At 48.2% G+C, this 71,875-nt stretch overlaps 3 protein-coding genes across 3 annotated transcripts in view; 1 reads left to right on the forward strand and 2 right to left on the reverse strand.

The window, feature by feature from the left end:
* Positions 1-44,162: 44,162 nt before the first annotated feature.
* Positions 44,163-45,263, reverse strand: LOC115327317. Its single transcript, XM_040220038.1, has one exon. The coding sequence runs from the start codon at positions 45,261-45,263 to the stop codon at positions 44,163-44,165; it is 1,101 nt and encodes a 366-aa protein (XP_040075972.1).
* A 5,998-nt stretch (positions 45,264-51,261) lies between these two features.
* On the forward strand, positions 51,262-52,647 carry LOC120848105 (uncharacterized protein K02A2.6-like). Its single transcript, XM_040220039.1, has one exon. The coding sequence runs from the start codon at positions 51,262-51,264 to the stop codon at positions 52,645-52,647; it is 1,386 nt and encodes a 461-aa protein (XP_040075973.1).
* A 14,596-nt stretch (positions 52,648-67,243) lies between these two features.
* Positions 67,244-71,875, reverse strand: part of LOC121835226 (beta-1,4-glucuronyltransferase 1-like) — a 4,750-nt gene continuing 118 nt past the window's right edge. The window contains exons 1-2 of the mRNA XM_042289217.1: positions 70,821-71,875; positions 67,244-67,652 (exon numbers count right to left, since the gene is read on the reverse strand). The exon at positions 70,821-71,875 is cut by the window's right edge and continues 118 nt beyond it. Coding sequence (XP_042145151.1) covers positions 67,377-67,652; positions 70,821-71,875 — 1,331 coding nt within the window. The 3' untranslated portion in view covers positions 67,244-67,376. The remainder of the gene's footprint in view (positions 67,653-70,820) is intronic.

Genomic DNA, 71,875 nt, shown 5'->3' on the forward strand with positions numbered 1-71,875 from the left:
CTGAACGTGATAATTGGCGGGGACTTTAATATCAATATGCTGCTGTGTGCTATGCCTAGTATTGAGTTAGAAATGTTGCTTACAACATATGGATGTGTCAACGTAATCACGAAGCCAACAAGGATTACACAGCAGTCGGAGACCTGTATCGACCTTTTTATAACAAACGCTGAGGTTACCCGCCTAAAAGGAGGGATTTTTATGTCTCATATTAGCGACCATCTCCCAATATTCCTATGCATAAAAGATGCACGTTGTCTCAAAAATAGTGTGCACTCACCTATATATTTTCAAGTTATTACACCTGATAATCTTGAAAGGTTTTGTAATGATATTGCAAATGAAAACTGGAATGACGTTCTTAACGCAACAGATCCCGATGTAGCTTACAATGTATTTCTGGACCAGTTCAAAATTCTTTATGCAAAAAACTTTCCTTATAAGAAAATTAAAAAATCAGGTAAAATTCGAAAGCCTTGGATTACCCAAGATCATCTAGCTAAAATCAATATAAAAGATCGCCTCTTTCAGAAATTTAACAGATCGAAAAATCCAGACGACCTTAAGAAATTCAAATTTTATCGGAACCAGCTGACAAAGGAGCTTCGAAATGCCAGGACCCGTTATTACTACAATAGTTTTAAGTCACCCAATGGACGTGTGGACGAAATTTGGAAAAAGGTTAATTCAGTCCTACAAGACAATAGGGCGCATGACTACGTTGAAACCCTACGCGTAAATGGCAAAGGACTCAAGGGTACTGATCTGGCTAATGCATTTAATGATCACTTTGTTAACCTGGCTACTTTGACACATGATTCAGATGCCTGCAAATATATTAAAAATAGGAACATGAATTCAATCTTCTTGGATCCTGTCACCGAGTTCGAGGTATCAAATGTGTTTATAAACCTAAAAAATACGAAAAGCAGAGACATAGATGATATCCAGATCAAACCTGTGAAATATGTTGTACCTTTAGTGGCACGATACTTAACGCATATATTTAACTTGTGCATATCGGCTGGCGTTTTTCCCAAACGTATGCAGATTGCTAAAGTCTGTGTACTGCACAAGAAAGGTGATAAGAACGATATTAACAATTATAGGCCAGTGTCGATTCTCCCTGTTTTCTCGAAAGGACTTGAAAAAGTTATTTATGCACGTCTGGTAAATTTTTTTGATAAGCACAGCTTAATTACCAAATCGCAGTTCGGGTTTCGTAAACATCGTTCAACTGAACTAGCCCTCCTTGAAGAAAAAGAATTTATTTTAAGAAGTCTTGAGGATCGAAAACTAGTGCTTGCGGTTTATGTTGATTTCACGAAAGCATTTGATTATTTGAATCATAAATTGCTGTTACTAAAACTCGAATCTTATGGTGTCAGGGGTCAGGCTTTACTTCTGCTCCAGTCTTACCTAGAAAGCCGAAAGCAATATGTGTGCTACAATAACTTTTCTTCTGTAATAAAACCGATAGTTGTTGGAGTACCACAAGGAAGTATATTAGGTCCTTTTCTTTTTAATGTGTATGTAAACGACATCCTAAATATTGACCCATCAATAAAATTTGTAATGTACGCAGACGACACGACATTACTTTACAAGGCTAAGGATGCAGATGAGCTTGTACATAAAATAAACTCAGTACTGGGGGAAATGTTTCTATGGACTAATAAGAACGCTTTGAAAATAAACATAAATAAAACAAAGGCTGTTATGTTCCGTCCTAAGAATAAAGTTCTCGAATCTATAGAGCCAATTATTCTTGACTCTACCGAAATCGAATTGGTCGACAATTTTAAAACGTTGGGAGTTGTTTTCTCTCAGAATATGTCATGGGACTTACATATTCAGGATTTATGTAGGAAATTGTCAAAAACTATTGGATTAGTTTGCCGCCATCGATATACATTTCCACCATCTGTCAAAATGTTGTTATATAAATCACTGTTTTATTCATACCTAAATTACTGCTCTTTGGTCTGGGGCACAACTACGGCAACGAACCTAGAAAAAATATACTTATTTCAAAAAAGAATGCTACGGATTATTGCAAATACAAGTTATTTATCACACACAGAAAGCTTGTTTAAAAGATATAATGTACTTAGTGTTCATGAGCTTTACAATTATAGACTTTCCTTAAGGCTTAAGGCAGAAGCACAAAATAATACTTCATTCTTGATTGATCTATCTTGTTTGCAGCAACATGTAGCACCATATACGCTTCGAAACTTTGATCTTTGGCAAGTACCTACTTGCCGATTGAATTCCGGGATGGAAATGTTGGCCTACCGTATCCCAAGGCTTCTCAACTTTTTGCATTCATGTGATGTTTGCCTGCATGAAACACCTCTGAAAGGGCTACGTATCACTTTGCTTAATTTATCAACGTAGATATTATCACGCTTTATTGTCAAACCCTAAAAAGTATGCGTTTTTTTTTTTTTTCTTGTTTTGTTATTATCTTTTGTATAAACTAAAGTTTCCACTGCTGCTGCAGAATGTACTGGGGCCGAGAGCTCGTCAAGCCGCCTAGTGCGGCTTTTTTTCTCGGCTCCGCCATTACCCGTAATGGAAATAAAGCTATTATTATTATTATTATTATTATTTAAATTTTTCCATTTTAGTAATTGCCACACTAACCAGATGGCGCCACTGACTGCCACACCAATTCCCGTGGCCAGGCGGCGCTAGTCTACACCCATCGGGCCCATGCCCCCGGGTTGTTTTCCTTCTAAATAAAGTAGTACCTGGTTGGACCCCGAAGCTAGTGGACGTGTCCTCTCTCCTCCGGGCGTTCCCGCCCTTGGGCCCCGCCGGCGCCCGCCGCATCGCCTCTCCTCGGCATGTGAGATCGCATCCTTTTCAGCAGGCCGCCTCGGCCCTGCGTTTCGTTTTTATTTCACGGGTGACCGATTTTAATTACTACATTTCTGGCGACGAGATTTACAACAACACACATCCTGTTTTCGAATAAAAAGAGAACCATCAAAGTCTACGGCAGTGGACTCTGAATGAAACTCCAGAATGCTGATAAAACTACCTACATCAATCTCAGTGGCACACTGCAACTTCACTAGATTATCATCACACCACTTCCTGACCTTTATTAACAGCTCCGACTTATCCATAGAGTAATATAAGTCCTTGATGTCTACAGTTGTCACATCGCACCTTCTCCCATAATGCGGATTCAATATTTCAATCAATTGCTCAGAGTTTTTGAGTGACAATGGACTATTGCTCCACTCCTGCCAGGCATTTCTAGATAAAAACCGACAACACCTTCTGCCAAGCTCAATTTTCGTTCACAACCATTTTAACAATTACACCAGGATGGGATTGTTACAGTTGTGCTCAAGGTGTAAGGAACGTACGTTTATTCCGGCTCCTGTGGAAAAAATCGGTTGTAAAGAATGTTGTGTGTGTGCCTTACTACCTTGGAATCTCTAATAACTTTATATCAGTGGCAGAGAGGTTCGGTGTATATTTATTTTTCGAGGCTCAATTAGAAAGGTTAACCTCCTTTTCGGGTGGTCCTCAGGGGTGCCAGAAAAAAACACGTGTACAACACATGCCGGAACTATTGATGGCGTCCGCCTCAATTATCTCTCTGACAGTCTTATCTTTGTGCCTAGCGAGAACAGTGGAAGAAGCAAATAATGGTTTGCACCTGCAGTCATGCGTGGTTTCAATTGACTTTGCAGGAAAAGAGATAGTGTATTTGCGGTCGGCGGCGGGGCCACGGATTGGTTGAGATGTGGTGCGGTGACGCAGTGTGTATCTACGCTGAGGCTCTTCGATTAAATTAGTTGAAAGTGCTCTGTGGTGTTCTTCCTCTGCCTGTGTCTTAAAGTGCAATCATGTTTTTCACGGACAATACCAACTCGCCAAACAATCACCAATGGTAGGAGAGTTCTGAGGGAGACCACGCGTATTTTGACCTCTGGTAGTTGTGTAAGCACACCGTCCTTGGCATTAGACAGTGGTATGAAGCGTTTTTTGTGTCTCTATAAGGTCTTGTTTAGTGGGTTTTTTAACAATTGTAAGGGCTGTGCTGGAGCTGGAGTTGCCTGTTATCGCATATGTGGCTGGTCAGCCCATAAGCGAGGTCATAAGGGTGGCCGGTTTGTATGAATCATTTAGATATGTCTGAATCATGAATCATATCGGTTCTGTCTGAGTGTCCGGCTCTCGGTGACCTAGTGAAGAGGACGTGTTTCTTTTTTGGTGGTGAGGGTCTTGAGGTATAGACCCTTTCAGGCAACATTTCATGGGCGCCGCCATCTTGACGTCACGTGACCCCGCCGCCATAGCCGCCCTTCAGTTTCTCGCCGTTCCTCCGCGTTGTGTGCTGCACCGGCCACTACCGGAGCTTTGTTTTCGCGTTCTTTTACGTTCCGTGTTGAAATCGTGTGGTTTCTTTAGGTCTTTTCGATATTTCGGGCTTTCATTTAATCATTTGATATATATATTTTAACAGAGCTCTTGTATTTTATTATTTATGAAATGGAATCGGACAGCGAATGGATCGACGATACGAGATTATGGTTTCAGAGACCATGTAAGTTCATCCCATTCTAACGTTTTTCTCGCTAATAAAGGGCAGTCAACGACATTGCGACATATGCAAATTTTAACTGACGCAGTAAGGCAATCCAGTCGTGCTTCTCCCTGCGTGTGCGCGCTCGCTTCCGTAAAGCCGACCCGCATGTAAGCGACTTAGCTTGCGACGAGACGAGCGACGGCGACAATGACGAGAGAACGCGACGAAGATTTCTCACTGTCGCCTGTTGCATCGCTCGGTTTTTTGGGATTTCTATAAAACGTTGCTCACCGTCTTGGTCGCTTGCTCCCGTCGCTTCCCTACGGTTTGCCTCGTCGCGCGACTGCCCGAGCGACAGCGAAGCTGGTCACCGTCGCTTGTCTCGTTGCTGGCCGAATCGCTTGCATGCGGTTTATACTTAATATTGAGGCGCCAATGGTTCATGTCTGTGTGCATGGAAATTAATTGAGTATAAACCACATGTAAGCGATTTGGCGAGCGACCAGATAAGCGACGGCGACCCGCTTTGCTGTCGCTCAGTCAGTCGCGTGACGAGGCAAACCGCATGGAAGCGACGAAGCAAGCGACCAAGACGGTGAGCGACGTTTTCCAGAAATTCCGAAACCAAGCGATGCGACGGGTGACAGTGAGAAATCTCCGTCGCTCGTCTCGTCGCATGCTAAATTGCTGACATGCAGGTCGGCTTTACGGAAACGAGCGCGCACATGCAACGAGAAGCACGACTGTGATAGCCTTACTGCGTCAGTTGCAATTTACATTTGCCGCAATAGTGCTGACTGCCTTTATTAGCGACAAAAACGTAAGAATGGGATGAATTTACATGGTCATTGAAGCCTCATAATCTTGTATCGTCGACCCATTCGCCTGTCCGATTCCATAAATAAGAAAATTCAAGAGCTATATCGAAATATAAATTTCAAAATTCAAATGATTAAATGAAAATCCTAAATATCGAAAAGACCTAAGGAAACTACAAGATTTCAACGCGGAATGTAAAAGAACGCGAAAACGAAGCTCGGATAGTGGCCTGCGCAGCACACAACGCGTAGCAACGGCGGGAAACTGAAGGTCGGCTATGGCGGCCCGGAAAGCGCGCGAAGGGCGCGCCGACTGGTGGCAACTCGAGTAACTGACTCGCTGAAAGCGTCTATACAACGTTCGTTGTTCAAATAAACTACAAACTAAGTTTAAGACTTGTTGTTTTGTTCGTTTTTTTTATCGTTCCGTGTCTCCCTTTTTAATGGAACTTCTACATTTATTGATATATTTAGAGCAGTAAAAATGAAAGGGAAAAAGCATACAGACAGAAGTGTATCTATTCATTTTTTATGCATAATATAGTAGGTAAAACTCATACAGAAGCAAAAACAAAACAAAACAAAACAAAAAAACACCAATACCCCCCCCCCCCCCCCCCCCCCAAAAAAAAAAAAAAAAAAATATGGCGGCGCTGGCGGCGCGCCGGATTTATTGTGCGGCGGCGGCGGCGGCGTGCTGGCTCTGGGGATTCTGGCGGCGGGAGAGAGAGAGAAAATGTTTTATTTGTGGAACCGAGGGTGGGGGATGCCTGTCGCCCTTGAAACTAGATATTGGTGACAGGAGGAAGGGGAGGAAGGTGAAGGGAGTTATATACAATGTACAAGCCCTGCCGACTTTATGTAGTCGATCAGGGAATCTAATATTGCCTTCCGGTGTTCGGGGCAGCCGACAGGGAGGATCCATTCTTGCAGGCAGCTTGGTCTCACAGGCTGGGAGAGCGACTCCAAAGCATTCTTCCTTTCTTCAGCACTACTTGGACAATCCCAGAATATATGCTGTGTATCCGCGGGCACAAGGCATTCTTCGCATAATCCGGCTTGTGGGTCTTCTTCGTTGTCTTTCCATTTAAACTTGTTTATTTTGGCTGGGGTCATGGCTGTTCCCGTGCGGAGTCTTCGCAGGCACACCCTCTCCCATCGGCTGTACGACGTCGAGGGAAGCGGGTGTTCGTCTTGTTGCAGCTGTTCGTTGAGACGTCTTCTCTCTTCGCGTTCATGTGCTTTAAGATCAGCCGGATCGGTTTCTTCGATTGTGTCATTTCTGTCGACGAGGCGAATTGAGCCTTGGCCGGGCAGGGATGCCTGTAGCTGTTCCCGTGCGGCTGCATGCGCCTCGTCGTTCCCTTGGATACTTTGGTGACCAGGGATCCATCGAATTTTAATGTTATATCCTTGAATTCGAAGTTGTTTGGCCGTCGTCTTGATTGTTCGGACGGTCTTGCTGCGACTGTCGTGTTTGCTGCATTCTTGAACAGCTTCTTTGTAGTCTGTGTAGATATAAAGTCTACGTTTTAGTTTGACGTCTTTGAATTCTATGATGGCCTTCTCAATAGCTTGAAGTTCAGCTTCCTTGACGTTGGTTTCGCTGCATAGTGTAGCGGCGAAGCGTTTGTGGGTGTTAGCACAGTAGTACGCAATGGCCGTGCCGCTTTCGTCTTTTGTTGCGTCCGTGTATATAATAGCGTCCTCGTCGTCTTCGAGAAGTGCTAGCACCTCGTCTAGGTGTTTACTTGCAGCGTGCTTTCTTCTCTTCATTTCATTCTTTCCTTGATTTTGTGGAGTGGGTCTAGTGTCAACCACTATTTCGTCTTCCCAGGGTGGGGGAGGTTCCGTAAACACCGGGTATAGGTTTCTTTACAGTATACCCGAGATCTTTGAGGATCTCCCTCCCGGTTTGGTTTTCTGGAGCCTAAGCACTTGGCCTGTTTTGTTTTCTTTCGCGATCTCCTCGATGGTGTTGAGACCTGTTATTTGGTAAAGTGTTTCGATTTTGGTGCACTTGGGAAGTCCGGTGATAACTCTTAAGGCTTCCCTGTTTGATGCCTCTAGTCCGTTCTTCTGTGCTTGGGTGCGATTAAGGTAATTGATCCCGTAAGTTGCTTTAGGCACAAGGAGGGCCTTGACCATGGTCTTGAGGGTCTGATCTTGGGCTCCCCAAGCTTTTCCGGTGGTGCGTTTGATTAAGTTAAGCGCCTCTTTCCATTGGCTTCTAACTTGCTTATACCAACTTCCCGCTTTCCCGTTCTCATCGATCGGGATACCAAGAATCTTGATGGTCGGTTGTTGACGAATTTGTGTGCCGCTGACAAAAAGTTTGATTTTACTTCCTACATTTTCTTTTCGCCCCCTTCGATCAGAAATGGCGATGTAGTTCGTTTTTTCGGGTGAGAGTTGAAGTCCTGTTCGTTCGGAAAATTCTTGTATGGCGTCGAGTGCTTTTTGCAGCGTGACACTTTGTTTGGAAACGCTGCCGCCCTTCATCCAGATGGTAATATCGTCAGCGTAAATTGTGTATCCCAAATCTGGGAATAGCTCGAGTGAGAGTGCAAGATCCGCCATCACCATATTACAAAGTGTCGGCGAGATCACGGCTCCTTGCGGGACTCAGATTTTATTCTCCGTCCTCGGTCCTCGGGACTGTCCAATGGCCGTCTCGAATTTCCTTTCATTCAAGAAGGACCGAATAAACTTCAAAGTTTTCCCCTTGATCCCTCTCTTTACTGCGCCACGTAAGACTGCGTCGTGTGGTACGGAATCAAAGGCTTTCTTAATGTCGATCGCGACGATCAGCCGGGGATTGTAGCAGGGTCGTTTTGAGGTGACGTCTTTGTGAATCATTGCCAAACTGTCTTGCGTTGAAAGACCCGGCCTGAAGCCGGTCTGTCTGGCGCAATATGCCTGGCTGTTGATTTCGAGGAGCCACGTGATTCTCGCCAGAACCATTCTCTCCATAGTCTTACATAGATTCGAAGTGAGAGAGATGGGTCGTAGGTTCTGAATCGAGTCAGTGAGCTTGCCTGGTTTGGGAATAAGAATTACGGTGGAGAGCTTCCACGCTTCTGGTAGCTGTCCTGTTTCCCACACTTCGTTGAACCACTTTAGTAGTTCTGTCTTCTTTTCCTCCGGTAAATTCTTGAGGGCTGTAATTGTGATCCTGTCCGGCCTCGGCGCGGTGTTGTTCGCCGAAGCCAGAGCTGCCATTAGTTCCCCCATGTTAAATGGCGCGTCAGCTGGTGACGGATGGTCGAGTTCAGGGATCACTTCTGTGTAGCGGTGTTGCAGCTGTTGCGGTGTTGGTTGCGGAAAAAAGTGTTCGCCTGCCCTTACGGCAAGTTCTTCCTCCGCGATTCCTAGTCTGATGGCGAGGTTTTGAGCAGTGCACTTGTTTCGTTTCTTGCCGGACATACCTTTGTATGTGCGCCACATTCTCCTCAAGCCAGTCTTCTCGTTGAACGAGTTGCAGTGCCGTCTCCAGATTTGCCGCTTGAGCTCCTTTGTGTAGTATTTGGCTTTGGCCGTGGCGATGTTGAGTTTAATCTTGAAACGAATGTTATGTTTTGCCTTTCTGTATCGCTGTTGAGCCTGGAGTCTAGCAGCCCAAAGGTTGAGCAAATGTAGGTCAGGGTTAGGGGTGCCTTCTTTAACTTTGTAGGTCTTTGTTGCCGCTTTAATTGCTAATTGGATTTGTTGGTCTAGGGGGAGTGAGGAATTGGCCGTCTGGATGGTTTCGCGAAACTTATCCCATCTGATGAAGGGTGCGTCTCGTTTGTACCGGTCTTTGGTCGGTAGCTCGATTTTGATGGGCAGGTGATCGCTGCCCATTGCGTCTTGCATAGTTCTCCAGTTCGCCTTAACATTCTTGGTTGCCCACGTGAGGTCTGGCGTGCTATCTGCTTGCTTCGCGTGAAGTCCGATTCTCGTGGGCGTGCCGGGTTCGTTGATTAAGACGAAACCTGGCGGCGGCGCAGGGCGGCGAGAGCAAAACAGGCGGCGGCGGCGGCGCGGCGCGGCGGCGCACAGGTCTAGTAGGAATGCGAGAGTGCAGTCGCTATCAACGTTTATCTACAAACGTTGGTCGCTGAAACCTGTAGTTTATATTTGCGATGACTTCAAGCAACTCGGCTGTCGTAGAGATAGTTACAGCCGGCGTAAATTTCCGCACCCAGCTGTCTACAAAGCAGCTGGTTGCGATCTCTTTATAGCCGCTTACACAGAAGAAAACTGATGATGGCTGTCCGAGCAGAAACTTCATCCGTTTGAGCACGGTATTATGCGTGAACCACTGAAAGGGTACGGCTTAAAACTAGTCTGTTGAAATATCCAGCAAAAGTTTTCGTGGGACTTTCAATTTCGATCGTCATTACAGGTGGATCAGGTATCAGCCTTGGTGAGTGCGTTGAGAACGAGCTTTCTCAAACAAAATACGACTGGGCAAGTTAGCTGACGTAGGTAAATGCTAAACACGATGATGTTGCCCAAGTCTCGCTCTCGGGTGAAGTCACTATGTTTAGCTTTCTCTGATACTTATTGTGCAGTCACAGGTTTCTGCTGGAAGAGTGTTGTCGACAAATGTTGAATTTTTCACCCGTACACGGATGGTGATAGACATCTCGGGGGCCGCTGATGCGTCTGTTCTGAGTATTTCTTTACACACTGGTATATTTCAGCGTCTGTACGGCAACAGAGCGACTTTAAACCTGCAAATAAAGCACAGTTTGTCAATTGCTCCCTTCATGAAATCGCAGACGCTCACAATTCAAGCTCGCATTTGATTCCGTTGCCCGCAGGACGCGATTTATATCAGAAAATCCGGAGTCATGCGGTTTAGAGAAGCTCGTTTTAGCGAACGCCGTTTTATCGACCCCAGTTCATCGAATGCCTTTATAGAGAAACCAAGTTTAGAGAAAATGGCGACGAGCCTCCTTTTAGCGAATTCGGTCGCCGCGAAGCGGCGTGTGCGGATAAGTCTGGTGAGTTAACATTTTTGTAATGAGCCGCCGCAGACTGCCGCCGCGAAGCGGCGGGAGCGCAGCGGGGGGCTTGGGTTAACACGCGCACCAGTGATACACGCGAGAAGTAGGAAAGCCTTTTTTAAATATTGTTCCCTTTTCGATAAACGGTGTTTCTCTAAACTGAGTCTCTTCTTTCTCTAAACCGTACTTCGATAAAACGAGCCCGTTCTCTAAAACGTGCTTCGATGAATTGGCATTCGATCAACTGTAGTAAACCCCAGAAAATCTACTTTGTTTCCTTTCCGTTCCGCAACACATTGTAGCAGACGAACCCTCGTCGTCTGCTCCCGCTCCTCGCCGAAGCGAGGCATGACGGGATTGCATTTTGGCGCACTCCCGATTTTCTCGGTGCAGCGAGTGCATGCGCGCGTAGGGTGCCAGCGCTGAAACGGACTCGGAGAGTGCAATCACTCGTGGAGTGCCGGTGTAGGACGCCGATCTCACTACCCCTCCGCTTCGACTACGGTAGTGGTTATGGCGTACGCCAAAATCAATACCGTAGTCGTTTCGGCGTACGCCATAGTCAATACCGTAGTCTTTTTCGCATACCCCAAACACACTATCCTTACGCCAAATTCAATACCTTGAATAACGTCGGTTGAGCGGGGATTGAGCTCCGCATTTCGCTAAAACTGGTGGAATCAACTTTCTGCAGCAAAATACCCTGATTGTTTGTTGTTGTTTGTATGAGCAGCGGAACGCGCGCGGCAGGCGTTGTTAATTTTGATTACCGTTGATACGGCTGACGGCGCACAGAGCTGAAGGGCACAAGCAAGGAAGCTTGGAGTGATTCTGTGTCAATGTGATTTGACGTCGCTTCTTTCTGTTTCTTCAATCATGGTGCAAATGCAGGTGCCCGACTCCCGAACGATTCGAAGGCAAGAGTGGTAGCCCGCCTATCCGCTGGTCTTTCAATCGCATGCCCTGTCGTCATTTTGGGCACAGCGGAAGAAAATAAGACGCTCACTATTTTAAATAGCGTGCGATCGGCCTGTCTAGGTTTTGGCGACACCGTTTCAGGCTGTAGATGAGAAAATTTAGCCACTACAGTACGACTGCTAGCCTGGGGTCTGTGCCTCACAACAGATCGAATCGGGTGGGGGTGGGGATCCCTGGCAGTGGGACCTTTCGCCGTACGAGTTGCGGTGCGCTAACACGCTCGACCTCCGATACCCCCTTGGGTCGCAGCGCTTGCTGAAAGAAGTTTTGGATTGTTTTACGCAGATTTTGCAGTGCGTACGAGACGCACAACAGCTACGTACTACGTCCTAGATGCCCAAACTGAGGCTCGCTACTTGTGCGCGGCTCTCGTGATCTGGGGAACAGCCATGAAAATGTTGCATTGAGAAGTACGAAAAAGTAATATTATAAAAATAGAGTATTTAAAACTGGCTTGCATTGTCACTGAACATATGAAAATAAAACTGATTAGGAATGCCGATCAGATCGAGTGGAAATGTGATATAGATCTTTAAATAGGCTCGGATATTATCGGATTATGTGCGAAGTTGCGTCGGAATAGGTGGGCAGGGTTGGTATATTCTCCATCCCCCACATAATTCAAACTCGTTGCCCCCCATCCCTGTTCCTATATTCTTCCAATGTGGCAGGTCTTTTTTTTTTTGTGTGTGTGTGTGTGTGTGTTTAGAGCTGCAGTTTTCTATACTTCATCTCCCCTTAGCATGGACTGTTAGCCAGATTCTACAAGTGTGAGCTAATTGCTTTGGATCACACCATGGCGGTTGCACGAGTGCTCATTCACTGCAAGCGCTGTGAAGGCAGTCGAGGTCATACCATCTTGTGCTTCGCAGCCTTTGCGGTTTGAGGTCCTTTGTTTTGGCCTGTTCTTTTGTGTCTGGGTTTCATGTTCTTTTTGTTTCTTGTTTCGTGTGCTGGATATGGTTGGAAGTTATGTTACGCCTAGTAGTAGGATCTTTTGTAAAAACATCGGTTTGAGAGTAAATGGTTCTAGTACCTTCTTTCTTTTCCTTCTGGCCGAGCAATGAACCTTTTGTAGAAACATTGGTTTGAGAGTAAATGGTTCTAGTACCTTCTTTCTTTTCCTGCTGGCCGAGCAGAGAGCGAAAATGGTTTCCTCGTGCCGACTTCGGGACAGAAGATAACCCACGATGGGGACAAAGGCAAGTTTGGGGAAACCGTATCTAGGTCACAGCGGCTCAATGGGCAAACAGGATGTGGCTCACGTTTTGCGTGTGGAACAGGTTAGAGAGGCCTGGTGCGCGCATTGTTTTCTAGCCATTTATTCTCTATCCCAGTCGCGTGTCTAGGTGGCAGCACGTATTCGCCAAAGGGTGGATTCTGAAGGAGGTTTGGACGTGTATATATAAGGCGGTGTTTGTTAAATAAACTTTAACCTGTGTCCGAGACTTCAATGTTCATTTCATTTTTATTTTTATTTTCCTAAGTCTCGGGTTTACTATGTTTGTCATTCACCAGCTCGCCTGTGTTTTCTCCCTTTCTGCACTGAATAATGTACTGGTCAACAATTATCTGGTCTCACCCAAAGTCGAAGGGAGACCAATGAAGTTTGAGGTAGACACAGTAGTTTACCACCTTGACCAGGGCAAGACCCTATAGATGACGCGTTGCTGACACATGAGGAAGTTCTTGACTCAGGGATGAGCAGGCACAAAGAACCCTCGGTGAACCTGGATCTGAAAAAAGATGAAGCACTGCGCTTTTTGAAGGCCAGCCCTGTTCCTTTTGCAATGTGTACCGCAGTGGAGGCAGAACTCCGGATGCTCCAAAGCTAAGGCATAATCGAGCCAACACAACACTGAACGCGGTTGAAAAACTGGCGGTAAATCTGATGCGGGCTGTAACAGATTTTGTGGTGAGCGTGTTTGGAGGCACCACTTTTTCAACACTGGACCTCACTAATAATAATAATAATAATAATAGTAATAATAATAATTTTTATTTGCACGAGAAAGTTTGCCCACTCAGCGGCGTGCGAGGCTAGACAAAGGTTAGTACCCTTACGCATGTGCGCCTGCTAGCCCGCCGCTGAGTAGGTGTAAACATAAACAAACTGTAGTCGTAAGTACAAGATAACACATATACACCTACGGAACAAATGAATAATCATAACCCAGAGGGGAAGATAAGAAAACTCGCTGTGCCCCAACCCACCGCCACGCAGACCACGGCAGAGGCCCCAGCCACAAGGCATTCCACTAGCTGTGTGTGACAGTGGGGACAGCAGATATGCTCACCATGAACACCATCAAAGGACGACACAGAGTGAAAAGGATGCTCTTGGAAATTTCAGCTGCCGCGGCAATTTTCCAGCTCTGCAAGGAGACAGTCCTAGCAGGAAAACTTATCATGAAATTTTACCTGGGTAATGTTGTTGTGACGATCTGGATCGGTCATCAAGATAAATGGGCACCGTGCTCAGGAAAGACATGTCAACGTCATCAGCTACCATGCCAAAACTACTTCTTTTATTTCGATCATGAGCGCTCGCACGAGCCGCTTCAGAGCGATGTCTCTTTTGCAGACCAAGGTTTTTAAGTGTCGACCTGATATCACGCTGCCACGCAACAAACACTAAACAAATACTGCGTCGAGCAATATGCACATGATTAAATAATGATATACATACGACGTGATAAATGAGAAAAAAACATAAAGTTTACAAAGTTCAGTCCCCAGGTAGAGGCTGCACAAATTTGACGACCGGCTTCAGTTTCTCCACATGCACTACATCGCGGCCAGTACCGTCCACGAGTTCAAGCTCGTAGTTCACGGGAGAGAGCCGGCTCACAATTTGGCGAGGGCCAGTAAATCATAGTGTTGCCTTGACTCTGATGAGTGGGCTCTCCTACAACACGAGCTAGTCCTCAAAAAGAACATACATGTGCCACTGTCAAAGTCGCTTTCTTGCTTTTCTTGAGCATGCTTGATTTGTCTGGAGGTCAACTTCCAAGCTGCGTACCGCTGTCAAATGTGACACCAATGTTGGTGCTGAGGGTTGACAACTTTCCAATGTTCTGAGACAGAAGTCCCCTGGCATAAAAAGGCTTGATCAATGGAAAGTGGGGTCAGTGTCCGCATTGCTGAGCTTAATTGTCTTGATGCCCACTGCAGCAGCAGAGGTGATGTAACAAACTACTGATGACACCTTCCGGGCAATAGGGGCATCAGGTTTTCACTTTTCTCCGTCAACAATGCAACAGACTCAAAGTGCCGTTGCCATTCCAGAAATTCTTGGGTCAGCTCTTGCCGGCATCACGTCACAAAGTGGCCGCGTCTCTTACAAATGAGACGGAGCGGACGAACTTCAGGGTATTGGGACGAAGAACATTGAAAGTCCCGCGAAGTTTTTGACACATGCTGAAGCGACACATGCTGCTTCTTTTGCTTCCCTGTTGCAGAAGGGTGCTGGTGACGATTGCTGTCGTCAGCTTTCCGATGAGGCGGTGGCCGGCCCTGCCCAAGAGCAGGAAGGAGTGCGCTTTCTTTGTCCCTGCGCAGCTTGCACTCGCTCTGCAGCGAGAGCCAAAACCGGTGTCTTTGGTTGGCTGAAGACAACCTGGTCAAAGCAAAGGAAAGAGTCCAGCAACTCATTCAACGAAGCGAAGCGCCTGTCGAAGCATGCTTTCGTGCTTTGTGGAAGAGTGTGGCCAGGATAACCTTGCATTTCTCCGCCTTCTTCTCTGGGTAGCTGCACTTGTGGATGAGCTCCAGTAAACGGAAGGCGGAGTTGGTGCAGGACTCTCCCGAGTGCTGACTTGTGCTGAACATCTTTTGTTTCGCCTCAGCTTCGTTGTCCAGGTTGTAACGACGACGGAAAGCTTTCTTCATTTGCTCCTACATTGTTAGCTTGGCTGTCTTGAGGTGGTACGTAATCCACTTGGAGTCCTTAGATGGTGGCTTGGATACAATCAATGGGATGGCCTCACCTGGTGCAACTTTAAACGTCTGGAACCTGAAATCTATCTGGTGAAACCAGGCGATGATGTCCGTGCGCAGTTGAGAAACCGAGCTGACAGTCACGTTGGTCAGCGACTGCAGTGTCTGCGGCTGACTCAGCCTGAGCAGGAACCCTCTTCCTAGGTGCCTTGGACCTTTTTTTCTTTGCGGACTCTTGGAGCAGTGTACGTCAGAGTCCACGCTGCACGAAAACTCCGAGGACGAGGTTTTTGGCATCCTTGCCTCGAGCTGATCAAGACGATCCATGATGCTGACAGGTGCCAGCAGGCAAATTCAGTGTTGCCTTTAGCTATGCGTTGAAGAATCTGAACGCAGACATTTTGAGCAGACTGCCTTTCCTGCGGGCAAGGATGAGCCCAACCCTCCCACAGTTCTGCTCATGTTGCAAGCGTTGACAAGGGCGCTATAGTCTGTTGCAGGTCAAGAATAGCATGAGAGTGGAGAAGAGGAAACCACCTCTACTTGTCATGATAGGTGGTTTGCTTCTCTCCAGTGTTCGCTCCGCCAATGTCGAGAGAGAGGGACAGAGACTTCTCCTGCTATTCTTGACCTGCAGGAGACTCTAATTATGTTCCAGAAGCTGGCAGAAAAGACCACATAGAATTTTACCCTTTCGCACATGTCCGAAGCAGTTCAGGGTAGAAATGTCGGAGGCCCCAGAGAGGATATTTTTGACCTATTCAAGAGTTTTGTTACACTGCTGCTGCCGCTATTCATTCTGAGAACTGCAGCCCCTACACGCGTGATAACCCCGCTGTGGGCCTGTGCATGCAGTACACGAAACGACACCACCTGTCTTGTGCACGGCCGTCTGTCCCCTGTGAGCAGTTATGGCATCACCAAGCATGTGCACAATAGCTGGTGAGATCAGTATGTTGGTGACATGTTGTTTAATGCAGGGATCATGTGTTGTGATACCAATGGATCCACGGTTTGGGTCGCTGACTCTGGTGCACTCCGTATACCGCAGAATCATCGCCATGGAAGCCTGTGCCAGAAGCTATATGTCCGATGGCCAGGAATTGGGGAAAATAGCATATATGGGTGTAGGACAATATATGGTCCCGGACAATATGGTCCCAGACAAAATCGTCCTGGGCAAAATGGTTCCAGACAATATGGTCCCAGACAAGATGGTCCCGGGCAAAATGGTCCCGGACAATATCATCCCGGACAATATGATCCCGAACAATATGGTCCCAAGCGCAAACCTGGACAAAATGGTCCCAAGTAAAATTTCCGACACATTTGACGCACTGTCTAAAATGTCACTGATATCTGCAGCGATTACTTTTAACGGTCTATTCGTCACATGTCGATTCGTCATAGGGGGAATAAAGGCAATCTACCGTGCAGATACCGCATGTTTTGGTGCAATGTTAGAAAATAAGAAAATAATAAACATGATTTTGAACACATGACATGTTTTATTACGTTCCCACAAAAGGTCTACCCTTCTTTGATGCTGTTTGGCCTCAGCAGCCCTTGCGCCATGAAAATCCAATCCAGTCCAAAAGGTCTACGATCTTGAAATGGCACTTGGCCCACGCCTTTGAGAGGGTCGATCATCGATACGGCTCAATTGTTTGTACTGTGTGCAGATTGTTTGAAGTTGCTGTTGCATTTCTCGGTAGACTGGTTGAAACTCAAGTTGAACACACGAAAAGTAGAACAAATGGCGAAAATTATGCGTGAAAAATATAAACTGTAGATTGACGAACGGCTCGCAATATAAGTATTTTGCGAATCACATTTAATAACATAAACCTGTGAAGACCAAGCAATTAAAAAGTAACTTTAAAATAATCAATGGCTCATGTCACAAATGTTTACCAAAAAGAAATACATGCAATCTACAAACCTGTGAAAAGCAAGAAAAAAAAATAAAAATGCAGCGAAAACAACATGGGACCATTTTGTCCGGCTAGCTGGCACTTGGGACCATTTTGTCCGGGACCATATTGTCCGGGACCATATTGTCTGAGATCATAATGTCCAAGACCATTATGTATGGATCCCATATACTCAATACCAAACAACCAGAAAGCCAAGCTAAAAGCACTGACAGTGAGAATGGCCAACATCTTGGAATGAAATTCACATAGGCTTTGCTGGTTCAGTGATGAAAAGCATTTCAGGTTGTTATACACCAAATGGCTGGAGGTGTGAGTGGATAGCAGCATGTCGTCGAGCGTAGTAATCAAGGATTTATGGTCTTTATTAGACACAATTGAAGTGTTAATAAAGGTTTGTTCAGGCAACGGAGCTGCTTTAAGTTGCCATGATTTATTGCATGAATATCATCTGAGTCACCAGCGCACCTCATCACCGGCAACTCACAGGCTGAGCAGATGGTACAGGAGCTCAAGCAATTGCAAGGGCAACTACAGTAGATAAAGAAATTTCAGGTTTATGATTGGTTAAACGTCATGTAGGTACAACAGCGCAAAACAAAGAGGACTAAGGAAAGGAACAAACACCACAGGACGAGTGCTGCACTAGTCCTGTGGAGCTAGTCCTCGTTGTTTTGCGCTGTTTTATGTTTAGCCTTCAATAAAATGACCAGATGTCTCCATTTAGGCGGGGACAGATAACGCTTTTCCGGCCAAGGTCGCTGTCCCGCCAGCGGGCTTGTGGGACAGCGCGTTTTCTTTCTTTTTTTTTTTAGGGGCGAAGCTCGATTTTTAGGGGCTAGTATGTCCATCCGATGTCTGGCGTCGGGTGCTCGTGCTCACGAGCACGTGAGCACATGCTCCCGTGCTCGTGTAGGGCAAAAAACAACCGCATCTCCCCGTGGTGAATGATGTTGATGGGGCGAAGCTCTGGGGTGCTATGTTGCGCTTTTTGGACTCCCAGGCGACTAGGGAGAAGGAAGTGACGTCAACGACACAGCAAAAGCAGATTGGATGTTGATTTCGTTTTCTTCTGTCAACATCCAACCTGCGTTTGCTGTGTCGTTGACGTCACTTCCCTCTCCCTAGTCTCCTGGGAGTCCAAAAAGCGCAATATAGCACCCCTGGTGGAGCTTGTCTGCGTAGACGCTGAGCCGCAGCATGCCGAGCCTTTCGTTCGTTTTCATCCATGTCAGAAAGAGAATGTGTGGTATGTGGTTATATAAGCATTTGAGCATTTGACCGCAGCGTGACATGGATGCATGAAAACGAACGAAAGGCTCGGCATGCTGCGGCTCAGCGTCTACGCAGACAAGCACCACCAGCTTCGCCCCAATCAACATCATTCACCGATGCAGTTGTTTTCGCTTCGGCTGCCCCGAACCCAGAATAGATGAAAGACACAGTTAAACGAAACTATCGCACCAGTGAGAGGTTGCTTTCCCTGATGAAGGGACAAAATATGCTTGGCAAAGAAGATGCTGGTGCTGTTAATTTGCATATGACATCCCGGGCCAGTTGAGGATTCCCATTAGATTCCAATTGGAATTTAAAATTGGTACCAGTTGGGTTTTCAGACAACCAATTTATTACACATTTTTGAAAACCGGAGACGACGGACGAAGAAGGGGACAACACACAAAACGTCTCAAACGCAGCTACTAAATTTTATTTGAACAGTCGTTTATATAGCATCTCTCCCACACGTCTTCCGGAACTTCCCACGTCACAGCAACTTTTAGCCAAGGTACATCTCGTCTTGACCCTTTTTTTTTTTTTTTTTTTCCCTCTTTCTCTCTTTTATCACCTCACTTAGTTTGTACAAAGCATTGCAATACAAGCACCATCATCACACAGGTGATAAAAGAGAGAAAGAGGGAAAAAAAAAAAAAAAAAAAGGGTCAAGACGAGATGTACCCTGGCTAAAAGTTGCTGTGACGTGGGAAGTTCCGGAAGACGTGTGGGAGAGATGCTATATAAACGACTGTTCAAATAAAATTTAGTAGCTGCGTTTGAGACGTTTTGTGTGTTGTCCCCTTCTTCGTCCGTCGTCTCCGGTTTTCAAAAATGTGTAACATCAACCAGCTCGCCTGCCTACTTACTTTATCTTAAACCAATTTATCCCTGCCAAATGGCAGCCGAATTCGCTAAAGGGAAGCTCATCGCCATCTTCTCTAAACTGGGTTCTCAAGGGATTCGATAAACCGGGGTCGGTAAAACGGCGTTCGCTAAAACGAGCTTCTCTAAACCGGATGCCTCTGAATTATTAAATTCCAATTGGTGAGACCCATTGGCCAATGTGCTGATTGGAACCCACTAAAACCAATCGATTCCGGTTAAAACCAGTTAAAATTCCAATTGGATCTAATGGGAATTTTAGCTGGGGATCTACTATACTAAGAAATATTCTAACCAAATGTATTAGATGTGTATAGCAAACAGTATGCAAATGGCAAGGAAATGTTTTCACAGTGTATACGGAATAATAAAAAGGAGTGATTTGTTACCGAAATTCAAACTTTTCAAGTCTCGAACACAATATATAATTCCCCCTCCCCCCACCCCTCCCCCTTGCAACACTACAATTTACTCATGTATACACCGTGGCACGCAGGGCCGTACCCAGAAAAACATTTCGGGGGGGGTTTTCGGGGACAACGGCGGCCATTTTCTCTTATTTTCGCCTATGAATCATGTGCATCGGTGGCATATAATGGAGAGTTATAGCAAACCTAAGAACCGGTCCCGGTTTGGTACCCGGTAGCCGACCGGTGCCACTGCACGTGCGCAGAGGTGGAGATTAAAATTGGCTGGCTGCAAGTGCACCGACCAGGGCCGTACCCAGAAAAAAATTTCGGGGGGGGGGGTCAGAACCCCCTAACCCCCCCCCCCTGGTTACGGCCCTGGTGGCACGTATCCAGGAGAAAGACCCATGGTGCCCGGGCTCCCCCCGAAATCTTCCATTTTGCTGGGACCTCCTCTCCACCCTCCCCCTTATACAGAATTTAGTCATGGGTGGGCGCCCCCCGAAACAAAATCCTGGCTATGTGCCTGCACCCTGCAATGGCTTAAATGTCGGCTAAATATTGCTTTGCGGCGCTTTTGGAATATGTGCCTAATAACATGCCTACCCTAACCGATCTGTACCCACGCACAATAATCTCCATAATACCTCACCCCCTTCCTCCTCATGCCTTCCACATCTGTCAGTTGGAAGAGCTGGACCGCCCCACCCCGGGAAGCACAACTGACATGGCCCCAATTAGTGTCACACATTCTCAACGTCGCAGGGACCATGCTGCCCCCCTCACTACCAGCATCTTTTTGACCGCTAATGATCGAGATGCAGATAATGCGGACGAAGCATCATTGTAAATAAAATTTGTCTCCCTCTCCCTCCTAGCTGTTAGCCAAACGTCTCCAATTAGATAAAAGTAATTGGTTTTTCGGCTAAATGGATACAGGCTCCAGCATGCTAGACTTCCTCACACCTGGACTAACCATAAGGGCTGCATGTGACCCCCCCCCCCCCCCCCCCCTTCCCGAGGTCACGTGACCCTTCCTCCTCCGAGGTCATGTGACCCCCCCCTCCCCCAGGGTCACCTGACCCCCCCCCCCCGAGGTCACGTGACCCCCTCCCCCAAGGTCACGTGACCCCCACCTCCCCGAGGTCACGTGACTACCCCCCCCCCCCCCGAGACCCCCCCTTGAGGTCACATGACCCCCCCCAAGGTCACGTAACCCTCCCCTGGAGGAGATTCAAGAATGAGGGGAGGAGGAGGATAAGGAGGGAGGAGGGGTATAGCTTCCGCTCACTACTTCCCTCCTCCTCCTCAAGAGCTGCGCTCTAATTCGGCGTTACACGGCTTTCATTTTTTAACTCGAGATTAAAGAAAGAATATTTTATATGGCAAGATTTGTAAATTCACTCAATTAGGTATGATTGGCTGTCTCTATGGGATTCATTTTATATCAGATCCGTCGTTTACTTGCCATCCCATGACATCAGACCTTCTGAGGTCACAGTTCATAAATATTTTATAGTTAAACATACCTTAATATAAATGAACAAGTAGAACAACCTTCACGATTTTAGCAGGGTTTTCGTCTAAGCATATAATGCAGTGAAAGGTGTGGGAAAACTTTTCATTATTCAAATTGAAAGTATTTGGCGAAAACTTTTCGCTTCAAACTCAAAATCCACTTTTGCATATGACTATAACTTAGAATCAACTGTTCTTCAAAATTGTCATCGGCCTACATCAGTTAATGTTTTTGTTTATTTTTGACCTTGAAACGACTGAGGACACGGATGATCGCATAATTACCTCACGGGATATACTCGGAAGCAGGCCTGAACGTAGCGGGTCAAACAGTTTCGAAAGAATATACAGGAAAGGAGACAAAGTGAGGCCTTCTGGTGCTCAACGAGAATGTACGACGACCACTGCGGCGTCTCTGTCGAAAAAGCCATCTGTGGTTCCACAACAAAGTGTCCAACCATTGGGGTGTTTCTTGAGGCTATCAACGAAAAAGGATATTTCATTTGAACCTGCCTTCGTGTTTACTCGAGCGGCTCTGAAGAAAACAAATAAGTGAAACAAGCGCCGGCTTTCTGCACACTGTGGGGACGGCTTCCTTGAAAACTAATAGGAAAGAGGAGACGGTGACCCGCTGGGTGTAAAAATGACAGCACAGACTTATCCTACAAAGGCGAAGGGAGAGGGGGGTGCAGACACAGCCCAGACGGAACACTCAGAGACATATTGCACGAGCACCGACACCCGCAGATGGTCCCCACATGAGAAGAGTGAGACAAAGTCGGTGAAACGGACATTGTTTGCCGCCCCTACCACCGCGGGTGCTGCTTCCTTTACCTCCCGGTTTCGTGCTGACTCGGTTCTCAGTCGTGTGCTAAACCAGACAATTTCTTGTTTGTGTAATGCGTGGAGTTACAGTTACAGTTACCCAATACAAAATAAACAGTCTTACAGTTACAAGTTACCAGCAGTAAAAAGTAACTCGTTACCAAAAAGTAGCTCTAGTTACCAGTAACGCATTACTAGTAACTAGTTACTGCCCAAGACTGCTTGTCATGCACAATCTGGATACGAGTGCTTCGCTCTTACCAGCGCTTTGGTCATATAAAAAGCGGCCTTTGAAGCGTCATCTTCGATGTCGCTCATCAAAAGCATTGGCTTATCAATTATTGCAAATAAATTGTGCACATCAAAATGCTGAAATGGCGAATCACGCAAAAAAAAGAAACACCCTTTGGGTTTAAATTTTTCTAATTTCTCAGTTTACCTTTCTTCTTACTGCATAGTGTAACAAATAAAATAATATTGTTTTGGTTTGTGATTTCTTAAGTCCAATTTTTGTACTGTGACGCGAAAGTAACGGCGTTACTCTTTTTGCAGTAACTGTAACATTTTAGTTTTTGAAGCCGGTGACTGTCACCGTAACAGTGTTACTTTTCCCCCCTAGGTAACTGTAACTGTAACACTGTTACTTTTTGCTGTTAACGTGCCCACGACTGATGACTAGGTTTAATTTTTTTTGTTATGCTCTGGTAGTAAACACCGGGCTATGGGGACAAGTTCAAATAAAGTACCCCTTATAGTTTGATCTCCTGCCCATCGTATTATCGGGCACCGAACAATGGTTCTGAGCACTGCGACACTTTGCGCACCATACTGCTCGACATTTAGAGTCTTTACCCAATAGGAGACTTTGCTATTTTTCACGACTTAAATTTTCCAAACATTGACTGGGTTCATCTTACCACGAGCAGCTCGAATGCTGCACGAGAGTTTTTCAATAACTGTTTGAATTTTAACCTCACCCCAGTTGTTGAACAACCCACCCGTGGCGACAATATTCTTGACCGTACCCCTACAAGCACACCAGAAATAATAAAAACTGTCAACTGTGTTGCTGGCTTAAGTGACCACGGCAACTTTATCATCGAGTTATCTATCCCTGTGCCGACGCTGAGCCCAACTGTTCAAACAATTCGTGAGCTATAACAAAGGTGATTACTACGTCACCATAAATCGGAACGTGTCATCGTTCTATCAGTCGTATGTCGGAAACCTTCGTTCAAGATCGGTGGAAGAAAACTGGTCACTATTTAAAAACAAACTTAATATTTTAACTGAACAATTTGTTCCGAATGTTATTGTACACAGCGACGGGCATAACCCCTGGTACAATATAAAACTTTGCAATCATTATAAATAACAAAAAGAAGCGCATGTATAGAAGAGCTAAGAAAGCAAATAATAACAAAGTCCGTGGCAAATATTTTTCAAATCTCAAATCTTGCACAGAGCGTAAGGTTGACGAAAAAAAAGTTATTTTCTTTGGGCCTGCCAAGAATTCTGCAAAGTAACCCCCAGAAGTTCTGGAAGGTATTTTCACCCAGAGATACTACTGACTCTATCCGACTAAAGAATGAAAATGTAGATGCCGTGTCTGAGCCACATTGCGCTACAGCTTTGAACAAATATTTCTCTTTCATACTATCAAACGAAAGCGTTGATTATATACCTATATAGTTTGCCTTGCTCTGGTTTTGAGCCCATGGCCCCCATTGACACTAACATTTCTGCTTCCAGAATACTTTGACCTATAGGTTTAAAACTCTCATCATCTTGTAGTCCAGACAATATTAGCCCCAAAATTCTTAGCAACACCAAAGTAATATCTAGTGAATTCCTCACATTCATATTTTCTTAGTCATTACAGCAGTATTGCCTATACTCCGTTTCACCTTCAGTCCGAGCGCAGCGGACGCTAGGAGCTATCCCAGCCAATCCAGCGTTGAGAGAGTGTCATGTGACCTTGAGCTCCCTGCGTTGCTCTGGCCAACTGAAAGGTCACACGACTTTCTCCCGAAGCTGGATCGGCTGGGATAGCTCGTGGCATCCAGTGTGCTCGGACTGAAGGTGGAACGGCGTATACCATTGGACTGGAAGCTGGGGAAGGTCATCCCGGTCTTTAAAAGCGGTGATCGTGTGCTGGCCTCAAACTATCATTCCATATCATATTTAGAAGCCAATCATATTTTTTACAATCATCAACATGAATTTCGTAGGGGTTTTTCATGCGAGACGCAACTGTTTGAACTCAAACACAAGTTAGTCACTAACCTTGACTCGCAGGGCCAAACAGGTGCTGTATTCCTCGACCTCTCGAAGGCATTCGACAGAGTTCCCCATCGTCATCTAATTTCAAAACTTTCCATCCTGGGTATCGACCCTTTGGTCCTTTCTTGGATTCGTGGCTTTCTCTTTTCTCGCACTCTGGCTAACAACCATATATCAGATTTTACTAACGTTATATGTAGGGTTCCACAGGGGGCATCACTAGGTTCACTACTGTTTCTTATTTTTATTAAAGACTTATCAATTGTAGGCTTTGTCTCTTTGCTTACGATTGTGTCCTATATCGCAAAATTACTTTGTCTGATGACCATTTGAATCTTCCGAGTGACCTTGACCTGATTCATGCCTGGTATTTCAAATGACTTATGTCATTAAACATGCCAAAATGTAAAGTACTTCGCTTTACTTGGAAACATATAACACCATATTTTTCGTATTCCATTGGCTCTAGACTAATCATCTCTGCCTGCCTCCATCTATAAATATCTTGGTGCAACACATTGAAACAGACTCAGCAGAGGCTTTGCGCACTCTCGGGTACATCAAAAGAAATCTGAAGGTGCCACCATCTCATCTCCAGAAAATGGCATATGAGACTTACGTTGGACCAAAGTTAGAATATGCAGCAGCAATTCGGAATGCTCATCAAATTTATCCCATTAACCATCTTGAGTCAGTTCAAAATCGCACAGCCAGGTTGATTCTCAATGATCATTACCGAAGAACTAATGTCTCTGCACTGAAATTCCAGCTGTATAAGTCGCGCCATAAGATATCATGCTTAACCCCCATTTCATAAAATTTTCTATTATAATCCAATGCTTCATAACTCACTCCTACTTCCTCCTAGAAGAGCATCGTCGCGACTAAACCACCCCCCCATATCACATATATCTCGGATCACAAACTACTTCAACCAATCAGAGAGGGAGAGAAAATAAACTTTTATTCTGAGCATTTCAACACGGTGGTCTGTGCCGGATGGAAGGGCTTCCCTCTTCACGAGGTCCTATATGCTGCCTTGTCTGCCTGGCCCGTGTTGACCAATTGAAGCTGATTCTCCAGGGCAGGGCTGGACAGCAAGTTCATCACTCTACAGGGGGAAGGGTGGGGGTAGTGGGTGGTCTTGATTGAATCTACACTCGCCTATTTTGTGACGGAGGGTTCCTATCTCTTGGCACACTGGGCAGTTCCCACTGTATTGAGTGGGGAACATATGCGACTGAGTAAAAGGGGGTGGGGGAAGGACCCTGACTGACTTTGCCTATACGCTACCTGTTCCTCCAGCGTTAACTTAGGATGCGGGGCTGGCAGTCTTCGCCTTTCCTTGCAGTAGAGTGCAACTACTATTTCCTTTTAGGTCACCATGGGTTGGTCCTGCACCTCTTCCATGGCTGTGGCCCGGTAAGTCAGCGCGCAGGCCTGCTAGCTGGTGAGCAAGTTTATTGCCCTCTACCACGGAGTGGGCAGGTACCCATTCAAATTCTATGGGCTCCTTTGGGGGTCTATTGTTTTTGAGCACCTGAAGGCTTTTCAGGACACCGAGCCCGACTGGAAGCTCCGGAATGCTTGGTGCGAGTCGGTGATTACCCTGGTTCTGCCCGGCAATAGGCGACCCTGTCTTGTTCCGCAATGCTTCGATTACTCTTTTAGCTAGTGTATTTATGTACCAGTTTTATTTCACACACACTTGTTCTCACTGTTTATATTACTCACCAGCCCTGTCGGTGTAAGCCACCTGTCTGTTTATATGTTGATGTTTTGTATTTTTCATGTACTTCTTCCCCCCCCCCCCCCCCCCCCCCCCCCCCCCCGCTCCTTATGTAATGCCCCTGTTGGGACATTTGAAGTTACAATAAGAATGATAATAATAATAATAAAAAAAAACTGCCAGCAACATTGGAAGAGTTTAGGAGCGGGGGTGGGGCCAACAAGTTTGAATTCCTGTGCCGACGCAACTTCACACATAACTTGAGCACAATATATCACATTTCCACTCGATCTGATCGGCATTCCTAATCAGTTTTATTTTCATATGTTCAGTGACAATGCAAGCCAGTTTTAAATACTCTATTTTTATAATATTACTTTTTCGTACTTCTCAATGCAACATTTTCATGGCTGTTCCCCAGATCACGAGAGCCGCGCACAAGTAGCGAGCCTCAGTTTGGGCATCTAGGACGTAGTACGTAGCTGTTGTGCGTCTCGTACGCACTGCAAAATCTGCGTAAAACGATCCAAAACTTCTTTCAGCAAGCGCTGCGACCCAAGGGGGTATCGGAGGTCGAGCGTGTTAGCGTACCGCAACTCGTACGGCGAAAGGTCCCACTGCCAGGGATCCCCACCCCCACCCGATTCGATCTGTTGTGAGGCACAGACCCCAGGCTAGCAGTCGTACTGTAGTGGCTAAATTTTCTCATCTACAGCCTGAAACGGTGTCGCCAAAACCTAGACAGGCCGATCGCACGCTATTTAAAATAGTGAGCGCCTTATTTTCTTCCGCTGAGCCCAAAATGACGACAGGGCATGCGATTGAAAGACCAGCGGATAGGCGGGCTACCACTCTTGCCTTCGAATCGTTCGGGAGTCGGGCACCTGCATTTGCACCATGATTGAAGAAACAGAAAGAAGCGACGTCAAATCACATTGACACAGAATCACTCCAAGCTTCCTTGCTTGTGCCCTTCAGCTCTGTGCGCCGTCAGCCGTATCAACGGTAATCAAAATTAACAACGCCTGCCGCGCGCGTTCCGCTGCTCATACAAACAACAACAAACAATCAGGGTATTTTGCTGCAGAAAGTTGATTCCGCCAGTTTTAGCGAAATGCGGAGCTCAATCCCCGCTCAACCGACGTTATTCAAGGTATTGAATTTGGCGTAAGGATAGTGTGTTTGGGGTATGCGAAAAAGACTACGGTATTGACTATGGCGTACGCCGAAACGACTACGGTATTGATTTTGGCGTACGCCATAACCACTACCGTAGTCGAAGCGGAGGGGTAGTGAGATCGGCGTCCTACACCGGCTGAAACGAACCCGCTCCACGCTGCGAGTGGGCACGCGTGGGCACGATTGCCGTGAAACGAACTCGCTATTAATTAATTTTGTGCCCAGCGTGACCGCAGATCTGTTTGGCGATTGGTGCGCATGACATGTCACCAGGGTGTAAGATAGACAGGTGGGGAAACGAGAGCCAAATGAGTGACCGCATTGTATCCCCCTCGGTTTTCTTTTTTTCTGTGGCGCCATCTATGTGGAGCACCGCGAACTCTCACTCCGGGTGGGCGACCGATGGCGACCGGCTAAACTGACGGAGATGTTTTTTTGTGGATTTTTAATGAAAGACTGTCGTTCTCCCATAAAGTTCCACGCAAATCCGATTCCGATTTTTTTCCTCTTGCCGCAGCGCCATCTGTCGCAAGTTGGGGGTATCCGCAAGCAGTCGAGTACACAATCCGGTCACGGCGCTGCGGTAGGCTTCTATGGGCCGTTGAATGGTTGATTGTAAGAGGATTCCTTGCAGGCTTGCGCGCGCTCCGTCCGGTAGGTTTTATCAGATCGAAGGCTAGACGAAGGCTAGCTACGGTCACGTGATGTGGTGAGAGTAAAGAGAAAATGAGAAAGAGGCGAGGCGTCAAGGGAGCATGGCTTGTGGAGGCTACGCGGCTGACGTCATGCCCTCTCCTAGCATAGAGTTATTATAATGTACGCTAGAGGTTCAACTGGCGCTAGTGTCTATGCGACTTCCGTGACGCAAATTGAAGCAGACAGCAACCAGTCTACTTTTCCAGTCTTCCTGTGTATTCCTATGGGAAAGCGCGCGTGCATTTTGTCTCTTCGCCGGAAAATAGCACGGAACACTTTGGTTATTTGGGTCGTACCGAATAGTATGTACCTTGATTAACACTGTAAAAGTGTAATTGCTTTAGTTAGCGCATTTTTCTTCATCAGTGACCGATGTTTAACTTCGCTACATTTCAGTCCCAAACGTGTGTTCCGCAGCAGGTGTGTAGAAACAGCGACGATTTGAAGCAAAATTACAATTGAAAGGAATGTAGAGTGTGTTCAAGGCTAGCCAGCAATCCGGTGACGCTTATATATTGATAATATGCCAGTCCTGTCACTATATAAAAATTACCCCGTCGTGCATGAGCAGATAAAAACATTCAAAACGTAGAGAATAAAGTGCGGGGGCTATAAAAGTTGTCTCTTTGTATTGTTTTCTCTGCCGGGCAGCTTTTATCGGGCACTTGTTCTCAAAGATTTCGAGCGTGCGAGTGATATTTTGAACGTAGAACAAGCAGCTTCGCTCAGAGCAGAAAGAATAAAACGGCACTTACTTATTTAAAATAGGAATAGATTACGTGGCCTTCAATTAATTTTGATCGTATATGCACGTGTAGTTACTGATCCGGTGTTACTGCGTAGTTCTTGCCGTCTTTCTTAATTTCCAGATGTTCTTCGTTCATATCCCCCACGCTGAAAAGCGCCGACGTCGTGTTCGCGCTAACAGTGTCCGACAGTGCACATAAATACACGTACGAAGCTGTTTTAGCACCGTTTTTAATGCGATGAATTTGAAAGACAAACACCATAACTGACCAATTATTTCGTCGGCTTGACTGAGAAATGTTCCAAGCTACCCAGTACATATGAATTATTCGGGATATTTGCTCTTATGATCGAGCGCAGAGAGAAAATGCACTCACTTTTTCCCATAGAAATGCATTACCGGAAGTCAATTTTCGACTGGTTGCTGTCTGCTTCAATTTGCGTCAGCATACTAGCGCCACTTGAACCTCTAGCGTACATTATAATAACTCTATGTCTCCTACCCTTCTATTCTCTTTTCTGCAAGTGCGCCGCCATCTTGAATTGACGTCACTTCCAGTATGGGCGAAAACATTGTTTTGCCTTTGCCACGCCAATAGAAGGCATTTAGGATAAAAGCGTAACCGTCACACTTTCTCGTTTTGCCTCCCCTTTATTTTTTGACTGTTTGCAGGTTGAAACGTTGGATTATTTTTTCGTCGCCCATACTAGTGCCACTAAATAAGCTACGCTTATTTAGTGGCATAGCGTAGGCATAGGCATAAATAAGCGCAGCTCATTTAGTGGCTCTAGCCCATACCAGATACACCTACTAGGTGGCTAGGGGAAAGAGTACACAGAAAAGGTCGCACTTAGGGGTGTCGCGAACTTTTGTCGAACCAGATTTTTTCGGTCGAACTTTCGGGGTTCGACGAACCTTCGAACTTTTCACCAAATTCGACCGGTTCGACTTTGTGGACAGTGTGGCCAGACCTTGATACAAGCATGTCTAGGTTTGGCAATTTTTTTTTTATGCAAAGGGTTATTTTATATTGTGAACAACTGCAATTAAAAGAAACTAATTCTAATCAAAGAAAAAGTTAATAACTTAATTTTTAGTACTGTATTAAATGAAATAGCCAATCAGCGCTGCACTTAACTCATCTCTTAGCCATTATCATCCAATCCGAAGCCAACTGGCCAGCCTGTCGCGCATGCGCACACAAGTCGAACCTCAATAGAAGGTCGTCGAACTTTCCACTAAAAGTTCGAAAAAGTCTAACCTGGTCGAACTCGAACCGCGGCCGGTTCGCGACACCCCTACTAGGGGTTTCGCGAACTTTTGTCGAACCAGATTTTTTGGTCGAACTTTCGGGGTTCGCCTGGGTCGAACCGGTTCGACGAACCTTCAAACTTTTCACCAGATTCGACCGGTTCGACTTTGTGGTAGACCTGTGCGCCGCCGCGCCGCGCCGCCGCCGCCGCCTGTTTTGCTTTCGCCGCCCTGCGCCGCCGCCGGAATCCCCAGAGCCAGCACGCCGCCGCCGCCGCCGCCGCACAATAAATCCGGCGCGCCGCCGGCGTCGCCACTTTTTTTTTTTTTAGGGGGGGGGGGAGGTAATGGTGTTTTTTTTTTTTTTTTCTGCTTCTATATGAGTTTTACCTACTATATTATGCATATCAAAAATTAATAGAATCTTTTTGCCTTTCATTTTTACTCCTGTAAATACATCAATAAGTGTAAAAGTTCCATAAAAAACGGAGACACAGAACGATAAAAAAAAACGGACAAAACAACAAGTCTCAAACACCGTTTGCAGTTTATTTGAACAACGAACGTTGTTACATATACCTCAAAACCCTCACCACCAAAAAGGAAACACCTCCCCTTCACTAGGTCACCGAGAGCCGGACACTCAGACAGAACCCATATGATTCATGATTCAGACATATCTAAATGATTCACACCAACCAGCCACCCTGATGACCTCTCTTGAGGGCTGACCAGCCACATCCGATAACAGGCAACTCCAGCTCCAGCACAGCCCTTACGATTCTTAGAAAACACAAAAAACGCTTCATATCACTGTGCAATGCCAAGGACGGTGTGCTTACTCAATTACCAGAGGTCAAAATACGCATGGTCTCCCTCAGAACTCTCCTACCATTGCTGATTGTTGGGTGAGTTGGTATTGTGCGTGAGAAAACATGATCGCGCTTAAAGATAGAGGAAGAACACCACAGAGCGTTTACTTTCAACTGATTTAATCCAAGCGCCTCAGCGTAGATACACACTACGTCACCGCACCACATCGCAACCAATCCGTGGCCCCGCCGCGGACCGCAAATACACTATCTCTTTTTCTGGAAAGTCATTTGAAACCACGCATGACTGCAGGTGCAAACCATTATTTGCTTCATCCACTGTTCTCGCTAGGCACAAAGATAAGACTGTTAGAGAGATAATTGAGGCGGACGCCATCAATAATTCCGGCACGTGTTCTGCACGTGTTTTTTTTTTTTGGCACCCCTGAGGACTACCCCTAAAAGGAGGTTAACCTTTCTAATTTGTGCTGAGCTTTAAAAAGTGAAAGCCGTTTACAACTCCCTGTAACACCGAATTAGAGCGCAGCTCTTGAGGAGGAGGAGGGAAGGGTACTGGGGGTGAAGTGACCTGGGGGGGTCACGTGACCTTGGGGGTCACGTGACCTTGGGGGGTCACGTGACGATGCCGATGATGTCATCAGTGACGTCACTGATGACGTCATCCGTGATGTTGACGATGACGATGCGGATGCCGGTGACGTCATCAGTGACGTCACTGATGACGTCATCAGTGATGATGACGATGACGATGCGGATGCCGCTGAGGTCATCAGTGACGTCACTGATGACGTCATCAGTGACGATGACGATGCGGACTCTGATGACGATGACGATGCGGATGTCGATGACGTCATCAGTGGCGTCACTGATGACGTAATCCGCGATGGTGACGATGCGGATGCCGGTGACGTCATCAGTGACGTAGCTCATGACGTCATCAGTGATGATGACGATGACGATGCCGGTGAGGTCATCAGTGACGTCACTGATGACGTCATCAGTGATGATGACGATGTGGATGCCGGTGACGTCATCAGTGACGATGACGTCATCGGGGAGGTCACGTGACCCTGGGGGGTGGTCACGTGACCTCGGGGGGGGGGGGGTCACGTGACCTCGGGGGTCACGTGACTTTGGGTGTCACGTGACCTTGGGGGTCACGTGACCCTGGGGGAGAGGTCACGTGACCTCTGGGGGTCACGTGACCTTGGGGTGACCTTGGGGGCCACGTGACCTTGGGATGACCTTGGGGGGTCGCGTGACCTTGGGGTGACCTTGGTTACGCCGACGCCGACGCCAACGGCGACGCCGACGCCGCTCAAGCCGGGAACGGGCCCCTAAGAGCTGCGCTCTAAAACTAAATTTACACCGAACCTCTCTGCCACTGATATAAAGTTATGAGAGATTCCCAAGGTAGTAAGGCCACACACAACATTCCTTACAACTGGTTTTTTCCACAGGAGCCGGATTAAACGTACGTTCCTTACACCTTGAGCACAACTGTAACAATCCCATCCTGGTGTAATTGTTCAAATGGTTGTGAACGAAAATTGAGCTTGGCAGGAGGTGTTGTCAGTTTTTATCTAGAAATTCCTGACAGGAGTGGAGCAACAGCCCATTGTCAATCAAAAACTCTGAGCAATTGATTGAAATATTGAATCCGGATCATGGGAGAAGGTGCGATGTGACAACTGTAGACATCAAGGACTTATGTTACTCCATGGATAAGTCGGAGCTGTTAATAAGGGTCAGGAGGTGGTGTGATGATAATCTAGTGAAGTTGCAGTCTGCCAATGGGAATGATGCAGATAGTTTTACAGCATTCTGGAGTTTCATTTAGAGTCCACTGCCGTAGACTTTGATGGTTCTCTTTTTATTCAAAAACAGGGTGTGTGTATCGGGTCGTGAATTGCTCCAGTGTTGTCCGAAATTTTTTTGAAAACTAGACTTATGTACACGTTGACACGGTTGTGCGGTCCTTGTCGATTGGACCGCACAACCCTGCCATCGCAACAGTCGAATTAAGTACTTATATAGCTACTGTTGCACACAGGGGTGGATTTAAAGGGACACTGACACCTCCCAAAAATTTTTTGTAATTTTTTGCCAGGCGCTTCATTATGGTGTCGGAGGAATACCCAATTAATATTTTGCAACAGAGTAGCGTATTTTTTTAATAAAGCCAAAAGACGCAACTGCTCGAAACCGAAACCGAAACCCGACGGAGGTCGGAGAAGTGGAGAGAAGAGAGTGAGTGGCGGAAGTCACGTGGCTACACCCGACCGTGTGTTTTTTTTTTTTTTTTTGTTTTTGTTTTTTTCCCCTTTTTTCCGTAGCAGACGACATGCGGCGTACGGGAACTGTTCGCCGTGGGATTCTTTTGCAGTTATGTATGTTCCGCTCGTTGTTCTGTACTCCAAGATGGGTCGTTTTGTACATTGAGGAGTTGGAGATGAGTAGTGAGTGCCCGTGGTGAATTTTGATCGGCTCCGAAAAGAATACACCCAAGATGTTGCGTGAAGAGCTGGCTCACATGTCCTGCGTCCGAAACAGAAGTGGCATTGTGCGACAGAGTTTCCGATAGATCAACGGGATCGGGACCAATGGCTGGCTGCAATTCCTGTAGACCATTTACGGGCGCCTCGGAGAGCGGACGCTACCTGATTTATATGCTCCCTCCCTGCATTTTGTGAAAAGTGATTACATTGAGATCTCGGGTGTCAAAAAGGAAATCCCATACCATTTAATTCAGCTACGTGTCGTCCACAACATTTGTTTCTTGTTTTTTTTTTTTGGGTTTCTTCAGTAATAATTGTAAAAAAAGAAAAGAAATTCAAACATCAAAAAATATTTTGGAAAAAAAAAAAAGTTTTACGGGGGATTGAATCCGGGCCTACTGCGTGTGAAGTGGACGTCTTTCCCACTGAGCTACTGGGGCGCATCGAAACTGGGGGATCTCTTTCCTTAGTAACAATTCAGCCCATAAACTGTAAGTTGGAAAGTTTGCTGCCGATTTCCCTGTAGCAAAAGCCCTCCCGGGTCGAAGTCGGGATGCACCACGCATTGGCGACATTCTCACCTAGTAAAGAAATCGTACGCGTGCATATTCAACTCGAAGTAGACACGTCGCGCTTGACGTTTGCGCGAGCGATGTCTTCAGCCACAAGAAGGGAGCGACGGCTCGGCGACGTCTTCGTGCAAATCGGCTTGGTGGTCGGGCTTGTCGTACGGGATGAATACCAATTCTTTTGATCAGTCCCAAATTTCTCTTTTAAAGGCAGACAAAACTCGCGGGTACCGCGAACGACAGTTCGTCGTCCGCTGCCATCGCCGTCCCTGCCAGTCCCACGATACGCGAAACGACGCACGCACAGAATGCTTCCGGTTGTCTGTGGAACTTTTTTTTCAATCAACGTATTTGCAGCTTTTTAGAAGCCACAAAAAATGGGTTTCATATTTTTTTCTATTTTTAATATTGAGTGTGTGCCTTCAGTGACCCACGACTTCGATTAAATTTGGTGGTCGCATCGATACCTTAGAAAACGGCCCGTGACCGCGGAAAAGAGAGTGAGCGAGACTCGAACCGGCCAGTTCTTGATCGGCGGTTTTCGGGCGGAAAGAAACCGAATTTCGATCCGCAAATTCTGTTCTAGGTAGTTGAGCTCTCATATGTCACGTACAACTAAAAACTTCAGCGAGCATAAATACCCTGTCAGTGTCCCTTTAAAGGGGGGTCCGGATGTCCTGACCCCCCTCTAGATTTCTGCATGTGTAAAATTTAGGGCGTTAAACGAGGGAGAGGGGGTTTGTAAACATATGGTACGCTGACCAATACCTGACCCCCCCCCCCCCCCCCCCCCCCCGGTCAGGAAATTCCTGCATCCGCCCCTGGTTCCACACGGTAAAGGGCCTGTGCTGGATGTACGGCAAGGAATCAGCCAAGCCTCTGTTGGCAGCTGAGAATTGTCTTTTGAAAATAGTTAAGAGTGGTGTAATTGCGTCTGCGATGGATAACGCTTGTGAAAAATCCCGTATGTTTTGGGTTGGTGAGGCAGTTGAGTTGCAAAAGATTCGTCGTTTGGAAGCGGGCCATCACCATGATGTAAATGTTTAGTTGTGCTCAAGGTGCTGAAGGTTTAATCAGGCTCCTGTGGAAGAACCGGTTGTGAAGAATGTTGTGTTTGTGCCTTAGTACCATGGAATCTCTCATAACTTTATATCAGTGGCGAATAGGTTCGGTGTAAATTTAGTTTTCAAAGCTCAGCACAAATGAGAAAGGTCAACCCCCTTTCTGGTGGTCTTCAGGGGCGCCAGAAAAAAACATAAGAACCCAGATGAAACTTCTCAGGCAGGAGTGGTGTACGGGACCCTCTCATTTCGTCGAAACTCGTTTTGTGGAATTAAGTATCGCAGACAACATTTCATGGGCACACGTTTCACGGACACACGTTTTGTCGACACGGAATTGCACGCTGTAGGGACATCTCGTCACGCGTGTATCAAATTAGTAAGGGTTCTGATGGAGTTGCCTGTTATCGCATATATGGCTGGTCAGTCATCAAGCGGGGTCGTCTGGGTGGCAGGTTGGTGTAACCATGAATCATTTGGATCTGCCTGAATGTCCGGCTTTTAGTGACCAACACTCTAAAAAAAAAGGGTGTATTCTTACACCCTTTGTCCCATATAAGACACCCCAAAACTTCTGACGTCGATCGTCGATCTGACGGTACTAACTTTCACGAGAGGCTTGATAGCCGTGTGGTACAACTTATTAAAATAGCTAATGTACGTTTTATTGACTACAAAAAAAAATAATAATAATCGGAGTTTCCTTGGCCCTGCTGCAAAACATCAGTGTTTTTTTTCGGTGGTCTTTGGTACGTACTTTAGCTATTTAATCAGTTATATCGCTCCGTTATCAAGCCCCTTGTAAAATGTGTGGCCGTCTGTGCGCTGTGCGTCAAACTGTATGGTGATACCCATTTTTTTAAAGAGTACTTTTTTGGTAGTGAGGGCCTTGACGTATATATAAGAGCGTTCCTTGTTCAAAGAAACTATACCAGTTTTTTCAAGAGAAAAAGAAAGTTTTGAGCGTTTATTTATTTATTTATTAAAGTACCTTCAGGGCCCGAAGGCATTACAGAGGGGGAGAGCACATACATGAAACAAAGATGTTCGTATACGCGACGCAAAGTCTTACGAGATTTGGTTGTCGGAGAAAAAAGCGATGATTTTGGCGCTGGAACGTGTACGTCTTGATAACATATATATAGTAGAATCCAGCTACATATATCTTAATTCTCCACATAAAGGTGGAAATTAGTTCTTCACCAGCTCGCCTGTGTTTTTAAAGTGTTATAACGGAATGAACGGTTTTGTAGACCGCAAAACGATTTAATGAAAACTTTGTGAAATAATTTGATACAAAAGAGCTATATTCGCGTCCGTTTTCAGGCTTCTTTCAAACGAATTTTATTTTGATCCACACGCCTGGCTTGTTCCTGTCACATCGTGTTTCTAGGGGTCCTCCTTTCTCGTTTCCACGCCGGGATCCAGCATCGGGGGTCGAAGTCGAGCCCTCATCCGGTCGAGTCGGGGAGGCTCTCCTTACGGGTCTTTGCCGCCAGCGTATTTGCTTACACTCCCGAGCTCAAAATCCTTGCACCCTCGCACATTTTGTTAATGTTGTCATGATCCTCTGTTATGCGTCTAGCCATCGTGGAGGGCGGCGTCGGCGTGATGCGCTTGTAATCGGAAGATCTGCCGCGGTGCAAGGCGAGTTGATTGAAATCGACGTCAATCGCTGCAGGTTTCTCGTAAAAAAAAAAAAAAATATCTATCGTGCGGCAGCTTGGCGGCAATCCGGTGTGCCTTGCGGGGTAAGCCCGGAAATGGTGTAGGTTTGATTGTTCACGTTGGTGATGAAAAGCCCGTGGAAAAGCAGGCCAAGTTTCAAAGAAGGAACGCAGTTCGTGTACCATACCCTGTCCCTGAATGGAGCTGGTCGATGTTTTGCATCGTAGGAACGCTTCATGCCGTGAAGGTAAGCGAGGTTCGCGTTTGCAGCGTCTCAGTTCGCGCGGACGTCGCCGACCTCGTCGGGAAGCGGGGAAAATTCCATTGGTCGACGTGGGACAAAGTTGAACAGGAGTTCGAACGCTGATGCCTGGAGTCCGGCGTACGGCTGCTGGTTCACTTGAAAGCTGGTTGCCTGGAGATAATCGCTCCAATGGTCGATGTCGCCGTTGACGTTCTTTCGCGCAGACATGGAAGGATTTTTCCTTTGGCGCGTTCGACAAAGCCGTTAGCTTCGGGAGCGTAAAGTACTGTTAGGGATGCTCTGAATGTGCCTGTCGGCGAAGTAACGCGAAGCCGAACGAGAGGTCAGGACCCTGTCGTTGTCGGTGATGGCGGCTTGCGGCGTATCGAATGAGAGTACGAGTTCTATAAATCGAAGGACGTGCTCTGTCGACTTGTTAGGCACGGGGCGTGTGACAAGCGCGTGGTGAGGCGGAACGCGGTGATAAAATACCTGTTGCCGTCGGTCCTCGTCTTCCGGAGGATTTTGCGGCGCTGCTGCCAGCAGGCGACATATATTAGGAAGTTTTCGTAGATCGTTTTCGCCGTCCCGCAAGGCCCTCCGCAACCCGCTACGATAGCGGGAACTCCACAGTCAAGGCTATCGGCGCGCAGGCGCAATAGCAACTTCTTCGTTGCGGAACGCTTAGCGGAGGGGGCAGCGCGGTCTACGAAAACTCCCTATTCTCTTATGGCGAATTCGCGTGGTTCTTTCTGCGCGCTCTCGAGCGCTCTTTCCAGAGCGCGCGAAATCGGGTGGTTGAGAGTGCTGTGGCCCGATCGGGTGGTTCATTCCGAGGGCGCCTCTCCCCTTTAGAGCGCTCTCTGGCTCTCCGTCTGTAGCCGTCGGAGTGCGGAGCGGCGCAGGCGTCACGTGGCAGCTGGACGGTGATCACGTGGTTCTGTTGACGATGGCCGGCAGTGGTTTGTGATGGTGTGCGGGGTCCGGCATGACGGTGATTGATGTGTGGTTCTACAAAGTGCTTGTGCGTTCGACGGTGCGAGGATTACAATGGACGGGACGACATCCGTTTGCGACCGTAACAGGAAAAGCCGACGTGTGAAGTGTTCCCAGTGCTTTCAGAAGATCGTTCATCTCACGGCGGTGAATCCGCTAAGCCTAACCGACGATGAAACAGCTCGTAGAGCTCGCCGCGGTTTTACAGGATTTTGTAGTCGCTTCAAGAAATTTTTGAGGTCTGGTAAAAGTGCGTTCAAAGGTTTGTGTTGTAAAATAAAGGGAGAGCCGAATATAATGCACCGTAATTTGTGTCACATTGCGATGCTTGCACGATATTTCGCCGTGAGAAAAATGCGGTTTGTTAACCATTTTATATTCGCGTGCTCAGTCGTACGCATGACCGCTATCGCAGCGCGTTCACTGTCGAAAACGCGATGAGTTGACAACTGTTTCAAAGCGTTGGCTTTCCTTCCGTTCTGCAAAAATCAATTCGCATACTGTTTTCTTTTCTTACATGTCTATGCGTAAAACAATTTACGTAAAAACCGTTATTTCATCACGTTGCAAGCGTAAATCTTGCTCAATCTTCCACTGTACGCTGTAAGATTGTGTTATTTTTAATGTATTACCCATGTCAAGAAATTTTAATACCGTGACTGGTCTGAGAATGTCGGAGCGCTTTGAAGCCAGCAGTTGTGATCGGCTGAAAAGGATCCCGAGTAGATCTGGCGGCGAGGGGGGACGCTCTGCTGAATCGAGGTCAGAGCAGAGAGGCGACCACCCGAATTCACCATTACAAACGAGAATAAACAAGACGCCGAAGTACCTGATTCTTCTAACGGACGCACTCTTCACAGCGACAGTGTGACCTCTCCTGAAAAAAAAAAATAAATAAAAAAAATTGGCTTGCTCTTTATGTTTATACAGCCTTGATGGAGATGCGCCTCAACGGGTAATCGGTCTCTTTGCTGTTGATGAGAAATTTAGCCAGTGCGGTACAACCGCTAACCTGGGATTTTTAACGTGCATCACGCAGTAGTGATCACACGAACGCGTGCCGGTACGAAACTCATCCAGATCGAAACGGGCGGGGGCGGCGGGGATCGAGCCCAGGAGGTTCCCAGCGCAAGCTTTCGCTCCACGCTCCGAGCTGAGACGCGTTAGCCCACTCGGCCACTTCCTCCCCAAAATAAAATAAAAAAGTGTGTTCCTTTTTATGGTATTTGCAACTCCTTTCTCCCTTTCTCTCCCCCTCACTCTCTAATTTACACCCCCCCCCCCCCTCCCCTCCCTCTTCCGCGCCACGCCGCCGCCGATCCGTTGATCCCCGCGCCGTCAACACGCCGCCGCCGGAGGTACAAACACGGGCGCGCCGCCGCCGGCGATTTCTGACCGGCGCACAGGTCTACTCGAAGGAAAAATCCATCAATGTAACCCTGTTTGGCAGTCAATGTTTTCTAGTGGACCGCTGACTGTGCCTGACTGTACTTCAAGCATGTCTGATTGGCGAACAAGTACTCTGACCGACAGTCAAACTCCAGTCAGACTCCGCTTGTCGGCTTTCTGATGGTTTCCTGGTGGCAGTCGGCCGCCGCGAAATCGCGAAATGCCATCAGGATGTCTTGGTGGTGATTCTGACTGTACATCGATTGTCTCTGACTGTACGTCAAAAAGCTTTGACGTGCAGACAGACGTACGGTCAAAGGACGTAAAGTTCGTTCGGATACCACTATTTCGTCAAATCTATGAATACGAAAAGTAATCTATGCACGAGAAAACGATTTCGGGACGTGAGCCCATAAAACCGCTGACGTTAGAGATATGACACGCAACCGACCGACAACCTTGATCAGAAGCCCGCCGAAGCGCTATGGAAGCGCCCATAGAGGCTTCGCCGAGCTTTCATGAACGATCGCTCTCGACTCGTTTTGTTTGCCCGCTTGCTCCAACGTGTCGATCCTGCCCGGGCCCCGGGCTCTACACTGTCTTATGTTTTAGTAGAATTTCTACTCGACAAGACCCAGCCTGTTGTGAGTTCCGACGATGTAAGGGACTTTAGCGGTGCAGTTGAAGACGACAAGGTGTACCAGGTCTACGGGGCCGGTGACGCGCGAACAAAAGGATCGTTCTACGACGCGAAAGTACTCTACATGGCAGGTGAGTAGAACTGAAGTACGGCGAGTGATGTACGAGTGCTTTGCATAACATGCAGACGGCTTAACTGCATTTGCAGCCGAAGCATCTCGTATAAAACGAATAGTCAAATAGAGTTTCCAAAGCGGTGGCATAGCATAATTCTCCACATGCCGCAAGATGGTCTCCACCTGTCTCTTGGAAGAGCAAACGAAGGATACGTCATCCGCAAAGGCTAAAACGCGGACATTCTCGTTTCCTAGTTGTAGTCCCGTGATAGTTTGGTCTTCATTGATCGCGCGACATAGTGGCTCAAGCTGCAGCGCGAAGAGAATTGGCGAAAGGGGGCATCCCTGACGGACCGACCTCCCTATGCGGATGGGCGCTCCCCTGTCTCCGTTGATGAGTAGGCGTGTGCTGATGTCGCGGTAGCAGAGGGCTATCCACCCCCGCAGCTCCTCCCCCACACCGAAGTGTTTGAGCGCTGCATGGAGAAATTTATGAGACACCCTGTCAAACGCTTGACGCAGGTCCAGCTGAATCACAGCGAGAGGCTCGTGACCCACAGCGGTCGCCTCGCAGACGGAGCGCATGGCGTGCAGGTTCCGCGCTATCGATCGGCCACGGATCCCGTAGCTCTGATGGGGCCCTATGACGGATCTAAGCCCAGTGTCGAGTCGTCTTGCCAGTATCTTGGCTAGAATCTTGTAGTCACAGCAAAGTAGGCTGATCGGGCGGAAGTCAGTGACCTCAGCTACAGGACTTGTCTTTGACTTCTTCGGTATCAGTACAGTAAAACTTTCCCTCATGGACGGGGGGAGCAGCTTGCGTTTCTTTATGTCCTCGAACACCTGAACCAGGATTGGGCAGAGCGCATCCGAGAAGATCTTATAAAACTCTGCTCCAATGCCGTCCGGGCCGGGCGCCTTGTTGCGTGACAGTCTTTTTATAGCTTGCTTGACTTCTGACAGTCGAATTGGACAGTTCATAAGGTCACTTGCTTCTTCGGGCACGGTCGGCGACTCATGTAAAATTGACTCGAAGGCGGTCTCGTCCAGGTTTTCCTCCTGAAACAACCTCCCGAAAGCCTCCTCAAACGCGCCCGCAATTTCTTGCTGCGATGTTGCTACGCCCCTCTCGCCACGCACTTCCCTTAAGGTGTTTTCTCTCACCCTCTGTCTCTCATGTGTGCGGAAGATCTTGCAAGGCTGTATTTCCCCCTCAAGAGCCTGCACTCTGCTCCTGACTTGAGCTCCCCTGTAGCGCTCTTCGAGTATACCGAGCAGCTGTTCTTTGCAGTTCTTTATGTCGTCCGCAAACGTTCCAGGGTTTTGCTCCTCCTCCTCTAGAAGCATCCGCAGGGTCTTGGCCAGGTGGATTCGAGTCTCACGTGCCTCAGCAGCCCTGCGACGGCCAAACGCGCAGGCCGACTCCCGGAGACTTGCCTTAAAACTCTCCCAGGTGACCGCATCTACGCCGCTCTCGACCAGCCTCTCCAGAGCACACCTCGTTTTCCCGACGAACTCCTCGCTCTCCAGGACGCTGGCGTTCATCTTCCATGTTGTGTTGCGTCGCGCTCGCTCGGCCACCGGCGCGCCTGCTCGTAGAACTGTGGCGACGAAGCCGTGGTCCGAGAAGGGCACGATTTTCGCGTCATAGGATTGAACCCCGTCGGATAGCTCACTTGATACATATACTCTGTCCAGCCTGGCCTGGGATGCACCCTGCCATCTGGTAAAGCGCGGAGAGAAACTGTCGAGCACCTGAGTCACGTCCACAAGATCGAAGTCGCGCACAGCGTCGCGAAGCGTATTGGCGCCCACATCGATTCTGGGGACCGTTGATCCGCGCACTCGGTCGCGGCCATTCAGCACACAGTTGAAGTCTCCCCCGACGACGAGCGTCGCGGGGGTCTCGAGCTGTGTACGGAGTCCAATGAAAAAATCCTTTCGCTCTGATGGGTTGCTAGGAGCATACACGGATATTAGCCGCGTTAGTTCATTCCCGATCAAGACGTCAACCAGCGCGAAACGTCCATCGGCGCAGAGTTCAGGATGAGCAATCCGGACGCCGGTACTTTTCCTGATTAGGACGGCGGTGCCTCCGGCGCGGTTCAGGTCCGAGGTTAGCGTGTGTACACACCAAAAGATGTGCCCGAAGAATTGGACGAAACTCTTTGCCTTCTCTGCCGAGCAGATTTTCGTCTCTTGTAAAAGGATTATGTCTGCGTGCTCTTCGTTCAGAAGATCCATTAAAAACCGCTTCCTCTTTCGTGCTGTTACGCCTACACAGTTGAAAGTGGCTATTTTAATGTTGTTCATTAGGTTGGCTTATTTAGTTATAGAGACGTCTATAGTCGGTTACAAGTCAAGAAGGTAGGAGAAGCTCCTCCCACAAGCGTGATGCGCCCGTTTCAAATTTCTCCGCAGTCGAAAGAAGAGTTCGCTGGAAACGCTCCTTGTTCCGCTTCAATGGATTCCAACTTGTCTCCGATCCCACTTTTTAAGAAAGCGACCTTTGTATTCATCGGGGAGGGAACCGAGCCCCTGAAAGCAGCCTTTGTATCCATCGGGGGGGGAAGCTAATCCCCGAAAGTCGTATTTGTTTCCGTCGGTGGGGGAGAACTCTAATCTCCCTCTCGTGGCTTCCACAATGCTAAGTCAAAGACGAAAGATAAAGCAGATATGTACAGAAAGGCAAGAACCTCCTCGCGCGTTGGCCGCGACGTCACGGAAACGGTGGGACGCTATTGGATGCGGAGGTGGCGGAGGGATATCTGATTCCCTTTGAGGGGCATTTGCCGCTACCTTCTTAACCTGTAACCGACTATAGGGGACCAAGAGATAAGCGATGATAAGAGAAGCGGAAGGGAGAAAAAAGGAAGAAAAGACCGTGAAGAGGCGCAGTCTTGTACACGTTACTAAAAAAAAGTAATCGATTACAATTACTATTACTCTTGGCTAAAAAGTATTCGATTAGATTACTTGATTACTCGACGGCAAAAGTAATTGGACATTACTTAAAGAAGTAATCGTTACTTTTCAGATTACTTTATTGTGTAAAGACACATCTTTAGCGCTCATAACAATGTACTACTTCCAACCTATATTTCACATTTGCACAAGTATTGAAGAAGAAAAACTGGCTGCCTCTTCGTGGTCGTTGCACCTTCACAATGCGGACACAAGCATAGAATTCGTTTGAAGACGTTTAATGATATGGGCGTTCGCCAGTGTGTGTGTATGGGGGGGGGGGGGGGGGGGGAAGCAGAGGGGGTTCTAGATCTTGTTAAGCTTGACCAAGGGTTGTCGCTCAAAGTTTGCGTCGCTCATTTTATTATTTACATGTGGATGAGCTCGCATGTTATACAAAAGAACAGCAGCTCCAGGATTTGAAACGGATCATGTGTAGTATCCATTAGCGGAAGAGATCGCCCCGACCACTTCTCAACTCGAAACATTGCTTGTCACAAAAACCACGTAGGGGAAATGGGGAAATATTTGAACTGCCTTTGTTATATTTTGCATCCGCTTTAGGCATTCTTCGGTTCTGGTACCCCTACGGGCTGCGCGTAGGTACCCTAAGCAGGATATTTTTATTTTTCTATTTCTCTGTGTGTGTGCGTAAGGGGGCTAGTTTGAACGAAGGACTCACATAGCTACATTCTGCTTCCCACTCCCAGTCCCAGCTCAAAAAAACAACAAAAGAAAACGGACATTTTACAGAAACTGTACATAGAAAGAGATTAACCTCGTTTCCTACAGCTCCGCAAAAATCTTTCTTTTTTCCCTTCGAAAAAAAAGAAGCAAATTTTATTTTTGTCATTTCATTAAAAAAAAGGCGTGTGCCGGGTGGGTGGGGGGGGGGGAGGGGGGTCCCGTGGACAAATTGTAATGGTTACAAGTAATTTTATTACTTTAAAAAGTAATCAGATTACTCTTGTGATTACTGTCTAATAAATGTAATCAACTGATTACAAAATTACTCTAAAAAGTAATCGATTACAAGTAATTTGATTACTTGTAATGCGTACGGTACAAGTCTGGAAGAGGGGAACGACGGCGAGGCCGCCCAAGGGGAAGGGAAAATTATTCTCACCGACCGAGAAGGGGGCTAATCCTTCCCGTGCAGCGGCGGGTAGTCCAGGGATTACACATTCACTGCCCGGGGGCGCAGAGCTGGGATGGCCGCCTGCTCGTTCTTTCTAGTACGCGATTTGTGGCGCGTGACCTTGGTGGTGCCCTTGGCGACTTCCTCCTCGCTCGTCTGAGAAGACCGCACCGGAGCGGCTGCGTCCGCTGGCATGTCGCTCGGCGATGCTTGCCTCTCCGACGCGCTTTCGTTGTTGGAGTCGTTAGAGCCCCTTGCGCGTTTCCCTTGTTTCACGGTGTTTGACGCTTTAGGGTTGTCTACCTTTGCTGGAACCTGCGGCAGCGAAGTTGCGTTCTTGGAGGTGGACGCAACGTCCGTCACCTTGTCCTTTCCCTCGGGTCCTGCCTCCTCCTCGTTACCCCCCTCGGCCGGTGTTACCGCCTCCATCGAGTTGGCGGCAGGTTCGCTTTCACCCACCTCACCGTCGTCCAGAAGGTCGCTGTTTTGAAGCGTGTCCGCATGTCGCCTGGTTTTGGCGGCGTTGGTGGGCACACATTCAGACTCCAGGTGACCATAACCTCGGCAATGGCGGCACCAAGGCGCCCGGCATTGTTTGCGCATATGCCCCAGCTTGCTGCAGCGGAGGCACATCGGAGGTCGGCCTGGGACAGATATTAGAACGGGGTACCCGGCCACTTTTCCCTGGTGTGGTAGCTCATCCTTTGCAGTTCCTTCCTTCATGGTGATTGTCACTGCCCTTGCCGAGGTTTCGACTTCGTAAGTTCCACTTGGGGACTTCCACTTCTCCCTGGTGATTCGTGTTACGTTTCCATATTCCGCGAATGCTGCGCACACTTCTCCATCGGTCACGTACGTCGGTAGCCAGTTGACCCGGACGACGGCCTCCTTGACATTGGGGTCAATGACCACGCACTTTTTTCCTTTCACAGTGACTTCTTTCAGGGCCACGAGGCCTTCCTTTGCATCAGCGGAGTCCAGCGTGCATATCCACACGTGGTTGAACTGAAAAGCTCCCAGCCCAACCACGTGCTTCATGCCGACGGTTCCCTCGAGTGCTTCAGCAAAATCCTGCGTCCGGTAGGGCCTACCTTGAGGGTTCCTCCACAGTATGGAAAAAGGCTGCCAACTCGGTAGCATCCAAGCTCTCACCCTGGCAGTGCAGACATCTCTCCTTTTTCAACCGTGCCTACGTATGCAACGCTGTCATATACCCAGCCGTTCTCTACAGGGCACAGGCCGTATGCTGCCCTGGAGTGACGGCCAAGAGGATACACAGAAGCTGGGCCGTCTTTGTCTGGAAGTCATCCATGGAACGGACACGGCGGGAGAACCTCTTCCTACACCAGGAGGGCGGAGGTCTTGGCCTGGTAAACATCGTGCTCAAGCTACATGTACAGCGTTTTCTCCTCTTCCGGGACGCAAAGGACCCCGTTCTCCTGAGTGCGCTACACCACCTCGGCTTCCCTCACCTGGGAAGATGGATGGTGACCACCAGTGGCCGCACAGCGAAGGCAGCCGCATTGCGCTTTTACAGCGAAATAGCGGCCTCCATCGAGTTCTTCCTGGCTCGGTTCTCCTGGGACTATTTGGCGACCGTCGGCAAAAGAAAACTCTACTGGGACACAATTTCTGTGACCTTTCCATCGCCTTTGTATAGGCCGCCGTCAGTACCCGACGGCACAGCAGGACCTTTCAAGCTCGTGCGCCGTCTCCCTGTCTCTGCGGCCAGCAAGGACTTTTTTGTGCGCATGCATCTGGAGGTGCTTCCAGTCAAAACATGGCTGCACCGGAGGGGGATTTTTGTGCCCTGGTCGCTCAACTGCGACCTCTGCGGTGCCACCGAGACCATCCAACACGTCCTCGTCGAGTGCTCGAACGCCTACCTGTTCTGGGACAAGATGAGGACGATTTTCAACCTAAGAACAGCTTTCGACGTAGAGTGGGTTAACCTCAAGTATCTGGCTCTAGGCGGCAGGGAGACGGCAGAGGTGACCTATGTAGCAATGGTGAGGGTGTTGGTGTTGGTGCTACTAGGACTGCACGCCATCTGGCAATCGCGCACTGCGATGGTGCAATGCCACATAGACGCACGCCCAACCTGGGACTACTTCGTGGCCAAGCTGGACTGGGTGATATCACTGATTGACAGGGGGACAAGCACAGCGACCGACGAGTGGCGGTGCGTGGAAAGACAGCTGGAGGCCGGGGGTATCCGCCGTAGGCACCGGCCTCAGCGTGGTGGGGTTTGGCGGCTACCTCGCGAGAGCCAGTGCGGGGAAGCTGAGTGAGGGGCGCGCTGCGCAGGGGCGCCCTGTTGTGTTGTAAATACGTCATGCCCATGCCCATATAACGTATCTTTCCTCTGTTTTGCTCGGGCCAGTGACGGTCAAGTTCGTTCTGCTTTGTAAGTCTATCTGTTCAACTGTTGTGCAAACCACCTGCGAGTGGAAATCATCTGTAAATAATATGTAAATAAATGTGTTTTTAAGGGAAAAAAAAAAAAAAAAAAGGTGGCATAGCATAACGGTTAGGGTGCCCGATATGGGAGCAAGTGGTCGCGGGTTCGATGCGCGCTTGTCCTGCATTTTTTTTTTCGAACATTTTGTTTTATCGAGGCATTTGGCGATATTTATGAGTGCGTATAGCTTTACTTTTATATAAATGCTGCCCTTGTTGATGAAATTCCCTTGGCAGTGGCAGTCAGACGTCATCTGATGGACCATCAGATGACGTCTGATGGTCCATCACGTTCCACCAAGGCTGCTGACTGGCAGTCAGTGTCCCAAATTACGTACCTTGATGGAGTTTTCAATAGGGTACTTTGTGGACAGTGTGGCCAGACCTTGATACAAGCATGTCTAGGTTTGGAGAATTATTTTTTTTATGCAAAGGGTTATTTTATTCTGTGAACACCTGCAATTAAAAGAAACTAATTCTATTCACTGAAGAAGTTGAAGGGACACTGACAGGGTATTTATGCTCGCCGAGGTTTTTAGTTGTACGTGACATATGAGAGCTCGAAATTCGGTTTCTTTCCGCCCGAAAACCGCCGATCAAGAACTGGCCGGTTCGAGTCTCGCTCACTCTCTTTTCCGCGGTCACGGGCCGTTTTCTAAGGTATCGATGCGACCACCAAATTTAATCAAAGTCGTGGGTCAATATTAAAAATAGAAAAAAATATGAAACCCATTTTTTGTGGCTTCTAAAAAGCTGCAAATACGTTGATTAAAAAAAAAAGTTTCACAGACAACCGGAAGCATTCTGTGCGTGCGTCGTTTCGCGTATCGTGGGACTCGCAGGGACGGCGATGGCAGCGGACGACGGGCGTGGGACCTCTATTTCAAGACTGTCGTTCGCGGTACTGGCGAATTCTGTCTACCTTTAAAAGAGAAATTTGGGACTGATCAAAGGAATTGGTATTCATCCCGTACGACACGCCCGACCACCAAGCCGATTTGCACGAAGACGTCGCCGAGCCGTCGCTCCCTTCTCGTGGCTGAAGACATCGCTCGCGCAAACGTCAAGCAGGACGTGTCTACTTCGAGTTGAATATGCACGCGTACGATTTCTTTACAAGGTGAGTATGTCGCCAATGCGTGGTGCATCCCGACTTCGACCTGGGAGTGTTTTTGCTAAAGGAAAATCGGTAGCAAACTTTCCAACTTACAGTTTATCGGCTGAATTATTACTGAGGAAAGAGATCCCCTAGTTTCGATATGCCCCAGTAGCTTAGTGGGAAAGACGTAGGATCGGGTTCGATCCCCCCTAAACTTTTTTTTATTTTTTTCATATGTTTTTCGATGTCTACATTTCTTTTCTTTTTTTACAATTATCACTGAAGAAACAACACACAAAAAAATAAGAAACAAATCTTGTGGACGACACGTCGCTGAATTAAATGGTATGGGATTTCCTTTTTGACACCTGCGAACTCAATGTAATCACTTTCCACAAAATGCAAGGAGCATATAAATCAGGTAGCGTCCGCTTTCCGAGGTGCCCGTAAATGGTCTACAGGAATTGCAGCCAGCCATTGGTCCCGATCCCGTTGATTTTTCGGAAACTCTGTCGCACAATGATGTAGTGATGTGGATTTTATGTGTGCGCGTGCAACACATATAGCAGCGGGGAAAAGGAGAAAGAGGAGGAATAAATCCAGGGAATGGAAATGGCTGCCCCTCGTTCATTCTACACGCAGTAGTAGCACACCGCTTATGCACCGCGATTGCAACTCTACAATGGCGACGAGGATGCTTCAGACTGTCTCCGGCTACAGTTCTGACAGGTAACTCCCTTGCACGAACTCACAGCCAGCCAGTGATCTACCAAACTGTGTTGGCTCCGAAGCTATAGTCCTACATTCCCACCAACAATGGCGTTGATCCCGGCTCCTCTGCTCAGGTTCGACTTGGACGCCACCGACGCCGCTAACATCGGCTCCGAATGGCGACGGTGGGTAACCAGATTCGAAAACTTTATCATTGCTTTTGACGTGAAAGATGACGCACGCAAACGCGCCCTTCTACTTCACTATGCGGGGGAGCGAATTCACGAAATCTCCGAGACTCTCCCTGACTTGCCGAGTAACTTAACATCCGGCCAAACGCCAGCGACTGTCGTGGCTGATTCCTCATCAGGCACCACTACAACCGTGAGCACGTATAAGGATCTCAAAGACAAGCTCGACGCCTACTTCAACCCACACATGAACAGTACGTTTGAAATCTTTCAATTTCGGCAGGCGAAGCAACTCGATGGCGAGTCCATCAGTCAATTTTCAATCCGACTTCGGCTTCTTGCTCGGAATTGCGGATTTGCTAACCCCGATTTCGAAATCAAGAACCAAATCATATTTGCGACAACATCATCGCGTCTGAGACGGACAGCTTTGAGGCAGGACCTCGACCTTACAGCCCTTCTGAAACAAGCTCGGCTCTTCGAAGATGTCGAACGCTCAACAACAGCAATGGAGACATCAACTAATGCCGCTGTCCACAATCTCGATAAAGAATCTCGCCAAGACCGTGCAGGCTATACACCAAGAAGCACTTCATCACCTCGGCGGAAGCCAAAACTTCGAGCACAACACTATCAAGATTCATCTCCTCAGTGCTTCCACTGTGGTGGCAGTTGGCCCCATGAGGGAGGACAAGCAAACTGTCCTGCCAAGTCGTCCTCCTGCAGAGCTTGTGGCAGAAAAGGCCATTTCAGAAAAGTCTGTCAGTCAGCCCACAAGCCCATACTTCATCTGTCACGTGACTCTGACTCTGACGAGAACATCTACGCCATTGGAACCGTTTCGGAGATATCTAACCGTAGCCTTCCACAAGCTTGTGTAGATATCAACAACACCCTCGTGCACTTTCTAATCGACACAGGTGCTTCAGTGTCAGTCATCGGGACTCACACCTTAGAAACTCTAAGAAAACCTGCTGAGCTGCAACAAGCAGGAGTTCGGATTTACGCATATGGGTCAAGCACGCCTCTACCCATCCTTGGCAAATTAAGCGCCACGCTGACATACAAGGACATCAGCATAAGAGAAGACATTTTCGTGATGGAGGGTTCAATGAGGTCATTGTTAAGCTTCGCTGCTGCGAACAGACTGGGCCTCATCAAAATCACGTACGCCGTGGATTCGTCCCAGCAAGCAGCACCTCTGAGCCCGAGCGCTGAAGCCACGTCGAGCTCCTTTGGGACACCACTCAAGGCCTTTCCTGAGCTATGTGCCGGTATTGGCAAACTAAAAAACATCCAAGTACATCTTCACGTTGACAGGGGAGTCGTTCCAGTCTCTCAACCTCACCGAAGAATACCCTTTGCGCTGCGAAGCAAAGTGGAAGAAAAAATCAGCCAGCTTCTATCCTTGGACATCATTGAAGAAGCAACAGGACCCACCCCGTGGGTTTCTCCAGTTGTAATCGTGCCAAAACCGCAAAACCCAGACGAGATTCGATTATGCATCGACATGAGATGCGCAAACAAAGCCATCCTTCGTGAGAGGCATGTCTGCCCTACCTTCGACGACTTGGTCATCGCACTGAATGGGTCAACGTAATTTACAAAACTTGACCTAAAGGATGGATACCATCAACTAGAACTTGACGAAGAATCAAGAATAATAGCGACATTTGCGACACACACCAAGCTCTATCGATACAAGCGCCTAATGTTTGGCATTAACGCGGCCGCCGAAGTCTTTCAGGAAACTATTCGCCAAGTCCTTAATGGAATACCTCACGTCCTCAACATCAGTGGCGACATACTAGTGTTTGGTAAAACAAAACAAGAACACGACGAGGCCGTGGAGGCCACACTTGTAAGGTTGAAAGAATGGGGCCTCACAGTTAACCCAAAGAAATGCCTCTTCGCACAGACGAGCCTGTGCTTCTTTGGACACATCTTCTCCGCTTCTGGCATTACTGCGGATCCCCAAAAGATTGCAGCATTTAGGGAAATTGAAGCTCCCACTAACGCGCATGAGGTTCGAAGTCTGCTTGGCACTGTAAACTACAGCGGACGCTTCCTTCCTAATCTCGCGGACCTTACACACCCCCTTCGGCTCCTCACCAAGAAAACTGCCAAGTGGGTCTGGGGACCAACAGAGCAGGCTTCCCTGGACAACTTGAAGGGAAAACTCTCTGAAGTACATAATCTCGCATTTTTCGATGGCACAAAGGAGATCATTCTTACAGTTGACGCATCCCCTGTTGGACTCGGTGCCATATTAGCACAGAAGACAGACAATATCATTAAAACTGTCGCGTACGCTAGCCGTGCTTTGACCCCCACGGAATCACGATACTCCCAAATTGAACGTGAACTACTTGCTGTGGTATGGGGAGTTGAGCATTTTCACCTGTACCTATATGGCAACACATTTCTTCTCCACACAGACCACAAACCACTCGTGTCAATCCTTACCAATCCAAGAGCCTCTCCCTCGGCACGCCTTGAGCGTCTCGCTCTGAGAATTCAGCAATATAACTTCAGAGTGGAACATACGCGTGGAAGCAGCAACCCTTCGGACTACTTGTCTCGCCATCCCTTGCCAAATCTTCCCGCTGATGCCAACCTGGCTCATGCTACTGATGCGTATGTCAACCTTATTGCTCAATGCCATCTTCCAAAAGCTATGACTAGCGCAGAAGTAGTTGAGGCCACGGCTAGTGACCAACATCTACAGGAAGTGATCGCTGCCCTCAAGAGCCCTGCCAGATGGCGCAACCCAGCTCTCAGGGACTTTGTGTCAATACAACACGAGCTCTCTGTGGCAGACAATGACCTGCTGCTGAAAGGTACTCGTCTCGCTCTACCCGCCGCTCTCCAGCAACGAGCCATATCTCTTGCACATGTGGGGCACCAAGGGATAACCAAGACAACCAAGCTCATGAAGCAGAAGGTCTGGTTTCCTCATCTCGATACTAAAGTGCAAACAGCTCTGAAAACCTGTATGCCGTGCCAAGCGACCATTCAGTACCGACATGCCGATCCCATCGCCATTCCAGAAAAGCCTAGTCGGCCTTGGGAAGCCCTCTCACTTGACTTCGCCGGTCCATTTCCAAACGGCAAATACCTGATGGTCCTTATGGATGACACGTCCCGCTATCCTGTCGTAAAGATATTGTCATCGCTCACCAGCCAATCCGTCATCAATAGCATCACCAAGATCTTCAGCATCTTCGGAATTCCAAAGGTGATCAAAACGGACAACGGAGCCCCGTTCCAGAGCCACGACTTCAAGCAATTCGCCCACACGCTAGGATTCCACCATCAGCGTATTACACCGCACTGGCCGCAAGCGAATGGGGAAGTGGAGAGATTCATGCGAACATTGAAACGGTTCATACAAGCGACAACACTGGAAAACAATAGCTGGACCTCCAAGCTGGGCGAATTCTTGATGGCCTACAGGGCAACACCCCATTCAGCAACTGGAACCCCACCTTTTAATGTGCTTTTCGGCAGGTCCATGGGATATCTTCTCCCAAGCTGCTCCAATGACAACCCACCTCAGAAGTGGCAAGACACAGATCTCCAAGATCGCACAAAACACAAGATATACGCTGACAAACGTAGGCACGCCCGGCCTCACAACCTCACTGTGGGAGACCGAGTTCTCTCCAAACAAAACCAAAGAAACAAGCTGACCCCAGCTGCCTATGATCCCAAGCCATACCAGGTCATCGATGTCAAGGGGACGCAAATTACGGCACGGCGGGATCACGGCATAATAACAAGAAACGCTAGTTTTTTTAAACCCATGCCCCCCACCACGAGCAAAGGATCCGAAGGTGACTGTGACTCGGACAACGCGTGGTTCAATGTCCACCTCTCTCAAGATGGCTGCAGGGGAACGCTTCCAGACCCGACTGATCGAGAAACCGAGCAACGCCTCGTTCGGGGGGAGGACGAAAGAGACCGATCTGTTGAAGCCCCTGCCCCTGATCCACCAGGAACATCGCGACCGATCCGTACCAGGTGCCCTCCTGCACGACTCAAGGACTACGTCTGCTCTTAATGGGCCTTTCGTTCTGGTCATTTGTCTGCTTCTTGGGGGGAAGTGATGTAGTGATGTGGATTTTATGTGTGCGCGTGCAACACATATAGCAGCGAGGAAAAGGAGAAAGAGGAGGAATAAATCCAGGGAATGGAAATGGCTGCCCCTCGTTCATTCTACACGCAGTAGTAGCGCACCGCTTATGCACCGCGATTGCAACTCTACAAATGCCACTTCTGTTTCGGACGCAGGACATGTGAGCCAGTTCTTCACGCAACATCTTGGGTGTATTCTTTTCGGAGCCGATCAAAATTCACCACGGGCACTCACTACTCATCTCCAACTCCTCAATATACAAAACAACTCATCTTGGAGTACAGAACAACGAGCGGAACATACATAACTGCAAAAAATCCCACGGCGAACAGTTCCCGTACGCCGCATGTCGTCTGCTACCGGGAAGGAGAAAAAAAAAAAAAAACACACACACACACAGTCGGGTGTAGCCACGTGATTTCCGCCACTCGCTCTCTTCTCTCCACTTCTCCGACCTCCGTCGGGTTTCGGTTTCGGTTTCGAGCAGTTGCGTCTTTTGGCTTTACTAAAAAAATACGCTACTCTGTTGCAAAATATTAATTGGGTAGTCCTCCGTCACCATAATGAAGCGCCTGGCAAAAAATTAAAAATAAATTTTGGTGGGTGTCAGTGTCCCTTTAATAACTTAAATTTTAGTACTGTATTGACTGAAATAGCCGATCAGCGCTGCACTTAATTTATCTCTTAGCCATTACCATCCAATCCGAAGCCAACTGGCCAGCCTGTCGCGCATGCGCACACGAGTCGAACCTCAATACAAGGTTCGACGAACTTTCCACTAAAAGGTCGAAAAAGTCGAACTTGGTCGAACTCGAACCGCGGCCGGTTCGCGACACCCCTACACCATGGTGCAACACTCTGCGAGCGCGACGCAATCTGGGAGAGAACTGCAACTATGGGTGTCGCGAACTTTTTTTCGAACCAGATTTTTTGGTCGAACTTTCGCGGTTCGACTGGGTCGAACCGGTTCGACGAACCTTCGACCTTTTCACCAGATTCGACTACACCTGTGCGACGGTCAGAAACCGCCGGCGGCGGCGCGCCGGTGTTTGTACCTCCGGCGGCGGCGTGTTGACGGCGAGGGGGTCAACGGATCGGCGGCGGCGTGGCAAACGGGTTTTCTTTTGACCCACTTTTGAATCAGTTTTCTTGACCCACTAAACGACATGCAGTTAGTGAAATCGCAACCCTAAATTATTTATCCCAATCCAAAATTCATTTCATGGTTTCTTTAAAAGTTCTGACTGATTTACTTTCAAAATTAGGAATATTTAGAATTTCAATACCAGCTCTTATACCTCTTGTGACGGCTTTTTGTTGGACCCTTGTTCCATGAATGCAGCAGTGGGCAGTCTGGTTAATAGCGAGTTCGTTTCACGGCACTCGTGTCCACGCGTGCCCACTCGCGGCGTAAAGCGAGTTCGTTTCGGCAGGCACTCCACGAGTGGTTGCGCTCTCCGAGTTCGTTTCAGCGGCGGCACCCCACGCGTGCATGCACTCGCTGCACCGAGAAAATCGGGCGTGCGCCAAAATGCAATCCCGTCATGCCTCGCTCCGGCGAGGCCGGCGAGGAGCGGGAGCAGACGACGAGGGTTCGTCTGCTACGATGTGTCGCGGAACCGAACGGGAAAAAAAAAGTAGATTTTCTGATAGAAATCGCGTGCCGCGGGCAACGGAATCAAACGCGAGCTTGAATTGTGAGCGTCTGCTAGTTTATGAAGGAAGCAATTGACATCTCGTGCTTTATTTGCAGGTTTTAGGTCGTTCTGTTGCCGTACACGCGCTAAAATATACCAGTGTGTCAACCAATGCTCAGAACAAACGCATCAGCGGCTTCCGAGATGTTTATCACCATCCGTGTGCGGGTGAAAAATTGAACATTTGTCGACAAAACTCCCCCAGCAGAAACCTCTGGCTGCCCAATAAGTAGGGGGCGGGGAGGGGGGGGGGGGGGGGGGGGGGAGGGAGAGGAGATCGGTGGCCGAGTGGGCTGAAGCCCACACCCAGCTCGACGCGCGTGGAGCGAAAGCTCGCGCTGCAGAACCCAGGGATCCTGGGCTCGAGCCCCATCCCTGCCCGTTTCGATCTGGATGAGCATCGTACCGGCGTGCGGTAGTGTATCACTACTGCGTGGTTCACGTTAAAGACCCCAGGTTAGCGGTTGTACCGCAGTGACTAAATTGCTCATCTACAGTGTAAACCAGTGTCGCCCCTACTGGCAGACCAACCTTACGCTCAGGGACGGGCAAAATACATGCAAATATGTATCGAAATACAAATACAAAATACTTCGTCAAAAATGTATTTAATTACAAATCTAATTACATTTCCAAAAAAGCATTTAACTACAAGATACAAATACAACCAAATGTACTTGGTCTGCTCCAAATACTTTTCCAAAAACATTCCTCAAAATCTGCGTCAGCGACTTCAGGGCACCTGCAACGGGTTTCTGGGTATCTCATTTTAATTTTGCATCGCACACTCGGGAGTTAGTGTGCGAGGCTCTAGTAACGTAATAGAAATATAATCACAAAAAAATGTAATCAGCGTGGACGTAATAGGTGAAAAAAGCACAGAGCTTCAAGCAGCTTTTTTTGTCGATTACATTTTGGTATAGACCAACAAAGAACCGATACGACCAAGACGTGCAGCACTACCTAGAGATTTTTTTATTGTTGCAACTCGCACCAGTTACGAAAATCTGGACGACCCGCGCATTTAGAATGTTCCAGACAAAAATATGAATGGAAATCAGGCTGGAAAGCATCACAAGTTGTCACAGGCACTAATTTAGCCAGTCTGCCTGTGAACGTCGATTTCGTCACTATTCTTGCCGTGGACTAGCGCCGTAATCACAAAGTCACTAAACGTTTGTGCTTGATTGACAGACACTGCATTCGGTGCAGAACGTAGTTTTCTTCCTGCTCTGGACAGTGGCAACAAATTTGAGGGATGTATTTTCGCCCACAAAATTGTATTTAATTACAATTGTATTTGAAATACCCACGTTTTAGTATTTAAATACACACGTCAAATACTTTACCCAATTTGTAATTAAATACAAATGCAAAATACACAAAGTATTTGAAATACGCATTTAAAATACTTGTATTTGAAATACTGCCCATCCCTGCTTACACTGTATAAATCACTAAAACGTCCAATTTGACTTTGACTTGCCCAATAAGTATCAGAGAAAGCTAAACAGCGACTTTACCCGAGGCTTGAACACCATCATCACGTTTAACATTTACCTACGTCAGCTAACTTGCCCCGTCGTATTTTGTTCGAGAAAGCTCTCGTTCTCGACGCCCTCACCAAGGCTAATATCTAATCCACCTATAATGACGATCCGAATCGAAAGTCCCAGTTTTGCTGGATATTCCAACAGGCTAGTTTTAAGCCGTACCCTTTCAGTGGTTCACGCATAATACCATATTCTCAAAGGGATCAAGCTTCTGCTCGGACAGCATCATCAGTTTTCTTCGGTGTAAACGGTTATAAGAATTGAAAGATGGCAACCAGCTGCTTTTTAGACAGCTGGTTGCGGAAATTTACGCCGTCTGTAACTATCTCTACGGCAGCTGAGCTGCTTGAAGTCATCGCAACTATAAACTACAGGTTGCAGCGACCAACGTTTGTAGATAAACGTTGGTAGCGACTGCACTCTCGCATTCCCACGCATCACTCCGAACAGAAAGGCGCTAGTTTCGGTTTGAAGTCGGTACCTTTTCTACCACATAGATGGCGGCAGCATCAGTCTTCCGCACTCGGTGCATTTGGCGGGTTCGTTTGAGTCCAGTTTTCCGTGCTACACCCAGAGTTCGGCGGGTGGGAGGGTCTTACGGCCCGCTAGGTCTAGCGGACTCAGCGGGCGCCGCTTCCGCCATGATGTGCCTCCCGGCGAGTGGGTCCCCATTGACATGCGATGTATACGCGTGTAGGTTTTGCCATTTGCGCTTTTGTTGGCGTAAGGAGAAAGTCGAAAAATCAAGCATCTTGTTACGTTAATCATACGTTAATCCTAAACTTACCTCGCACAGTCGAGAACTCGGCTTCCAGTCAACCCTTTTTGGTTTCCCCGATCTTGTGCCTTGCGCGGTTTTCTTTTCCTTGCGGGAACCGGTACATCCTGAACCCCTTTTTCGCGTTGTTCAAGCACGCAACGGCACTGCAGCCCCCCATTTCTTTTTCATCTAACGTCTGGCAGAGCGCAGCGCAGAACGATCATTTTCATCGTCGTCTCTCGCTCCATGGACTCTAGCGAGCCGACTGCCGGCTCGAGTCAGTAGGGCAAACGGGTTTTATCAGCCGCCACCAGCCTTACACCAAACAAGGGTGAAGCTTGCAATTTAAGTTTATAATTATAATGCAATTAAATGCAAAGGTGCAATCAAGCTAGACGGCAAGGCACATCATGGCGGGTGCGCACAGTTGCCAGACTGTTTGATCAGTGCTGCCAGACTGGCGGCTGGATCAAAGAACCGCCGAACTCTCCCGGTATAAAAGGCTCTGGCTACACCCTGCGAGTGCGATGCATTCTGGGAGAGCTCGAACGGTGCCAGTGCGTGTGAAACGAACTCGCTATAAGGCATAGAGATCATACATACTAACTCTAGAGGAAAAGGTCCGCCATTTTCCCATACATTCTGGCTGCCGCAAGCGGCGGATCATGCAGGCAGACCCTCGGGGTCCCAAACACGGTTACATCATCAGAGCAGTTTCGTGAACTTCAACAATCCACGAACTTACAGGTGGAAAGATATTCGCGTTCCTTTCGAAGCTTTCTTTTTACATAGCGCGCAGATGTACGGCCTCGCGTTAACGCTAAACTAAACCATATACCCGGCTTCGCCGGTGGGGCGCGGGTGGGCGCGGTTGAGGAATACGAAACTGCGCAACCACCAGATTTCCGAGATTTCGACAGAAGGGAAGTTAATGCAGCGTAATGACTTTAATGCTTTTTATAAGCGTTAGAATAGCTCAGAATTTAGTTTACAACGTTAAATTATCACTGTTTATATCGCTGAGAGTTCTCACCCTTCGCGTTTACCATGGCAACGTTGCTTTCTTTCTCTCGTGTTCTGTCGCTCTCTTTTGCGATTGTTCACTCGGGACCCCGGGTGTCGGCGCACGGGATTTGCCACTCCTCCTCACCCACCTTTACCCCCGGCCGCCTCCACCTTTACCCCCCTGCCGCCTGTATGGCTTTGGCAGAGCAAGGCCGCCGTGGAGGAAGCGAGGGGGACATTTGTCGGAGGGAAGTTTCCCCCCGGGAGCTTTGACGGAGGGAAATTTCCCCCCGACGGCCGGAAGCGGAGCGCGGCACGATTTGCCGGAGTCGTGAGTTTTGTCGTATCCTGTTTGGACAGGCCTTCAGACGGGGCAACTTTTCCAGCAATTTTGAGGTTGCTTGCGGGTTGTTCCCTAGCTTTCCCTAGATCGACGCGAATTGCTCAGGTCCGGCTCGAACTGCAAGTGGGATCCCGGCTTAACCTCGAACCGCGCGCCAAGGTGAGGCGGACCTACTCTCCAGCCAGGACGTTCGCTGGTTGTCGTACAATGTTGCCAAGCGTCTCTCGCCGAAGCGCACACCACTGAGCGCAGAAAGAAATTTAAAAAATAACTATAAAACGTACACGTGTCGTCTTCGACCGTGAAAGAGCACGGATAATTAAATAAAATGCTTAAACCGGTAACAAATCGAAAAATTTCAAAAAGATCTAAAGTCTTAAGTAGGGGTGTCGCGAACTTTTGTCGAACCGGATTTTTAGGTCGAACTTTCGGGGTTCGATTGTGTCGAACCGGTTGGACGAACCCTCGACTTTACACCAGATTCGATCGGTTCGACTTTATGGACACTGTGGCCAGACCTTGTTACAAGCATGTCTAGGTTTGGAGAATTTTTTTTTATGCAATGGGTTATTGTATTTTATGAACAGTTGCAACTAAAAGAAATCAATTCTTATCACTGAAGACGTTAATAACTTATTTTTTCTTGTACTGTATTAACTGAAAGAACCAACCAGCGCTGCCCTTGATTCATCCCTCAGCCATCACCATCCAATCCGAAGCCAACTGGCCAGTCTGTCGCGCATGCGCACACGAGTCGAACCTCAATACAAGGTTCGCCGAACTTTTCACTAAAAGTTCGAAAAAGTCGAACCTGGTCGAACTCGAACCGCGGCCGGTTCGCGACACCCCTAGTCTTAAGGCACTCTTCAGAATCCGCCACAAGTCGCATGGCCTTTGCATCAACGATGGCTGCGCTCGAGGCAGCTCTGGCTTCCACAACATGCAGGAACAGAGGCTGCGATCGTTATAGAGTCAGCTCCAACCCTTGAAGATGTCCCGTCCTACAATATGTGATGCTACGATTCTGTGTGGATACCTCCTCCTGCGTTCCGAGACAGCAAGTGTGCCGCTAACGTTAGCCATCGGCGATGCAGCAAACGGCACCATCTTGTCATCGCGCACCCCACTGAAGTGCCCCTGGCGCACCCCAGCATGGCGGAAACGGTACAGGGCGCCAGCATCGCCCAAAACGGCAGCGCACAGGAGCCTTTCTTGCAAACGTGTATAGCTCCTACGGAGCAGACAACGCTACTAGAACACTCAGTTGGGAAACTCGCCGTCGAAACTTAGGCCGCTGGCGTCCACCGAGACCGAGCTAAATACGACAACAGCGCCACTCTTTATCATTTGTCTGTACTGTGGTCACCTTGAGCTTTTAGAAAGCATGTTTTTGCGTAAAAACAAACGGAAATGACTCCTTTTCAGGAAATTTTTTGGAGTATAGTGCAAAATGAAGGGCGCGTGATGTTTTTATAACCTTTAGTTTGCAAAGTTTTGCGGAACAATTAATATTGTTTTTATACAACCGTGCCTCAGCGGTCCTTTCAGGTAGCGCGTCCCGACCTAGGTGCATTTTAACTTCGGTACTCATTCGCGGCGCGTCCGCTGGGGCGGCGGGGGTGGCACCCCTGTAACCTCTTCCGCTGTATCTGTTTCGGCGCCAAAATGACCGATTAAAGCCAGAACGGAAGTAATGTGTAGTTCCTCGAGTGGCCGCTGCGGGAGAAATGGCGGCGTTGTGTTCGCCATTAGCTCGGTTCTGGTGGACAGATTGGGGCCACTTTTTTCAGAGCAGTCTCTACGGCAGTTTCCCAACTGAGTGGTTCTAGTTACGTTGGGAGCAGAGTAGCGCAATCCTTTGATCAGCGTGTTCCGCCGCCAACATGGCCGACAGAGCAGCTCGGCGCAAGTCACGTGGTACTCAGGGTTCCAGGAGGCGGCCCGCCCTATGGGAGAATACATGGAGATCGACTTAACACGGCTGATTAAAAAATAAATGCCAAGTTCACACTTTTCAAAACTAGTCTATCGTGAAGTTGGTAAAACACTAAACACTTTATCAAAGTTTCAATAATATTGGAGGCCTGTGAAAATTTTGCGAAGGCAATTTGTAGAGCAATGGCGTTTGAAGCAGACGATTGTTTTACGAAGTGGAGATAGACTTTATGGATTGGCCGGAGCGGGTCACGTGAACGGTGTGACGTCGCCGCGTCGTCTGCTGCATGACGCTGCTCAGGCAATTAAAAAAAAAATTAAGTTATTTCATGGCGCACAACTTAGCGCAAATTATTGTATGTCAAAAACTATTTTCGTTCCGTAGATCCCCAAAATAATCAGGAAGAAGCGATTTTCTCACGTTCCCCATGCACTTGTGGCCGGAGTTGGAACCCCCGGGCGTTCGCCGCTAGTCGCCGAGAGACGGCGTTCTAGGTTGCGGTACTCCAGCGGTACTCTGCTCAAGGTTTCCTCTGCCCCTGGAGGAGACAAAGTCAACAACAGAATGCTAAAGAACCTAGACGACAATTCAGCGCGGTGCCTCACTAATTACTTTAACGAAATCTGGACATCAGGGGTCATTCCAAAGGCCTTCAAACACGCGACGGTGTGTTTCATCCCCAAGCCCGGCAAGCCTCTGACCATCGACAATCTAAGACCAATCTCACTCACCTCGTGTGTGGGTAAGGTACTAGAACGCATCATACAAACAAGGATTCAAGAGTACATGGAAGAACACAACCTATTCACGGAGCACATGTTTGGATTTAGAAAACAGCTATCCACGCAAGATGTGCTCCTCCAACTCAAGGAAGGTGTACACAAGCAGAAATGGACAGCACTAGCTGAACTCGACCTTAGAAAGGCCTTTAATCGAGTCTCTCACATCGCAATCCTACGACAAGTGTCTGCACTCAACCTGGGCGAGAGAACATTCAACTACATCAAGGATTTCTTACAGAACAGGACGGCCAAAATACAACTAGAAGGAGAGCTAACCGACGAATTAGAAGTAAACAAAGGAAGAGGAACACCCCAGGGATCGGTAATATCGCCGCTACTCTTTAATTTGATAATGATCCCCTTGTCAAGGAAGCTTCAAGAAGTTGAAGGACTCAAACATGCAGTGTACGCCGATGATATAACACTCTGGACTGCTCTGCCGTCACCGTCTAGAAACAACGTTATAAACGCTGGCATAAAGATTGTACGACAAGAAGCGAAAGAGGCTGGACTCGAATGTGCCACCGACAAATCAGTGCTACTAGTCCGGACATCAAAGAATCGCAAGTTAAGGGAGAACGAAGAATTCTACATCAAACTACAGAGGATGGGCATTCCACGAGCGGATCAAGTGAAGATTTTGGAAATGATAGTATCTATCGAGGATCGAAACAGAGAAGCGCTCACTAAATTAAGGAAGCAGGCGGATAATGTCGCGCGACTCATAAGGCGCACATCCAAAAGAAGTTACGGACACAGAGAAAGTGGAACGTGTAGGCTAGTGCACGCCTTCACATTAAGTAGAATAATGTACGCTACACAGAGGAGAGGAAGGCAGAGGAAGACTCCCTAGATGTCATTATAAGAATATCTTTTAAGGCTGCGTTGGGGATTAATCAGAAAACATCCAACGACGGCCTCGATCAAATGGGGATACACAACACTTTCGATGAAATGAGAAAGGCACAACGACAGGTGCAAATCCAGCGACTATCACAAACCCGAACTGGAAGGCGGGTCCTACAGGACATAGATGTTTTGCTAATGGACCAGGAAATGCAGGAGAAACACTCTATACGACAAGAATGGACTGACACAGTACGGAGTATTTCCCTTCCGAAGAATATGAGTTCGGCGCACAACTCAGGACGAAGGCTAGCTAGAGCCAAAGCTCTGAACATGCTGCACGAAGGAAAGGTGCACATCTTCCACGCCAATGCTGGACCCTATCCAGGCAGGCCAGGAAAATTTGTAATAGCAGTACACAATGCGAGACAAGATTCAATGGCCACAATCAGCGCCAAGTCGATAGAGGAAGCCGAGGAAGCAGCCATCGTCACAAGCGACTCCAAGAAAGCCATCACCAATACAAGTTTGGGAAGAGTTGGACTAGCAGCATACAAGCTCTACGCCATGAGCCCAGATCAGCAAAGAAGCAAACCATACGTTAACCTGGTTGCCCGGACACTCCGGCACACAGGAAACGAAACGGCCCACATGCTGGTGGTACGCGGTCTTCATCTCCGTACCACTGGCAGAATGGGCCTCCCCACGACACATGGGGACCATAACTACAGCGCCTCGACAAACACAATGGGGCCTGCAGATTATGGTGAAATCCTCGAGAGACTCCGGCTACGAAGACAGACGTTGGCAGCTCCACACAAGAAGCTCAGCCGACTCCAAGAAAGTGCCTGGAGAAGACTCCAACTTCGAAACAACACCACTCCCCACATACTAAAGAGGTCCTGGCCAGACCTCTTTAGTGGCAAGTGTGAAGACTGCGGCAACCAGGAAGAAGGAACCTGGCGGCACGTGTACTGCCCTAGCAAAAATTCCAATATAGATTTTTATATGACCATTACAAATTTCTATGTGACCAATAGATATTTATAATGGACCGATAAATATTTATAATGGACCCATAGAAATTTATAATGGACCGATACAGCATTTTGTTGGACCAGTAGATAATTCTATTTGCACAATATAAACGTTTATTGGTCATATTGAGATTTTTAGTGGTCCAATAGATATGGTTATCGGTCCTATAGAGACTTCTGTTGGACCGTTAGAAAATTCTATCAGTCAAACTGAAAGCTCTGTTGGTCCAATAGAAACTTCTGTACCGTAAACTTTTCTACGGACAGGCAATTTTTAGAATAATTAATTATAGTAAGAATTATCCTGTTATAAATGTAAATCTAAGAAATTCTCTTGAGTGAGCGTGTTCCTTTTTTCTCTTTGCCACCTATACATCACTCCCCGTCTCGTCAGTTTTGCGTCGTCATTGGCGTCGAGATTAAAGCCATCTGTTTGTCCTACAAGTAGCGCCAAATGCGCGACTGCACGAGGTCCGTATACCACGGCTTTTGGAAGGAAATGACGGCGCAGCCTTGAAACAGCAACCTAAGCGAATGGCGGCGGAGTGCGCTACGTCACGGCCAGGATTTGCCCCACCGTGACGTCTTGGGTAGTCCTGATACTTATCAGTTGCGAACGACAAGGTTAATGCTGGTTATAAAAAGCACAGTGGAATCGTGGAATCGCCTCATTCTTAAACCGACACCATCAGTCAACAGCCTGGCATCCCTCTTTCGCGCCAATGAAAGAAAAAGTGCTTCAACTAAAGACGTCATAGCTGACGTTTGGCCATTCGTGAAATGTCGACTGCTATGACGCTTTTGATCACCTCCCATCGCCCGTAAAACTTCTCGATCAAGACCGAAAAGTAGTATGACGTCTTGACCAACAGCAAGAATATAATCGGTCTGTTCGATTCGGCCAGAAAGTTCTGAACTAGTTCTGTCCGAGTTCAGAGGAGTGCAGGAGTCGTGCAGCGGCGGCGCAGAACCAGTGCAGCCGCCGCGCTAGGACTGGCGCTGTGATCGGCTTTCCGATAGAGTGCCTACATACACACGCGCACTCTTGCTTGAGTGGTGACATCTCAGCCATTTTTCCGCCCAGTCGTTTCTTTATGCATCTTTAAGTGCGCGCAATCCGGTGACACTCAGCTCGAGCGCTTAGCTTTGGCAAATGCATAGACGCCATTTTACCGCCCAAGTCACGCACCGAGTGCGCGAGAGCGTCACGCACTGGCATATTCAGGGCAACAAGGGATGTCTCCACCCTGAGACAGACAGACATGTAGGCACCCTACTTTCCGAGCGGAAGCGCTGCATGGGTGTCGTCTGCATCTGTTGGCTCTTGTTTCTCCTCGCCACGTTGGATGCGACCTTTATTGAGTCGCGGTTTGATGAGACCATTCGTGTTTCCTTAGTTTTAAAGTATAGTAACGGAATCTTCCCTGTGAATATTTTTTTATTCGCAGCTACTAAAAACGTTTTCTGCACGAGATGTGTTTCTGTCTGCATTTTTAACGGCTTTTCAGATCATCTCGTTTCCATAAGCGCTCGTGTCCTTCACATTCATTTAGCAACAGTAGATTCATTCCGAGTCTCCCGAGTTTCGCATTTCGACGATAGGGTCGCGGCATCAGGATGATTTTGCGTCGGGAGTCACTGGCGACAGCGCGCGGTCGATAGCGGTCACCTCGAAGACGAAGGCCTGACGATAGCGTTTTGGCCAATACAGTTATCAACCGTAACTTTGGCGTCAAGCTGAAGCGTTTATGCTGATTCTCAAGAAAGACCTGCATGGAACTACCAAGCCAATGCCGATTCTCGGCGCCGTTTTTCCCAGGCCCGTTAGTGGGCGTCCAGATATCAGCGGACAAAGCATGCGGTATTATGCTCAGCTGCGGGGCATGCGAGGGCCAATATACTAAATTCCAGACCTCTACAATGTATCGGAGTCGTCAGAATGCACCCAAGAGCAACTGAAGGCGGAGCCTATCAAGAGGGCACTACCTTTCCCGTGTTGCTAAGAAAGAATATCAACACTGGGGATCCCCACATAGCATCAAAAAGAAACAATTTACGTGAGCCAGTATTTCAACACTTACCACAGGGAGCTAAACCTACACGAGCAGGTGCCTAAAACGCTTTCAGAATATCATAATCAATCAAATTCCTACCCCCAGTTATAATATCAATTCCGCGTCCACCGCGGGTACGTTATTGTCATAAATGAGATGAAATGCAACGTCCGTATCGGCGTTATTGTTAAACATCGCAGACATTTGAGCAAGAGCTGCGAAAAATGGCACCGCGAGCAGAGACGGACGAGGAGTGTCGTCTGCTATCGCCCTCTGCTCCTTTCGTCTGCTTCTGCACGGACGCTGAACTGACTCTGGAGCCGGTGCAAGATTTTGAGGAACTGGGTCTGAACTCGTTCAGAACTGGGATGAATCGAACGCGCCAGTGCAGCGGCCGTGCAACTTCCGGTTGAATCGAATGCACCAGTTCCTGCACTGCTGAACTAGTTCAGCCAGTTCAGGCGAATCGAACAGACCTATTATCACAGCATCCGCTGAGGGACGAAATGAAAATGATAATATTCAAATCGGAGCTCTCTGAAAATATTGGTGCATTTTGCCTGAAACAGTCGCAAAAGATTGGAAAACCTGCGATTTTAATAACTTTTAACCAAGTCGAGAAACACGAAAACAGCTTTTCACCGTACACGAACACTCGTATGTCTTATGGCGAATTCGGGTGGTCAATCGCCGGCGAGCTCACGCCGGCGGCACAGGCAACGAAAACCGCGCCAGCGGCGCACCACGTGACCCTCTCCACCCGAACACAACGCGCCTGCAACTGGCGTTTTCGTCTGCCTGGGTCGCTCGTTAACAACTTCGTTAACTTCTTCCACGATTATTTTATGATACAATAGGCACGCTCTAGGCATCAGCAACATATATTCGGACTCTGAGATGTGGGTAAACAAATTGTAATATATTTTGTTTAGATTCTCGAGGAACTGTTGCCATCTTACAAGGATCCCAGAAGGCTCACCAGCGTCGCCATTTTATATTCCATTTTCTTGTTATTACCTTTTTGCTGGAATCCTCAGCATTTTGATTTGACCCAGCCCTCTAAAATAGTAATGCGCGTTCAAGTGTCGAGCTGCAGCACTATCAATACATTTTTTACAGCGGTGTAATAACACGCTGTGTCCCATAGGAAACTGATCTTGCGGAAGCTTCCTTTAAAATATTTTATCTTTATCTCCGTTGTTTTTGCTGTCTTTCTCGGACCGCAGAGGGGTGTCTTTCTCAGTGGCTTCGTTTTCTACTAGAACACGCTCTCGGCGACCATTGTTTCGTTTGGTTCCATTTCCCGATTCGGATATGACGATACCGGATACAGTCTGGCAGACAAGGTGCCCGACCTCTTGGAGCTCGGGCAAAACTTGTGCCGGTAAATTGCCAGCACACGCCTGAGAACTGCCACCCGAACGGCGCGCACTCGCCAGCCTTTGACCACCCGAATGCCCTTGGCGGAGATATGGCAAAATATTTTGCCGGGAAATGACCACGCGAATTCGCCATTAAATACACAGATGCGCCATTACCCACGTGGTGGCTCATTCAGATGTGAGCACGATACTTTCATCCAACTAGCCCAGCTTTCAGCCACTTTCATCCAACCCTCGCCTATAGAGTGCTTTCTATCCTCGTGCTCGGTGCCTTCAGATTATAATCTCAAACCTTTACCAAAAGTGTATTTTTATGGAGCACTTTCCCTTGCAAAATTTCAAGGCGCTCAATTCCTGTAAAAAATTTGACCTACGCCCTCGCCGTTATCAACGGAGGATGATTACGCAAAAGGCCCAGCGCGCCCATCGTTTCCCTGGATGGATACCCACTGACCCCGGCTTTGAATCTTTATATAGTGCGGAGCTGCCGACCCATTGCAGTTTGGCTCGGCATCTGGATGCGCTGGTGTGCTTGGTGACAATAATTGGACAACTCGGATACCGCTTGCCCGCCGGAACTTCCCGATGCACTCAACACTGGATACGGTGCTTGTGCGTGCTGTGTGTGTGTTCCGTGCACTGTGTTTAATGACGACGCGACGACGCCTGGACGACCGTGTGCGCCGCCATAATTACGGCTGCGCTCACCACTGGACTCTACAGAAGTCTTTCGTGCGATGCCCTTAGCCGTCACAAGCAAGAGATCGTCGCGATTTCAGACCCAGTTCGCCTGGGTCTGAAATCGCCACGTTCTCTTGGTTGTAACGGCTAAGGGCATAACACGAAATTCTTTTGTGGAGTCCAGTGGTGAGCGCAGCGGGAATTCCGGCGGTGCACCGCCTGGGTTTAAAATTAGGGCTGGAAATGCGCGGTTCCAGGCTGGATATAAACTGGTGCCCCAATTTTGGGTCTAGGCGGAACCGGCATTTTCCATTCCGGCCTGAATCTGACATTTTCGTACGGGACAGCTCTGAAAACGAAGATGACGACGCACGAAGGCGCCTATTGGAATGACCCTTAGCCACATACGTATGCAGTTGCTTAGAGTGAGCTCAGTGGTGTCTCGCGCATGCCACAGTACTTTATTTTACCAGGAGATGAACTGCTGGTCCACCGCCCTCATGTGCGGCGGAGCTTCGCTCGTTGTGGGCAGAGCCTCTTCCCTTGATCTTACGTTGCAAGAGACCGTAAGAGCTAGTTCAAGACGAAGGCGCTAGTCGGAGAGAACCCTGCAGCGTTTTGGAGAATGACGACGGAGTCTTGCTGGTCGTTGGAGCGGGTGCCGTGGCCTTCTTCGTTGTGAGCCGGTACTTCCTCTTCATGTCCCTCTGGAAGACGACGAAGCGCTTCCGGTTCAGGTCGTTCTGGCGCTCCTTCCAGACGCCTATGCTGCGCTTGTTCTGCATGCCGCGATGCACGGCGAAGGCTTCGTCCAGCACCCGGAACTCGAACCCGGCCAGGTGGGTCTCGTACACCTGGCCATACATGAAACTCTTTTTTTTTTCATCGCATACAATATGATTAATGCTGACCGAGGAACGCACGATACTTGTGTGCAAGCACAGAATGTTTTGCCGTGTACAGTTCTAAACAAACGCCCTCCCGCGGTGGAGAGATAGAGGAAAAATATAGGTGGGCGATCTCTTGGGAGTGGGCGTTCATTCGGTATTTTACGGGCACGGGTTCCCCTTCCTGACCTTACGGAAGAAAGACTAACGACGATGCTCATGAACCCTTGTTAGTTTGTATAAAATGGTGCTGGCTGTCGTACTGTGCTAAGCACCAACAGCTAGCAACTTGCAGCAGTTAAAGGATATGCAAACGAAAAATTCACGTCGTACCCCTCCTCTCAGCCTTTCTTTGTCTGGCTGCACGACGCCATTTTTGAGTAAAAGCGGCAGCGAGGAGTAGCATTTCGAACAATGAATCGCGTAACGTTTATATAGTATATCTACAGGCACTTTAGCAGCAACCACAATTCGTCAAACAACAACATCGATGGTATAAAGGAATGCCGCGAGGCATTCTTTTGCGTGCGCTTATTCTATTTGCAACTCTATCGGCAAGCATTTAATCCCCTTTGCTCCGTGTCACATTTCGGCCACTTGGCCGCGCAAATTTAAGCTGTCCACTTGGGTATGCAGCTCCCCGCCTCTCTTTCGCGTCTTCTCCGCTGGGTGGCGTCGCCCCCTGTAGAGTTGCGAATAGGCAGGCAACGCTTTCAGGTGTAATCAACAGATATCGCCAGTATTCCTGCCAGTCAGTGGACGCTCACTTGACATTACCCATCTGTACAACGACTATACTAGAGTTAGAGACAGTGGGGTACCAACCTGTTTTTGAGAGGGCGAGCACACCAGCCCCCCCCCCCCCCCCTCCCCCGGCCAGGGCGGGGGGTGGTACCCTTGGTATCCCTTGGGCAACACCGGCCAGCGTTTGCCCTGCCCAGTGGCGGCTGTTTCAGGGGGAAGGGCAAAACACATGCTTGCCCCTCTCCACTCGGTGAACTGGGGGGGGGGGGGGGGAAGGGGGCAGGCGCTCCCCTTGCCCCCCCCCCCCCCCCTCCCCGGATGGTATGCCCATGGTTAGAGAGATGGTTTTCGAAATAATTGATGCCTGAAATATCCGTGGGAGTCGGGATGACCATGCAAACGTATGAACGGATGGAGAGATGGTCACTCTATAATATAAGCTGCGTTTAAGTATCGATACGCCAACTGGTTGCCGCCATTTTGGTGCTTAGGTTTCAATTTAAAAATGAACCTTCCTGAGCATTAGGTATTCGGTGTCAGGAACCTCAGGCGTTGTCATTTTCTCCGTCGAGGCCTGCTTTAACATTGCTGGGGGACATTAAAGCGCTTCCTGCGATTTCAGATAAAGCTTCAGATAACTGGCAACAATAATTTCAAGCAAGAAGATGGCGAAAGTGCCATTCCTCTGAACCAATTAGTGGCTCGAGGTTACTCCATTGATCGGTCAGCAGAAGGTGAAATCAACACATGAAGGGGCGGGTTGTTTGATGAACTGCGCGGTGGATAAACGGTGGACGAATATATATGGATGCCTGACAAACTGCATGATCTGAGGTCATTTGTCATCCAAGCGCTCGAGCGGAGGCGTGCACTGGAGTGATGGATGAACAAGCGCAATAAACTATGGTTGGTGACAGATTAAAAGTTAAGTGGAAGCTCCTCCCACTTCTTTCCGCTTTAACAGAGCGAACGCTGTAGAGGCGACCTCCTCTCCAGCGTTCGCTCTGCTAAAGTGAGAAGAGGTGGGAGGAGCTTCCACTTCACTCTTTACCTGTCACCAACTATAAGCCCGTATAAATGACTGATGACACAGGATAAATGAATGAATGGGCTCACCTGCATGCACCGACGAACAGAGGAAACGATACACTGGGTCAGGGAATTCAGCCGAACACTCCGGCTGTGACCCTCAATCGATTCGGTGCATAAAGTTCACCACAATAAATAAATGCATGAATATGAACCAAGTTAGTAACTCCGTAATTTAATTTTCATCAACAAAAATATGAGTAAGTGTGTTTCAGGGTGCATGCAGGAGACCACGTGACAATTAAGAATATGTGAGTTTATGTGCCGAACCAACGGGGAGCATCAGGGGTATATTACAATAGAAACTTTTAGTAAATCGCCCTTATAAGTTCGATAACGGTACCCGATATTCCGCCGAAGCCTTTGCACATGCATCGTTTCGCTATCAGGTGCCGTTATTGGTGCTGTCGGAGCGACCTACTAAAGCTCCCCAATGGCACTCAGCAACAGGTGGACAGAGGGAAGTGTAAATTCACTTGAAGACGTCCTCGGAGTTTATATCTTACTTCTGACCACGTATGACTGCTGTCATCTGCCATCTTGGCATTACAATCTGTGGCTTAAAGGACCGGTGCAACGATATTCAATTGGAATGTTTTTCACTCTACACGAGCTTACTGGCACACCTGGGACTCAAGGATACCCACACGCAACGCCACTGGCCAAGAAACTTCTTTGTTGCGGTGTAATTTCAAGGACAAAAGCGATCATTTTCATTCAATCTCTCCTTTGGAAAATTTGGTGACGTAACGTGGGGACCGTAGTACACCCAAGTGACGATATTTGAATGCGGTTCATAGATTGGACCCGAGCATTGCGTGGGCACTCGACTTGGGCTCGTGACAATTGCTAGCTCGAGAAGCATTCGGGTAGTGACCCGTGTCCAATCGCTGCAACGACGACAACAGCCGAGCCATAACAATGTCTGGAACTCAGCGCGTGTCCTGCGCTTTGCCAACACCAGCGCGTGGCTATGATCAACACTGGCGGCATATAATCGGCTCCAGATCACGTGGCCGCTTGTTCTGGCTGTGAGTTGAGGGGGTGAACGCTGCTCGTTTTTCTTAAATATTTTTCTGGGGCTTCTATTGCGATGGGTGAAGAACGAACGCGTGTTTCATAGGTCATTAACGTTAGGGACCCGTTTTAAGCGGTATTTGCGCAAAGTACAAAAATTGTTGCATCGCTCCTTTAATGAGAACTCAAAACGTCCATCCGGAACATTCAGGAAAAATCAATAATACAAAAAAAAAGGAAAAAAAAAAGAAAAAAGTGTAAGCATGCGATTCCTAACAAACTGACCTGAGTGTTCCTGGTGAACCCGTAGCCGACGAACCTCTCGTCATAGCGAGGCACGTCTTTGGCAGCCACATAGAAAGGTTCGTAGAAGAACTCGTACCTCTTCACGCTGTACGCGGCACGGAGTCCGTCGCCGTGCTGCTTCAGGCCTTCCCATATGCCGTGGTTCGTGGCGTATTGGTTGGGGATGAAGGACTTCTGGTGGAAAGGCCTCGCCTCCTTCCGCCGGACAAGGTGCAAAAGCTCCCGTTTCGTCCTGGGTACCGGCGCAGTATCCGACATCTCGTAAGTGGGCACCACAAACACGCACTTTGTACACGGAAGGGTCCGCCCGAAGAAGTGGGACAGTTCCTCCCAGAGTCCCGGCTTCGGCATGATGTCGATGTCCGTGAGAAAGAAATACCTCTGGGCGCAGCCGTCCCTGGCCACGTTCCGGAGATGGTTCTGAGGGTAGAGCATCGGTTTCGCACTTCCCTTGACAACTTTCGTCTTGCCGACGTTCTGTAGAGCCTTCAGGAGAACTGCGTGGGTGCCGCAAGAAAAATCGGAGCCGAGTTCGTCCGACCACACGGTCTTCCTGGTAAGGTTCTCGTCAGCCGGATACACCAGATCCACTCGCATGTTGGTCTTGATGGCTTCCGAACAGAAACGAATGAGGGAAAGGTACAGCTTGACGGCTTGGAACTGCGTCGAGTTGGCTACGAAGACCGCCAGCGACACCGGCCCGTTCCAGAGCTGGACAAGGTCGACGAGCCAGGAGAGGCGGTCTAGGGAGCCCTGCGTCGCGAGACAGACGTTTCCACCACAGTCTTGAGGTGCTAGTTTCGCTTGGGGCGACAGGAGCCTACGAGCAATCTTGTACTTGCGGCTGGCATCAAGCGACTGCTTGTCGACGTCGAACTTGAAGGGTGCCCTGCTGGCTAGGACGTCTAGGATGTGGACGCGGTCTTCGGTTGCACCCAAGAGGACGTCGCCCGATTGTCCGTACCTCCAGCGGTGGTTTGGTGCGGTCGTTTGGTTCGGGTGCTTGCCCGACGGACTGTTCTGCGCCGAGTGTT

Source organism: Ixodes scapularis, unplaced genomic scaffold (assembly GCF_016920785.2).
Source record: "Ixodes scapularis isolate PalLabHiFi unplaced genomic scaffold, ASM1692078v2 PGA_scaffold12__126_contigs__length_90152505, whole genome shotgun sequence".
NCBI lineage: Eukaryota > Metazoa > Arthropoda > Arachnida > Ixodida > Ixodidae > Ixodes > Ixodes scapularis.

Excerpts from the sequence above, each read along its gene's own strand:
- LOC115327317 (XM_040220038.1), bottom strand. The coding sequence starts at position 45,263 with ATGCTACCGAGTTGGCAGCCTTTTTCCATACTGTGGAGGAACCCTCAA.
- LOC120848105 (XM_040220039.1), top strand. The coding sequence starts at position 51,262 with ATGACTAGCGCAGAAGTAGTTGAGGCCACGGCTAGTGACCAACATCTA.